The 71,837-nt window shown below is 45.9% G+C and overlaps 3 protein-coding genes and 2 pseudogenes across 5 annotated transcripts; 1 reads left to right on the top strand and 4 right to left on the bottom strand.

Moving 5' to 3' along the window:
• Window positions 1-12,627: 12,627 nt before the first annotated feature.
• Window positions 12,628-17,956, bottom strand: LOC144503976 (gamma-crystallin S-1-like). The gene is made up of 4 exons (XM_078229128.1): window positions 17,933-17,956; window positions 15,045-15,074; window positions 14,709-14,951; window positions 12,628-12,903 (listed from the first exon to the last, which is right to left on the bottom strand). The coding sequence occupies exons 1-4, from the start codon at window positions 17,954-17,956 to the stop codon at window positions 12,628-12,630; spliced, it is 573 nt and encodes a 190-aa protein (XP_078085254.1).
• A 7,315-nt stretch (window positions 17,957-25,271) lies between these two features.
• Window positions 25,272-27,778, bottom strand: LOC144503975 (gamma-crystallin S-1-like). Its single transcript, XM_078229127.1, has 4 exons — window positions 27,761-27,778; window positions 26,635-26,664; window positions 26,256-26,498; window positions 25,272-25,547 (listed from the first exon to the last, which is right to left on the bottom strand). The coding sequence occupies exons 1-4, from the start codon at window positions 27,776-27,778 to the stop codon at window positions 25,272-25,274; spliced, it is 567 nt and encodes a 188-aa protein (XP_078085253.1).
• An 8,129-nt stretch (window positions 27,779-35,907) lies between these two features.
• LOC144503974 (gamma-crystallin S-1-like) lies at window positions 35,908-51,677 on the top strand (annotated as a pseudogene).
• On the bottom strand, window positions 44,886-46,093 carry LOC144503815 (gamma-crystallin S-1 pseudogene; annotated as a pseudogene).
• A 6,608-nt stretch (window positions 51,678-58,285) lies between the features above and the next one.
• LOC144503812 (gamma-crystallin S-1-like) lies at window positions 58,286-65,911 on the bottom strand. Of its 3 annotated transcripts, none has more exons than XM_078228730.1 (3): window positions 65,903-65,911; window positions 65,570-65,819; window positions 58,286-58,554 (listed from the first exon to the last, which is right to left on the bottom strand). In XM_078228730.1, the coding sequence occupies exons 1-3, from the start codon at window positions 65,909-65,911 to the stop codon at window positions 58,286-58,288; spliced, it is 528 nt and encodes a 175-aa protein (XP_078084856.1). The 3 variants fall into 3 exon arrangements, with proteins under 3 accessions (XP_078084856.1, XP_078084857.1, XP_078084855.1); XM_078228731.1 differs by having other exon boundaries at window positions 65,573-65,819; XM_078228729.1 differs by having other exon boundaries at window positions 58,286-58,561; window positions 65,577-65,819.
• Window positions 65,912-71,837: the final 5,926 nt, after the last annotated feature.

The raw sequence follows: 71,837 nt of genomic DNA, 5'->3' as shown, positions 1-71,837 counted from the left end.
TTCCTCCTTTGACCAGTCGCTGAATTGGTTCAGCAAGGGATGCGAACTGGTCAATGAAATTCCGGCAGTAGTTAAAGAGTCCCATAACTCTGCGAACCCCTTTGACTGTGTTTGGACGGGGCATATTTACAATCGCGGTCTTCCGATCGGAGGGGAGGGTTTTCTTCCCCTGGCTTATATTGTGCCCTAAATATCGGACTTCGGGTCGTGCGAGTTGTGCCTTGGTTGGGTTGATTTTAAATCCCGCGGCCTGCAAGGCACGCCGGATTACGGACAGGGCTCCTTTTTGTCCCGTGGGGTTAGTGGAAGCGATGAGGATATCGTCCACATATTTGAGAAAGGTGCTCCTATGGGGGGACAGATCGCATTTTTCGAGGGCTTCACTCATAACTCGGTGGAAAATGTTGGGGCTGTTGTGGAACCCCTGGGGAAGGCGTGTCCATGTATATTGTTTTCCTCCACAGGTAAAGGCGAACCTCTCCTGGGAGTCCGTGTGGAGTGGGATGGACCAGAATCCGTTTGCTACGTCTAGCACGGAGAAGATGTAGTGTTCAGGTCGTAGTCCGTTGAAAATGGTGGACGGACTCGCGACTATGGGATGTTCCTTTGGTGTTACTTTGTTTAGGGCAGTGTAGTCTATAGTCAGTCGGTAGCTTCCGTCTGGCTTACGGACTGGCCACATCGGGGAGCTGATGTTGGATACTGTGGGTTTTAGGATACTCTGGGCGACCAAAGCCTGGACAATTTCCTCAGTGGCTTGTAGTGCCTCAGGCTTTATGGGGTATTGTTTGTGGGGAGTGTGGACTGGCCCTTGTATGTGTAGGGGAGGGATCCTTGTGAGGCCGCAGTCTTGTTCTCCTGCCGCCCAGACTTGGGGCAGTGATTGACATAGAAGCCCCACTACTCCCTCCCTTTTTCAATCCCGGCTTGCGTGGGTATGGGCTCCTGCACAGTCCGTAGCCACATTTTTATTGGGGACCCCACTCTTATGTCCCTTCCACGCGGTCCACAGCACACGCTTATTAAAAGCGTCCACCACTGCCCCTAGCTTCCCCAGAAGGTCTATCCCCAGGATTGTTCCCTCCTGGTTTGGGCATACCCAGAAGTGTACTGGGAGTAAAACGTTCTCGATCTTGAGTAGAACTGCCTTGCTCTGATAGGCTGTGGTCCTATTTCCCCCTCCCCCTACCACTACAACGGAACGGTGGGTCGTAGGAAGTGCCATATTTGTGAGGGATATCGAGGCCCCCGCATCTATTAATATCTTGCACCGCCGGCCCCCTAACGATGCGTTAACCCAGATACGGGGGTCGGCTCCCGGGGTGGGGGCCGACGCAATTCATGTGGTCTTTTGTGCCGCTCGGGTCTGTATAATGTCCAGCAACTGCTGGTGGCTGAGGTGAGCGGTATCGGAGACGACTTCGCCCTCCCTTGTGTCAGGGGCGCTTGGTCATGTCTGGGGGGCGTTCTCTCCCTCCTTGGGAACTTCTTGCTACGACAGACTGACTCATTATGTCCAAATTTGCCGCAATTGCGGCATGTATGGGAGGGATGGGGCGCCTGAGCTCGATAATCTTTTTTATAATGGCCAGGTTCCCCACACCTGTAGCAGCTCCCTCTGTCGGTTCCCAGGGTGGATACCCCTACCCTGGCGCTTTGGATCTTCCTTTGTTGGTTGTCTACAGTAATGGCCCAGTTTTCTAGCTCATCAAAAGTGTTAAAGTTCACCAGTCCGGTTTTTAGAACTGCTTGGTGCGCTGAGCTCAGCCTGTCCCTATATAACTGGAGGAACGCGGGGTTCTGCCTATCTGCATCGGGCATTCCCCCATGGGCCATAAAAGCGTCAAATTTTCGTCACCCGTATTCCTGGGCTCCTTCCTCCTTCCCCTGCACTCCCCCTACGATTGCGTTCCAGCTCACGGGGATTCGCCCCATGGTTTGGGTGATATCATTTTTAAAATCTGCCAGAGCTTGGTCTTGCTCTCGGCGGTCCTCATTCAGGTTCACGCACCAGGTCCCGTTCTGGTGTTCTACCTGGAGCCGGGTCCAATAATCTTCTGGCATTTTGGCTCTTACGAGCCCTGCTATGTCCTGATTGTGTAGATTGTGACATATTTGCATCTCCTTGAGCTTTTGCCAGAAGATTGCGTTGCTGTGTCTGGGCTGGAGGGTCGGGAGTTTGTCTAGTCGTTTTATTGTGCCTCCTGGGGTGAGAGATACATAGGTCAATTTTATCCGAGCCTGGGCAGGTCGCCCTCGCCCGTCTCCCCCTTGCCCCCCGGGGACGTATTCAATTTTGATGAGAGCTGCCATGGCGCTCTGGGGCGGAGGGTTGGCAGTCAATGGGATGTTCCCCCTGGTCGGGCATAGTGGACCTGTTTCGTCCACTAGACATTCCCAGTCGGAACACTCCTCACTCGGAGGTTCGCGTGAGAAGTCGGACAGAGCTGGCAGCACGGGGTTAGCGGCCATCACAGCGGCGTGTTGTCGCTGTGTGGCTTGCTCCTGCTTGCCTTGTACGTAATTGTGAACTCGTCCTGCAAGGGTGACATGGGCCTTTAATATTAGGATCCAGGCCTTGTCGTCCTTGTTCCTTTTCTCTTTTGCCCACCACTCTCGCTGAGTTTCAAGCAGGTCGTGGGGCTTCCACCCTGCCTTCATCATGTTTTTAATTAGGTTCTTGTTTTTATCTGCTAGATGGCGGGTGAGGGACCCTTCTGGTCCCCATTCGAAGGTGGTATCATTGCTATCCATGTCGGGTCTCTTAACTAGGACCAGTGGTATACTAATCCTGACGCTGGTGCTTCTCACGGATACTTGTGTGGGTATCTCTGATTGGGTTACCGATTTGGTGTTCCCGCTGTCAGTACGTTTAAACCTTCAGTGGCAACACGCAGAGCCCGGCCTGCGTGTAGCGGGGAGATTACCGCTTTCAGAGGCAGGTGAGCTCTGTACAGCCTCTACGCAGGGGCCGCAGCAGACGGAGAGACTATCGACTACAGGGGCCGGGGCCGCTTCTCCTAACCAACTCTTAGCGCTAAGTCGACTCTCAGGGGTCCGCCGTTTCCCTATCTCCTCGGGAACCACCCTCACCTGGGTGCGGACAGGCGTGTAGTTGACCGCGGGTCAGAGTCTCCCCAGCGTGTAGTAGTTTTTTGTGCTACCAGAGGTCTCCTGCTTATAGTGTTCGAGGCACTCACAGAGTCTCCAGACTTAGTAGCGCCCGGATATGTAGCAAACTTCTCGTGGAATTTGCCCCAGTGGCACAATCTTTCGCGCCTGCAGAGGTCCTCCCGACTTGCAGCGCCCGGACGTGTACCTAACTCCGTGGAGTCCGATCCCAGTGGCCTTGGACGTCCTCCCCGGCTTTATAACTATGAGTCCGTGTTTTGTCGGGTCCCCAGTGGGCAGTTTGTGGTTGGGTTCGTTGTTGGGAGTCAGCGGAATGCAAAAACAACACAATCAATCACAGTTCACGACTCAATTGCCCACCCAAAGAGGAACTTAAACACTACTTTACCGCTGTACAGCTATCGAACGGACTCTGTTCACAGGTTCAGATCGCGGCAGCCGTGAAACGCGGCTCAGACACTGGGAGGCGAATGTTACGCGGATTTAATAAAATGAGTAAAGATACTCACCCAGTGCCCGGGGTCGGCGTTCCAGCGACGGTCGCGATCCTGGACGAGCCCCCAGTTGTTAGCGCGAGTGGGCGAACACGACCACCTTGGACTCAGAGTCAGGTTCAACAGCGGTACAGCTTTATTAACGTCGACGGAGGTGCAATCAGGACATACAAACAGCACTGTCCCGAAAGCACTCTGAAAGCCCGCCGCACTGGGCTACAGTTATACTCGAACTTTGACACGTTGTATGATTCAAATGTTAATGTTTTGTTTACAGTATTTGACTCTGACCATTCTGTTTTGATGTTTTAAGTACAGTATCGATGTTTAGGTATGGTAATCGTTTCTGTCTGATGGGTTTATCAATGGTCTAGAATCTCCGGGGTTTCTTGAACAATGGGTGTTTGGCTGATCTCAGGAAGTCTTTTGAGGCCAAGAAGGCTTCCTGATAGAACAAGAAAAAAGAACAATACAGCACAGGAACAGGCCCTTCGGCCCTCCAAGCCCGCGCCGCTCCCCGGTCCAGGATTGAATCCTGAATCCAGGATCCCCGCCCAATTTTCCAGCCTATCTACATACCAATATCCTATCCACCGAGCTGTCCCTCACAGCTACGATGCTTTGTTCATTACAACCTTTAAATCACCCCCACCCCCCCATTCCAGACCATGTGATCTCCAGGGAGAGGCGAAAACCCAGAGTGAAAAACCCCAGGGCCAATATGGGGAAAAAAAGAATCTGGGAAATTCCTCTCCGACCCCCTGAGGCGATCGAAACGAGTCCAGGAGATCACAATGGCCCTGATCGGAAAATGCTTCCCAACCCTAGTCATTTCCACTTCCACGAACACCATATGAATTCCCTGCCCCCGAGACAGGTTCCCAACTATCCGCAGTCTTGCTCTGTACTGGCACCAGCAAGATGATCATAGAATGAAGCCTTGAAACGAGAAACCAGGAACAATTTGCCCGCGCCGCTCCCTGGTCCAAACTAGACCACTCTTTTGTATCCCTCCATTCCCACTCCGTTCATATCGCTGTCTAGATAAGTCTTAAACGTTCCCAATATGTCCGCCTCCACCACCTTGCCCGGCAACACATTCCAGGCCCCCACGACCCTCTGTGTGAAATATGTCCTTCTGATATCTGTGTTAAACCTCCCCCCCTTCACCTTGAACCTATGACCCCTCGTGAACGTCACCACCGACCCGGGGAAAAGCTTCCCACCGTTCACCCTATCTATGCCTTTCATAATTTTATACACCTCTATTAAGTCTCCCCTCATCCTCCGTCTTTCCAAGGAGAACAACCCCAGTTTCCCCAATCTCTCCTCATAACCAAGCCCCTCCATACCAGGCAACATCCTGGTAAACCTCCTCTGTACTCTCTCCAAAGCCTCCACGTCCTTCTGGTAGTGTGGCGATCAGAACTGGACGCAGTATTCCAAATGCGGCCGAACCAACGTTCTATACATCTGCAACATCAGACCCCAACTCTTATACTCTATGCCCCGTCCTATAAAGGCAAGCATGCCATATGCCTTCTTCACCACCTTCTCCACCTGTGACGTCACCTTCAAAGATCTGTGGACTTGCACACCCAGGTCCCTCTGCGTCTCTATACCCTTTATGGTTCTTCCATTTATCGTGTAGCTCCTCCCTACATCATTCCCACCAAAATGCATCACTTCGCATTTATCAGGATTGAACTCCATCTGCCATTTCCTTGCCCAAATTTCCAGCCAATCTATATCCTTCTGTAGCCTCTGACAATGTTCCTCACTATCTGCAAGTCCTGCCAGTTTTGTGTCGTCCGCAAACTTACTGATCACCCCAGTTACTCCTTCTTCCAGATCATTTATATAAATCACAAACAGCAGAGGTCCCAATACAGAGCCCTGCGATACACCACTAGTCACAGGCCTCCAGCCGGAAAAAGACCCTTCCACTACCACCCTCTGTCTTCTATGACCAAGCCAGTTCTCCACCCATCTAGCCACTTTATCCCATGGGATCCAACCTTGATTAGGCTGATTTGATTAGATGAGGGGGGGGGGGGGGGGGGTACCTTTACTTTAGTTTCCTTTGGTGCCACCCTGTCTGGCTCCCTTTTGTGTGTTAGACCTTGTTTGCATTTTAAAAGCATGCCTTTTGCCTGCTTGTCTGGATCTGTCCCTTTTAATCTTCACTGGAGGGGTTCTGACTGCAGTTTGGCCTGTTTCATATTATATACGTAACTTCATAAATTTGTTGTCTGCTAACACCAATATTGGTGGTATAGTGGACAGTGAAGAAGGTTATCTTGAATTGCAATGGGATCTTGATCAATTGGGCCAGTGGATTGACGAATGGAGTTTAATTTAGATAAATGCGAGGTAATTGAACCAGGGCAGGACTTATTCATTTAATGGTAGGGTGTTGGGAAGAGTTATAGAACAAAGAGATGTCGGGGTACATGTTCATAGCTCCTTGAAAGTGGAGTCAAAGGTGGACAGGCATTCGGCATGCTTTGTTTCATTGGTCAGAACATTGAATGCAGGAGTTGGGACGTCTTGTTGAAGTTGTATAAGACATTGGTAAGGCCACACTTGGAATACTGTGTACAATTCTGGTCACCCTATTATAGAAAGGATATTATTGAACTAGAAAGAATGCAGAAAAGATTTACTAGGATACTACTGGGACTTGATGGTTTGAGTTACAAAGAGAGGCTGGATAGACTGGGACTTTTTTCTCTGGAGAGTAAGAGGCTTAGGGGCGATCCTATAGAGGTCGATAAAATAATGAGGGGCATGGATCAGCTAGATAGTCAATAGGGGAATCTAAAACTAGAGGGCATAGGTTTAAAGTGCGAGGAGAGAGATACAAAAGGGCCCAGAGGGGCAATTCTTTCACACAGAGGGTGGTGAGTGTCTGGAACAAGCTGCCAGAGGTCGTAGTCGAGGCAGTTACAATGTTGTCTTTTATAAAGCGTTTAGACAGTTACGTGGGTAAGATGGGTATAGAGAGATATGGGCCAAACGCGGGCAACTGGGACTAGCTTAAGGGTTTAAAAAAGGGGCAACATGGACAAGTTGGGCCGAAGGGCCTGTTTCCATGCTGTAAATCTCTATGACTCTATGACTCAATACATGGCAGAATTTTAATTCCTTGAAATTAGATGGTTAAGGGGTGATTAGATTGAAGTGTTCAAGATATTCAGGAGAATAGGTAGGCCAAATAGCTCGAACATATTTCTCCTATTTAGGGAGGGTCAGACATGATCTAAAGTTTGAGTCAGACAGGGTGACTGAATTTGGGAATCTCTTCCACAAACAGCAATTGCAGCTCGATTATTGTAAATGTTAAATCTGAAACTGATAGATTCCTGTTAGCTAAAGGTATTAAGGGATAATGGGGAAGGCAATTGGAGTTGACTGCAGAGCAGCCATGTGGGATTCGCCAGAGGGGCTGAACTACCTCCTCCCTTTATTCTGTTTCTCTATGTAACTCTGTTCTTGAAAGTTATTGTGGCTTCCACCACCATATCAGGCATTGAATTCCATAACAAAATATAATTCAGATATTAATGCTTCAGACAGACAGAGACTCGGACAACCCACCAAACCAATAATGGTTTATTAATTCAGCTTCAGCAAATGTCTGGAGTTGATCATTTTCCCCTGAATTGGTCAGCTTCATGCATTTATAAACTACTTATGTGTTCGCAATTCCATGGATGTTACAAGGTGAGCATTTGCAACTTGAGACTTTCTTAATCTCGCCAGTATCATTCAATATCTTTCTATCAGCAGTGACACTATTTATGTACAGATCATGACCTACTCCTGCTCCTAAGACCTCCATTCCGATGTTCCTGTCAGGCAACTCCTGCAAACCATGGAACATTCCAGCCAGTGTGATTTGTCTTCAGTTCCATGTGCAAGAGAACCCAAGATGTACTTGCATTACACAACACTGCCATTCACCAATACATGATGTGGATGTGCTGGCATTGGACTGGGATAAACACAGTAAGAAGTCTAACAACACCAGGTTAAAGTCCAACAGGTTTTTCTGGTAGCAAAAGCCACTCGCTTTCGGAACAGACTGTTCCTTCGTCAGGTGGGTGGAAGTTCTAATTACAAATAGGGCACAAAGACACAAACTCAATTTACATGAATAATGATTGGAATGTGAATCTTTACAGCTAATCAAGTCTTAAAGATACAGACAATGTGAGTGGAGGGAGCATTAAGCACAGGTTAAAGAGATGTGTATTGTCTCCAGACAGGACAGCTCGTGAGATTTTGCACATCCAGGCAGGTTGTGGGGGTTACAGATAGTGTGACATGAACCCAATATCCCGGTTGAGGCCGTCCTCATGTGTGCGGAACCTGGCTATCAGTCTCTGCTCAACGACTCTGCGCTGTCGTGTGTCGTGAAGGCCACCTTGGAGAATGCTTACCCGAAGATCAGAGGCTGAATGTCCGTGACCGCTGAAGTGCTCCCCAACAGGAAGAGAACAGTCTTGCCTGGTGATTGTCGAGCGGTGTTCATTCATCCGTTGTTGTAGCATCTGCGTGGTTTCCTCAATGTACCATGCCTCAGGACATCCTTTCCTGCAGCGTAACAGGTAGACAACATTGGTCGAGTTGCAAAAGTACGTACCGTGTACTATCTGTCACACTATCTGTAACCCCCACAACCTTCCTGGATGTGCAAAATCTCACTAGCTGTCCTGTCTGGAGACAATATACATCTCTTTAACCTGTGCTTAATGCTCCCTCTACTCACATTGCCTGTACCTTTAAGACTTGATTAGCTGTAAAGACTCACATTCCAATCATTATTCATGTAAATTGAGTTTGTGTCTTTGTGCCCTGTTTGCGATCAGAACTCCTACCCACCTGACGAAGGAACAGCCTGCTCCAAAAGCTAGTGGCTTTTGCTATCAAATAAACCTGTTGGACTTTAACCTGGTGTTGTTAAACTTCTAACTGTATTCACCAATACACCCAGATCCTTTCCTCTGCTATATTATGTTAATTTATATTTCCAGTGTTTATTACACTTCCTGAATCTCATGACATTGTAGCTGACCAACTTGTTTTTTATTATTTGCAATTCTACCTTGATTCAGTTTGAAATTTCAGTCAGTTTTGTTTCTATTTTCACTTCCAATTAATTGATATACAACATAATTGTAATGGTACCAGCTCTAATGCCGGGGGAATGGTGGTCCTCAATCGTTCGTGCAGCTATATTTTCACACCTCCCTCTCCCTTTCACACACACATAGGCATTAATCACTGCTCTATTTCATGCAGTAATTGGTGAATCAACCTTAGAACTGCCACCAACAACGATTTTGCCACCATATTGGTGCCAGTTGCTGCAAGACTCATAGAGTCATAGAGGTTTACAGCATGGAAACAGGCCCTTCGGCCAACTTGTCTATGCCGCCCTTTTTTTTAAACCCTAAGCTCGTCCCAATTGCCACATTTGGCCCATATTCCCCTATACCCATCTTACCCATGTCATTGTCTAAATGCTTTTTAAAAGATAAAATTGTACCCGTCTCTACTACCTCTGGCAGCTTGTTCCAGACATTCACCACTCACTGTGTGAAAAAATTGCCCCTCTGGACACTTTTGGATCTCTCCCCTCTCACCTTAAACCTATGCCCTCTAGTTTTAGAATCTCCTACCTTTGGAAAAAAATATTGACTATCTAGCTGATCTATGCCCCTCATTATTTTATAGACCTCTATAAGATCACCCCTCAGCCTTCTACGCTCCAGAGAAAAAAGTCCCAGTCTAGCCAGCCTCTCCTTATAACTTAAACCATCAAGTCCCGGTAGCATCCTAGTAAATCTTTTCTGCACTCTTTCTAGTTTAATAATATCCTTTCTATAGTAGGGTGACCAGAATTGCACACAGTATTCCAAGTGTGGCCTTACCAATGTCTTATGCAACTTCAACAAGATGTCCCAACTCCTGTATTCAATGTTCTGACCAATGAAACCAAGCATGCCAAATGCCTTTTTCACCACTCTGTCCACCTGTGACTCCACTTTCAAGGAGCTATAAACATGTACCCCTAAATCCCTTTGTTCTGTAACTCTCCCCAACGTCCTACCATTAACTGTGTAAGTCCTGCCCTGGTTCAATCTACCAAAATTCCTCACCTCGCATTTGTCTAAATTAAACTCCATCTGCCATTCGCAGCCCACTGGCCCATGAGCACCATGAATATCCTCAGACTTCACTCATTCTGTGAAGCCTGGCAAAATTGCTCTCTTCCTGTACTTATACAATTCCATCTTGAAACCTTAATCACGCTGTCCAGTAATGCTTGCCAGATCAGAACTACTCTCTGTCTAAAAATGCTTTTCCTCATGTTGGTCTCTTTTTGTCAATCACCTTAAATGGGTGCCTTTTTTTCTCAACCCATCCACCAAAGGTACCTGTCTATATAATTTGTACAGACTCCTCAGAACAAATAATAAAGAACAATACAGCACAGGAAAAGGCCCTTCGGCCCCCCAAGCCTGCGCCAATCATGATGCCTGCCTAAACTAAAACCATATACACTTACGGAGTCCGCATCCTTCCATTCCCTTCTTATTCATGTATTCGTCTAGATGCCCCTTAAATGCTACCATCGTACCTGCTCCCACCACCTTCCTGGGCAGTGCATTCCAGACATTCATCACCCTCTGTGTGAAAAACATGCCCCACACATCTCCTCTAAGCTTTTCCCCACACACCTTAAACCTATGTCCCCTAGTACTTGACTTTTCTACCCTAGGAAGGGAGCATCTGACTATCCACTCTGTCCATGCCACTCATAATCTTGTAAATATCTATCAGATCACCCCTCACCTCCATTGTTCCAGTGAAAACAAACCGAGTTTATCTAACCTCTCCTCAGAGCTAATACCCTCCAGATCAGGTAACATCCTGGTAATCCTCTTCTGTACCCTTTCCAAAGCATTCACATCCTTCTGGTAGTGTGGCAACCAAATTGTACCCAATATTCCAAATGAGGCCTAACTAAGGTTCTGTATAGCTGCAGCATGACCTGCCAATTTTTATACTCAATTCCCCGACCAATGAAGGCAAACATGCCGTATGCTTTCTTGATTACCTTATCCACCTGCGTTGCCACTTTCAGTAATCGGTGGACATTTTCGCCCAGATTTCTCTGCCTGTCAATACTCCTAACGGTTCTACTATTTTCGTATAAATCCTGTCCCTAAGAATATTTTCCAAGAATTTCCCTACCACTGACGTAAGGCTCACCAGCTTATAATTTCCTGGATTATCCCTGCTGCTCTTCTTAAACAATGGAATAACATTGGCTATTCTCCAGTCCTCTGGAACTTCGCCTGTAGCCAATGAGGACACAAAGATTTCTGTCAAGGCCCTAGCAATTTCCGCCCTTGCTTCCCTAAGTATTCTAGGGTAGATCCCATCAGGTCCTGGGGACTTATCTACTTTAATACTTTTTAAGACACCCAAAACCTCCTCCTTTTTGATGTCGACATGATCCAGAATATTTACACACCTCACCCGAGGCTCCTCATCCACCAAATCCTTCTCTTTGGTGAATACTGAGGCAAAATTTAGTATCTTGCCCATTCCCTCTGCTCCTATGCATAGAACTTTAAGTACATCCATCAAATCGTATTTGAACCTTTTCTTCTCTCAGGAGAATAATCCCAGCTTTTCTCATCTCTAATCTGTCTCTTCCCTAATCTATCCATGTAACTGAAGTCCCTCATGCCGGAACCATTCTCCTGAATCTTTTCTGCACTGCCAATCTTTCCTGCACCAATACCTCCTCCCTAAATTCGCTGTGCAGAATTGGAAGTAAGAATTTAGTTCAGACCCAAACAGTCACGATTCATCAGAATGTCCTTGCCTTTATTTTCCATTCCTCTTTTTAGAAAGCTAAGGATCGCATTAGTCTTTTTAACCACTTGCTCAATTCAGTGATGTGTGTGTATATGGCTCCAGCTCTGTGAGTTCGTGTAACATTTCAGAATTGTACTTCCTTTTTTATTGCCACGACTCATTCTTCCCAACAAAATGAATCAACTCAGGGCTCTCTGCATTGAATGTCTTGGCCATGTGTTCACCCATTCCACCAGCCGATGTATACTTTATTAAAGTCTATCTGTATCTTCCTCACAGTTTAAAATACCTCCACACTTTTTGACAGCTGCAAATTTTGAAATCATGCCCTGTACAACAAAGTTTAGTTGATTACGAGAATTCATGATACCCATGTAGGGCACCCACTGTATAACATCAGGTAGTCTGTAATAGTTCACAACTACTCTCTGTTTGCTGTCACTGAGCTAACTTTGTAAGCACATTGCTCCTTTCCCTCCTATTTCATTAGTTTCAATTTTGCTGCCTATTATATGGCAGTTTATCAATCGCCCTTTCGAACTCTATTTAACACATGACCTTCATCTATCCAGTCAACTATTTTATCAGAAAAGTTCTGTCAAGATGGATAAACATGATTTGACTTTCACATGTCCCTGCTGAGTTTCCTAATCTACACTTGGCAAAGTAACTGTAAATGTGATCCCGGGTAATATTAGCAAAGGTTCTCCCACACCACAAAGTGACAAGCCCATAACTGCTGGATTTACACTATTTTTCTGTAAAAACAATTCCAATGTTCCAGTTCTCCAGCACCATTCCCTTATCTACGGAGAATTGGAAGAATATGATGAGTATCCTCTCAATTTCACCGAGTCAATATATTAAATTATTAATAATATGGACAAGGTTTATTCCTAAATCCACATTTTGCCGATGAGATATATTCATGAGCTGAGATTACAGATGTTAAATGGAGAAGATAAGAATTCAGTTCCAGGAGATTTCGAATGATCTCCACAACAATCCACAAATAAATGAAAACCTTGACTGTGAATGACAGGAGGTTTTATTATTTTCAAAAATATTTCAGCAAAGAGGAATCACATTTATCAAGAACAATCTAGAAATCTCTCATGCGTCTGAAAGATCCGATAGTTGAGTTGTAGCCGCCCCAGTCACTGTATCTCCTGTATTCACCGGGTCTCAGGAAGTACTGTCGGCCTCTGTAGTTGGGATATTCATAGAAGATCCAGTAACCATCCATCACGTGGCAGGAGTGAATGTCACGGTAACGGAAACGATCGTAGACAGAGGGACAGTCATCCATGAATTCCATCATCTGTCCCCCAAAGTCGGGCCTCTCGTAAACCCTCATTCTGTAGTTTCCACCTCGGTACTGGAATAGAAATAACACCACATGTGTAATGGACTTAACAATTAGAATGACAGCCTTCTGTGGAGCAGGGAGTATATGAAGAGTTGCAAATGATATTACCAAACAATTGTTTTCATTATCTGTTGACTAAATTCCCATGCATCCCTCCTTCAAATTATTACAAAAAATGGTGAAATCTTTAGAAAATTACTTTCAGGTTGGATTCCAGTTGGGCCATACAGATTTATTTTTAAATCAATGTTAATTTTTCTTCCGTATTGCAAACTGATGGTCTTTCCACCTCTCTGAGTGAGATAACATTATAATTGGATAGAATGTCTATCAATAAACCTAACTTTTTCAATCTGACTGCAAAATATATTTTTACCTTGAAAACAAACAATACCAAGGGGCCGATTTTACCAAATCAGGACTAAGTGCCGGGTCCGGTCGTCAAACGGATCCGCGCCCAGCAACCGCGCTCCAGCGCGCCCATATGCCTTTTGTCGGCGCCGGTCTATTGGGCGGGGCTTAGCGCTGTTGGAGCGGCCGGAGCTCCAACTGCACATGCGCAGTTCGGAACAGACCGCAGGCAGCGCGCCCGGGCGCGAGAGGCAAAGCAGCACAGACAGCAGAGAGGATGGAAGGAGTTCCCTTTGGAGGATAATGTCCAAATCACAGGAACTAAAAACCTGACAGTCCAAAATCTGGGATAATATTACAGGACAGGGATGGGGGGATATACATTTTGAAATATTATCCCAGATTTTGAACTGTCAGGTTTTTAGTTCCTGTGATTTGGACATTATCCTCCAAAGGGAATTCCTTCCATCCTCTCTGCTGTCTGTGCTGCTTTGCCTTTCCCTGGGATGGAGAAGGGGAGTGACGTGTCTGCCCCTGGGGGTGAGGGGGGGGGATCCGTCCTCCGATCCCTCCTCCGGTGGGGAGGAGGGATCGGCCGCAGACTGGCAGCACCCCCCCCCCCCACCCCCAGGGGCAGACACGTCACTCCCCTTCTCGGTCCCCCCCCCCCCCCCGCCCCATCCCCCACCCCTCCCCCCTCCAGGAACATGCAGGAGGCTGTCGACGGACTGCAGATCGGAAGGATGGTGGAGGGAGACCAGCGATCAAGCTCGGTCGGGGGTGTGCCTCCCAGGGGGGTCCGATCCCGGGGGGGGTCTGCCGGCGGGGCCTGCCTCCCAGGGGGGTCCAATCGGAGTGGGGGGGTGGGCTGCCGGGGTGGTTCACGGGGGGGGGTGGGGTGTCCGCGAAGGATGGTCGGGGGGGGGGATTGGCTTCGGCGGTTCCCCTGCTGAATTGGAGTCCCATTCGGACTTTTATTTAGCAGGTTGTTTAATGCGCGGACTCGAAATGGGCCGCAACCTGGTAAAGTCGGATTCGTCGGTAAAGTTGGGGCGCGAGCTTCATTAAGTCGATTTAAATGCATGCAAATTGCAGATTGCGTTTTAGGCCCGACGCCAAAATTTTGGTAAAATCGGGCCCCAACAGGTAGGCTTCCGGCTCTAAATAGTAAAATAATATGAACCAACTTATAATAATATTATTGCTTTCTCTTTAAACTATCGACCCATGTGCAAGTTTCGTGGTTTTCATATTAAAGGATAATTAATTATACATTTGAGAAAATAATTTGCATTTGTTATAATTTCCAAATTAATAATATTTTGATGCTCCACACACTGAATATTAGTGGAAACAGCTGAAGGGTTTCCTCAGTTCAAACCAACAAACTCAACTGCCCCACAGCTTATCATTTTTCACTCATCCATCCGGGTTACAAACAAAAGTCACCAAAGGAAACTTACGTGTGGGTAGGAGCGACACGAGCCGATGCTGTCATTGAATCCCATCCAGCGCTGGTAGTCAGGATAATCTCCCCTGCTCAGAACATACTGGTATCCCATGTAATTGGGTTTCTCATACATCACCCACCAGTCACTCTCCACACGGATGGAGTTACAGCGACTGAAGTAAGGGGACAGGTCGGCACAGTCACTGCTGCACTCATAGTGCCGACCCTGGAAGTTCCTGTCCTCGTAAAAGATGATCTGTGGAAAAAGATGCAGAATGATTAATTAATTAATTGTCAAGTCTGGCAAGAAGAGTTCTACTGGAATGCATATTCTCTTATTTATCCTTGCCTTTCCCATTTTGACCTCAGAGTTAGTTGACTAACTGAGTGAATGTTTCATCGCTTCACAGCTTGGTATTTATACGTTGGACAGAATTGCCTCTTTGAGCTGTACTTTTGTTATTTAAATGATCGCAATAGTTTAAACTCAGCACAAAAGCAGCAAAACACATGTCATGTACTCTAAACAAAACCACTTTAACACACCTCTGTATCATTGAATATGTTTTGCCTCCATCTCATTTCAATTGTTGAGTCAATAAGGCAAAAGTGCATTGGTATTCATTGTGACAAATGTGAGGTAATGCATTTTGGAAGGTCGAATACAGATAGGAAATATACAGTAAATGGCAGAACCCTTCAGAGTATTGATAGGCAAAGGGATCTGGGTGTACAGGTACACAGGTCACTGAAAGTGGCAATGCAGGTGGAGAAGGTAGTCAAGAAGGCATACGGCATGCTTGCCTTCATTGGTCGGGGTATTGAGTTTAAAAATTGGCAAGTCATGTTGACGCTTTATAGAACCTTAGTGAGGCTGCACTTGGAATATAGTGTTCAATTCTGGTCGCCACACTACCAGAAGGATGTGGAGGCTTTGGAGAGGGTACAGAAAAGATTTACCAGGATGTTGCCTGGTATAGAGGGCATTAGCTATGAGGAGAGGTTGGAGAAACTTGGTTTGTTCTCACTGGAGCGATGGAGGTTGAGGGGAGACCTGATAGAAGTCTACAAGATTATGAGAGGCATGGACAGAGTGGATAGTCAGAAGCTTTTTCACAGGGTGGAAGAGTCAATTACTAGGGGGCATAGGTTTAAGGTGCGAGGGGCAAGTTTTAAAAGAGATGTACGAGGCAGATTTTTTACACAGAGAGTGGTGGGTGCCTGGAACTCGTTGCCGTGGGAGGTAGTGGAAGCGGATTCGGTCGTAACTTTTAAGGGGCATCTTGACAAGTACATGAATGAGATAGGAATAGAGGGATATGGTCCCCGGAAGTGTAGGAGGTTTTAGTTAAGTCAGGCAGCATGGTCGGTGCAAGCTTGGAGGGCCGAAGGGCCTGTTCCTGTGCTGTAATTTTCTTTGTTCTTTGTTCTTTGTGTTCCTGATACTGTATTTACACTGAAATTCCCCAACTGTTAACATGACACATTCAATCAGGTATGTTTCCAATTTGTCCATGTAATGATTGCAGTAGACTCCAGAATTGTCTACAATGCAGATATATACATCCAGAACAAGTTCTTTTTTAATTACAGCACTTTATATAATTGACTGATGTGTAACTGTCAGTGTTATCCGATTTCACATTGTGGTCCAAAGCCCCTAAAGCTTTAATCATTGCATGTATCTATTTTCCCTTTTCTCGTGGGAAATATCTACAGATTTTACCAATATGGCCTTCCAGAAAGCATTTGACCAAATCCCTTTAAAGAATCTGTTCACCAAAGTTGAAGTTTATGCAGGAGAAGGTGAATTATTGACCTGGTTAGAAAATGGCTGAATGGCTCGAAAAGAGGAAAGGGATAAAGAGCAGTTACTCAGAATGGGAAGATGTACCTCATGGAATCTCTTAGCCATTTGTGTTGAACCCTCAAATATTCACAGTATTTATTAACAACCTAGATGATGACATAGAAAGCCACATATTCAAGTTTACCAATGACAGATAGATGGGTATTATTGTAAGGAGTGCTGATGGAGGCATGAAAATACAAATTAATAGATGGGGAGAAAGCAGAAACCTGTGGCAAATGGATTCCAATATAGGCAATATAGGTGAGGGGATTTAATTTGGATCTGAAAGGATAGAAAAGTGTACTTTCCATGTGGTAAAAATCTAGAAACAACAGAAATCCAAAGAGAATTGGGGACCATACTTTTGATCATTAAATTGTTATCAACAGGTAGAGAATACATTAAAAAGGTGAATGGAGTGATGGCCTTTATATCCTGAGGACTTAAATAAAAGTGGGTATAAGTCATGCTCAATATTAACAGAACTCTGGTTAGACCTCACGTGGAGCATTGTGAATAATTTGAGCAGAAAATCTTAGGAGAAATGATTTGGGTCTGGAGGGATTTTACATTAGATTCAGCAGAACAATACCTGGGCTCTTGGAGATATTGTAAATAGAAGGATTTTAAAGGCTTGAATTTAGATGGTTCAGGGAAATTTGATTGATGTTTTCAAGATATTCAGGAGAACAGGTGGGCCAAATAGATAGAACATATTTCTCCTATTTACAGAGTTTCAGACATGGTCTAAAATATGAGTCAGACAAGGTGACTGAAATTTGGAAATCTCTAATTGCAATTAGATTATTGAAAATTTTAAATCTGAGATTGATAGATTCTTGTTAACTAAAGGTGTTAAGGGATAATGGGTGAAGGCAATCGGGGTTGACTGCACAGCAGCCATGTGGGACTGGCCAGAGGGGCTAAACAGCCTCCTCCTTTTATTCTCTGTTCTTGAAGGTTGCTATGGAAGCGGCTTCCACCACCTGATTGGGCATTAAATTCTATAACAAAATATAATTCAGATGTTTTTGCCTCTGACAGAGAGAGACTCGGACAACCCACAAAAACAATGATGGTTTATTAATTCAGTGTCAGCAAATGTCTGGAGGTGATCATTTTTCCCTGAATTGGTCAGCTTCATGCATTTATAAATTGGGGGCCCAATTTTACCGTCGCATTGCGCCCATTTTCAGGCGCAAAAACTTGGTAAAGTTGGGGTGTGAGACAAGTAGTGCGCTCCACGTCTGCCTCCGCGTCCGTTCCCCCTTTACCAAGGCCCGAAAATGGCTGCAATCGGGACTGCGCCTGAAACGGGGGCGACGGCCATTTAAATGCATTTGCACGCATTTAAATTGACAAATGGGCTGCGCGCCCAACGTTACCGGCGCTTCCCCCTTTACCACCATGTTCACCCATCCAGAATCGGCGCAAAACAGACATGCTCCATATAAGTGCAATTTGGGCACTCTATCAGCGAGGGTTAGTGAGGAGGTAAGTGCATAGCGTCCGACAGCTCTCTGCTTGAGATCGTGGGGGCGGGGGGGGGCGGGGGGGGGCGGGCGGGGGGTGGTTGGGAGGGAGGTCCGCTGTCACTCTGCCTGAGATCAGTGAGGGGGAGCAGTCTCTGCTGTCACTCTGCCTGAGATCAATGGGGGGGGGCGGGGGGGGAGGGGCGGGGAAGGGGGGCGGGGAAGGGGGAGGGTGGATCACTCTGCCTGGGATAAGTTGAGGGGGGAGGGGTCTGCGATCGGTCTGGGTAGCAGAGGGAGTGGGGGGATAAGGAGTTCATTAATGTTGTGGGGGTGGGGCAATGTCTGTGGGGGCCAGGGGCTGGCATTATCCTGCCCAGGAGGGATGTGGCAGGGGAGCATCATGCTATCATTTTTATTCTGTGCATGCGCAGTTGGAGGCGTCGATCGGAGCTGAAGGGTTCCGGGTGCAGAAGACCAGAAGAAGACCAAGCACAACACCCGTGAGAGGGTGAAGACAGGGGGTGGTGAGCCAGACCTCTGGGTCCTCACCCCCTTTGAGGAGCGGGCGCTGGAGCTCTCCAGCGAAGGGGAGGTGTGGGGTGTCAGCTAGAGCATGGTCAGGCTGCCATCCAGACGTGAGCACCTGTCATTCCCCCACTCACTTAGAGGCAACTTCTCAGGAACATAGGTTTTGGGTGCGAGGGAAATGTACGAGGTATGTTTATTTGCACAGAGAGGGTAGTGGGTACCTGGAACTCACTGCCGGGGAGGCCGTGGATGCAGATACAACAGTGACCTTTAAGGGGCATCTCTACAGCTATATGAATGGGATGGGAATAGAGGCATATGACCCCCGGAAGGGTAGGGGCAAACAAATCAATTGGGCAGCCTGGCTGCTACCGGCTTGGAGGGCTGAAGGCCTGTTCCTGTGATGTAATTTTGTTGGTGTTTTGGTCTATGTTCAATGGAGACATGTGATTCATGTGTTTGGCATCCCGGATTCCTCTCCCTCTCTTGCACTTAACCTTGTGTCCTGTGTTGCAGGGACAGATCCGGACGCCCCGGTGCCTTCTGGATCGCAGGTCCCTGCTGCAGCTCCTGCCCATCCTGGTCAAGACAGCTCGGGCGAGTCCTCGGAGGATATGGGTGAAGGGACCTCCAAAGGTGGCACCGTTCATCCGTCTGCTTGTACCTCACAACTCACCATCCCAGATACTGACACGTCGGTGGGTCCAGTCAGTGGTGAGGCTTCTGGGTCACTCTCAGGTGAGCACGACACATCTGCTGATGTACATCGGGTGGGGGAGGGAATGTCCGAGGCTCTGGCATGCGGAGGCCTGCTGGAGGTGAAGACTCAGCTGGCCCCAGGCTACATGCTGGGCTCTGAGATCACTTCTCCTTCAGCTGCTGGAAATGCAACAACAGAGCCAGGGAATGCAGGAGGGGCTGACGGCCACACTGAACCAACTATGCGGCTGTTGGGAGGAGTCCCAGAGCTTTCAGGTGGACCAGCTATTGCCTGTCTTGCGTGCTTCCCAGGCCAACACTGCCAGGGTTGCGTCTGCAGTGGAAAGCCTGGGGCAGGGGATCCTCACCATAGGTGGCAGGCTCCAAGCAATGGCCGAGTCACAGCAGGCCACAGCGGAGGGACTGAACAGGCTTCTCGAGATTCTGCGGCCCATGGTTGAGAGGCTCGAGAGCTTGCAAGAGATCCAGCGGGACAGCACTGAGACACAGCGGGCTATGGCAGCAATCCTTGAGAACGTGGCCCAGTCTCAGAGGGCCACAGCTGAGGGCTATTAGAGCATGGCCCAGTCTCAGGAGGGCCACAGCTGAGGGCTTGCAGAGTGTGGCCCAGTCTCAGAGGGCACTTGCTGCGGCCATTGAGAGATGGCACCCGATTCAAGTGGCCATCGCAGAGGGGTCGACCAGCATGGGTAGGACGCAGGTGGTCCTCCAGGACTAGCAGTGCCAGGGGACACTGGAGCTTCTGGACCTCACTGCAGAAGCACCAATGTCCCATGGAGTGACCCTGGGGCCAACAGGGACCACAAGGGAGGAGGAAAGGGCTCGAGCCCAGGCCGGGGCCTTCTAGCCAGGAGATTATGGCTGTGGCTACACCTTCTGACTCCCCACTTCCTGACACGGGGCATCTCAGGGGCAGCAGGATGACAAGGGTGTCGTAGAAACATCCCAGACACCTGGAAGCAAGCCAAGGCCCTCAAGGTCCAGGGCCTCCAGAGGACGCCCACCATGCACATCCCAGGCCATGGGGCGAGGTCGGCAGCTGGCCCCCTCCACCTCCATTGTATATTCTGGAGAGTCACTGAGGAGTAGTGTTGGGCCACGTAAGTTGCACTGAGATGGCACGGGTGAAGGGCTGCACTAGTTAGAAAGATATTTAAGCACCTTAACATTTTCTGTTCACAAGTTTTAAATGTTACAGCAGCTTATCTAAACATCTTTATTGTAAATAAATGTTTTTTCAACACCCACCTGCAACTAATTTGTCTCGATTATGTTTCCTGTTCCCCATTGACGATCACCCGATGGATGCCTCATGGTGAGATCAGTTGGGGAGGCCCCTCAATGCGGTGTCACTGAGAAAAGGAAGCCATTGGTCTCACAGAGCCCACGAGCGATTCCCTCCCATCCCCCACCCCACCCGCCCCAGGGCCCTGTATGGGGGTTTCAGATCCCTTACCCACTACACAGACATGGGCCCAGGTGCCAGTGTGCATGCAGAGCTCAGATAGGAGTCAGACTAGTTTGCACCAGGGCATCATCAGAATGGTGCTTAGTGAGTCGTCATCACCCTCCTGCCTGCCAAAAAACTCACTAACACAGAGTACCCAGGCCCACCACTCTGGTGTGACAACGTGCAGGGTATATAGAAGGCATTGGGGATGGCGGGGTTGGCGGGGGGGGCGGGGGGGGGGGGGGGGGTTGCAGGGTGGGGAATGGAACCCACAGACACCATCCCCAAGTGACTGAACCACCTGGTGATCAGGGCCTCCCTTGCTGCCCTCGCTTGCCTCATTTGAGCTGCCAGCCCTCGAACGCCTGGCTGGTGTTCCTCGACGTGCTCTACCTCCTCTTCCTCCTCCTCCTCTTCCTCCTCCTCCTGCTGGTCATCCTCCCCAATGACGGCCGGCTGGTCAGCCTCCACGTCCTCCTCCTCCTCCAATATGTCACCTCGCTGCAGAGCCAGATTGTGCAAGGCACAGCACACCACCACAATGCAGGGGGAGATCACTGGGCTATATTGGAGAGCCCCACCAGAGAGGTCCAGGCATTGGAATCGCATCTTGAGGAGCCCAAGGCACCTCTCCACTATCGCACAGGTGGTTACATGGGCCACATTATAGCGGGCCCTGCGTTATCAGCCATGTCCGAAGCGGGTAACCCATATCACCCACGCGCCAACCTCGCAGCCTGAGCTCCTCCTCGAATGCCTCCGGGATGTCCCCGGGCTGTCCGAGCTCCTGACAATGTAGCTGTCATGCACGCTGCCTGGATGTCTGGCGCAGTTGTGCGTGATGGTCATGTTATAGTCCCACACTAGCTGAACATCCAGGGAGTGGAACCACTTCCTATTAACAAATCTTCGTGGATTCTGTAGGGGGGCCTTGAGGGCGACGTGGGTGCAGTCGACCAGCCCCCTGCGCGTTTGGCATCCCTGCAATGGCTGCGAACCCCGCAGCCCGGGCTTCCTGATGGGCCTGGTCCAGGTTAAATTTGATGTACTGCCCAGACCGGGCATACAGGGCTTCACTGACCTGCCTCACACAGGTGTGCACTGAGGACTGGAAGATGCCATAGAGATCTCCGCTCGGGCTTTGGAAAGAACCAGTCGCGTAGAAGTTCAGAGTGGCCATCAATTTGACAGCCACCAAGAGTGGGTGCCCCCCCAACCACCAGGTGCAGGTCCTGCAACAGGTTGCACAGGTGTCGCACTGTCTCCTTTCGGAGTCGGAGATGTTGGTGACACACGGTATCCGACATTTGCTCGAAGGACACTTGTGCACGGAACTGCCGGGGTCTCTGCTCCCGACTTCGCCTATGCCCCCCCTCTGGGTGAATGCGGACACCTCCTGCCTCTGGTGGTCGTCTCCCTCTACTCCTGTGAGTGTGAGGTCTTCCTGTGCCCCCAATTCTTCCTCCAGCTCCTCCTCCTCAGCTCCAGCAGCAACCAAAAGTACAGCAAGATCGATTGGTTGCATTGCAAAAGCATCTCGTCACTCTGAAGCAGGGAGGGGGGTTGGGGGGGGGGGGGGGGGGGGGGGTGGTGGAGATGGAGAGGAACACACGTGGAGGTTATGCAGCGCTGCTATTCGCCTCACGCCCGACTTTGCCAAGTTTTCGCACCTGAAAATGGGTGCAATGCAATGGCAAAATCGAGCCTTCAGTTTCAAGTCTGCCCAGCACTTGGAATCAAAATGGTAAAATAGGGCAAACATATGTGTTTGCAATTCCATGGATGTTACAAGGTGAGTATTTGCAACTTTGAGACTTTCTCAATCTCGCCAGTATAATTCAGCATCTTTCTATAAGCAGTGACACTATTTATGTACAAATCATGATCTCCTACATTCTCCATTCCTGTGTTCCTGTCGGCAGCTCCTGAAAACCATGGAATATTCCAGCCAGTGTGATTTGTCTTCAGTTCCACGTGCAATATAACCCAAGATGTACTTGCATTACACAGCACTGCCATTCACCAATACATGATGTGGAGATGCCGGCGTTGGACTGGGGTAAGCACAGTAAGAAGTCTCACAACACCAGGTTAAAGTCCAACAGGTTTATTTGGTAGCAAATACCATAAGCTTTCGGAGCACAGCTCCTTCGTCAGATGGAGTGGTCTCTGTTCTCAAACAGTGCAAACAGACACAGAAATCAAATTACAGAATACTGATTAGAATGCAAATCTCTACAGCCAGCCAGGTCTTAAATGTACAATGTGGGTGGAGGGAGCATTCAACACAGGTTAAAGAGATGTGTATTGTCTCCAGACAGAACAGCTGTTCTGCTAATTCACTAACAGCTAATTCACTAGAGTGTTCTCTTCCTGTTGGGGAACACTTCAGCGGTCACGGGCATTCGGCCTCTGATCTTCGGGTAAGCGTTCTCCAAGGCGGCCTTCATGACACACGATAACGCAGTCACTGAGCAGAGACTGATAGCCAAGTTCCGCACACATGAGGATGGCCTCAACCGGGATCTTGGGTTCATGCCACACTATCTGTAATCCCCACGACTTGCCTGGGCTTGCAAAATCTCACTAACTGTCCTGAATGGAGACAATACACATCTCTTTATCCTGTGCTTAACCCTCTCTCCACTCACATTGTCTGTACCTTTGAGACTTGATTACCTGTAAAGACTCGCATTCCAACCATTATTTTGTAAGTTGAGTTTGTGTCTTTATATGCCCTGTTTGTGAATAGAACTCCCACTCACCTGACGAAGGGGCAGCCTCTGAAAGCTCGTGGCTTTTGCTACCAAATAAACCTGTTGGACTTTAACCTGGTGTGAGACTTCTTACTCATTTCATGCAGTCATTGGTGAATCAACCTCTGAACTCCCACCACCAAGGATTTTGATACCTTATCGGTGCCAGTTGGTGCTCGAGCACCATGAATAGTTCTCCAACCCCACTCATTCCATGAAGCATGGCAAAGTTGTTCTCTCCCTGTGCTTATACAGTTCCATCTTAAAACCTTAATCACGCTGTCAAGTAATTCTTGCCAGATCAGAACCACTCTCCATTTCAAAATGCTTTTCCACATGTTGGTTTCTTTTTACCAATCACCTTAAATGGTTGTCCTCTGTTTCTCAACCCATCCACCAAAGGAAACAGAGCCTTTCTATAATATTTGTCCAGACACCTCAGAACTTTAAACGCATCCATCAAATCATCTCTGAACCTTCTTTTCTGTCAGGAAAACAATCCTTCCTCAAATGCACTACCCAGAATTGGAAACAAGAATTCAGTTCAAAACCAACCAGTGCTTTATAACGATTCATCAGAACCCCCTTGCCTTTATTTTCCATACCTCTTTTTAGAAATCTAAGGATCCCATTCGCCTTTTTAACCACTTGCTCAATTCAATGATGTGTGCGTATATGACTCCAGCTCTGAGTTCATGTAACATTTCAAAATTGTATTTCCTTTAATATTGCTGCTATTCACTCTTCCCAACAAAATGAATCAATTCAGATTTATCTGCATTGAATGTCTTGGCCATGTGCCAACCCATTCCACCAGCCTCTCTATGTGTTCTTAAAGTCTATCTGTATCTTCCTCACAGTTTAAAATACCTCAGCAGCATCTTTTGAAATTCTGCCCTGTAAAACAAAGTCTTACTAGAAGGCATGATACCCATGCAGGGCACCCACTGTATAACTTCAAGTACTCCGTATTACTTCACAACTGCTCTCTGTTTCCTGTCACTGAGCCAACTTTGTGAGTTTGTGGCTGCTTTCCCCTCTATTTCATTAGCTTCAATTTTGCCGGCATGGCTAATCTGTGGCAGTTTATTAATCGCCCTTTAGAAATCCACATTAACCACATGACCCTCATCTATCCAATCCGTTATTTTATCTTAAACGCAAAATCAAAATAGATAAACATGAAACCAAAAGAGAAAATGCTGGAAAATCTCAGCAAGTCTGGCAGCATCTGCAAAAGGAGAGAAAAGAGCTGATGTTTTGAGTCAAGGTGACCCTTTGTCAAAACTTTTGCCAAAGATAAACATGATTTGACTTTAACATGTTCCTGCTGAGTTTCCTTAATCTACACTCGGCAAAGTAACTGTAAATGTAATCTCAGGTAACATTAGAAAAGGTTCTCCCACACCACAAGGTTATAAGACCGTAGCTGCTGGATTTACACTATTTTTCTGTAAAAACAATTCCAATGTTCCAGTTCTCTGGCACCATTTCCATATCTACAGAGAATTGGAAGAATAGGATGAGTATCCTCTCAATTTCACCGAGTCAATATATTAAATTATTAATAATATGGACAAGGTTTATTCCTAAATCTACATTTTGCCGATGAGATATATTCATGAGCCGAGATTACAGATGTAAAATGGAGAAGATGAGAACTCAGTTCCAGGAGATTTCGAATGATCTCCACAACAATCCACAAATAAATGAAAACCTTGACTGTTAATGACAGGAGGTTTTATTATTTTCAAACATATTTCATCAAAGAGGAATCACATTTATCAAGAACAATCTAGAATTCTCTCATGCGTCTGAAAGACCCAATAGTTGAGTTGTAGCCGCCCCAGTCACTGTATCTCCTGTATTCACCGGGTCTCATGAAGTACTGTCGGCCTCTGTAGTTGGGATGTTCATAGAAGGTCCAGTAACCGTCCATCACATGGCAGGAGTTAATGTCACGGTAACGGAAACGATCGTAGACAGAGGGACAGTCATCCATGAATTCCATCATCTGTCCCCCAAAGTCGGGCCTCTCGTAAATCCTCATTCTGTAGTTGCCACCTCGGTACTGGAATCGAAATAACACCATATTTGTAATGTACTTAACAAATAGAAAGGCTGCCTTCTGTGGAGCAGGGAATATATGAAGAGTTGCAAATGATATTACTGAACAATTGAGTGCATTGTCTGTTGACTAAATTCCCATGTATCCCTGCTACAAAATATTAGAAAAAATGGTGAAATCTTTGGAAAATTGCTTTGAGGTTGGATTCCAGTTGGGCCATACAGATTTATTTTTAAATCAATGATAGTTTATGGTTCACATTTGGAACTGATGGTCTTTTCCACCTCACTGTTTTATAGAACATTGTATTTGGATAGAATTTCTCTTAATAAGTCCTAACTTTTACAAGCTCATTGAAAAGAATATTCTTGCACTCAAACCAACAATTTCAACAAGTAGGCTTTTAGCTCTAAATAGTTAAATGGTGTGAACCAACTTATAATAATATTATTACTTTCTCTTTAAACTATCGACCCATGTGCATCTTTCATGGTTTTGATATTTAAGTATAATTAATTATATATTAAGGACAATGATTTGTGTTTGCTTCTGTTCCAAAATAAGAATATTTAGATGCTCCACACAAAAAACATTGGTGGAAACAGCTGAAGGGTTTCCTCAGTTGCCACCAACAAACTCAACTGCCTCACAGCTTATTATTTTTCACTCATCCATCCGGGTTATATACAAAAGTCACAAAAGGGAACTTACATATGGGTAGGTGCGACATGACCTGATGTTGTCATTGAATCCCATCCAGCGCTGGTAGTCAGGATATTCTCCCCTGTTCAGAACATACTGGTATCCCATGTAATTGGGTCTCTCATACATCACCCACCAATCACTCATGACACGGATGGAGTTACAACGACTGAAGTAAGGGGACAGGTCAGCACAGTCACTGCTGCACTCATAGTGCCGACCCTGGAAGTTCCTGTCCTCGTAAAAGATAATCTGTGGAAAAAGACGCCAAATATTTAATCAGTAAATTATCAAATCTGGCAAGAAGAGTTCTACTGTAATATATAATCAATGGACAATGCTTAATGAAAAATTCAAATTCAATTCATAAACTCTGATTTATCCTTGCCTTTCCCATTTTGAGCTCAGAGTTAGCTGACTAACTGACAGAATGTTTCACCACTTCACACAGCTTGGTATTTATACTTAGGACAGAATTGCCACCCTGGGCTGTACTTTTGTTATTTTAATGATTGCAATAGTTTAAACTCAGCACAAAAGCAGCAAAACACATGTCACATACACTAAAGGAAACCACTTTAACACACCTCTGTATCATTGAATGTGTTTTGCCTCCATCTCATTTTAATTGTTGAGTCAATAAGGCAAAAGTGCATTGGTATTCATTCTGTTTCTGACACTCTATTTACACTGAAATTCCCCAACAGTTAACGTGACAGATTCAATCAGGTATGTTTTAATTTGTCCATGTAATGATTGTAGTAGACTCCAGAACTGGCCACAGTACAGATATTTATATCCAAAACAAGTTCTTTTTGATTTGCAGACTAAATATAGGCTGATGTGTATTGTCAGTGCTACCCAATTTCACATTGTGCTCCAAAGCCCCTAAAGCTATAATCACTGCATGTATCTATTTTCCCACTTCTCCTAGTATTTAAATTGTTATCAACAGGTACAGAATACAGTAAAAAGGCTAATGCAATGACGATCTTTGTATCCTGAAGACTTAAACAAAGTGGATAAAGTTCATACTCCATATTAACTAAGCTCTGGTTCAACCAGTTGTAGGAGCTTTTTGGGAGACCAAGTACAAGGGACTCACAGAGACAGTAATTCTGGTTGAAGGCATACTTTATTGCCCAGCCTGGTCTGTGCATGTAGGAGAGCAATTTGAGGGAGCCCAAATTACTCTAAATTGCATTGCTTTTGGTATTACCATTATACAATTTTCAAAACTCATTTCCTCGCCTCCTTGCCCACCCCTAGATGAACAAAGGCCAATCATTAATAGTATAGATCGTTTACCTTGGCCAATGATACTCTACTCTCTGATGACATGGGAATACGTAAATAAAATTATTTCCCCCTGTCTCCTAGCACCTCTTTATTGGGAAGTTGTATTGCTCTATTCATTCTACTGTCTGGAATAGTTTGGACTGTCTGGGACACATGCTGATACTTCTGCTTCCCTCAGTAACTGTACTGTTTTCAAGGAATGTGGTTCTTCTTACGTGGCTATATCCCAGCATGCTTAGAGCAGCATATAATTGGCCAAGTTATATGCTTTTAATATGGAACATAACGTTTTCAAAAATACATGTTTAAATTCTCCAACAGTGACTATATGCTTTTCTATGCAAACAGTTTCTTAGTAACTCCAGGTACTTTGTACTTTTATTATATTATATTCACTCTAGGTTAACCTATTCTGATCTATTAGTCTTTTCACTCCCAAGTTATCCTAAACCCCTTCTAACATATCTTCCCTCTTGGCCCTTGGCCAGCGCAAGATTAGGCCACTAAATGGATGTTTTTAACTAAGTATTCTTGGGTCCCAAAAAGTTATTTGGCATTTGGGATATTCTTTTCTCCACACAGACTGCCATTATTTTTGCTGCACCCTGTGTAGACTTGACAACCTGTGCGCAGCAGCATTTGAGCAGGTACACAATTACAACAAATGCCAAGATCACAATAAAAAGGAACATAATCCCTTGTATGATTGATGTTCCCAGGGAGTGTAGCCAGCCTGAAGCCCAACCCCACTCAATCCCAATTCCGTTTTGCTGTTTAAATTCCGGTCTCTATCTTCTCAATTACTTAATTCTATTTAGTTTGCTCCATAACATCTTCAAAACAGAAATCAAGCCTTTCCATTTGATTCCAGGCAGTAACCTATTTTGATTGCTCATTCTTTGTCTTAAATAGCATCAAGTTAAGGTAGCTGTTTACAGCACATTTTCCTATGTCAGAGTTGTCCCACATTCAGAAAACACTGTTGTGGGCTTTCAAATATCCATTAGTGTTTCTCTTATTTCTTCCTTCTTTTAAAAAAATCTTTGTTCCTACATCCATAGCCACAACTTAAACTGTGTTTTTATTATTCTTTTTTCTTCCTCCCTTAGAATCCCTTTAAATGTCTCATTTTTATCACCATTGTCGTTCTCATTATCCATCAAATTAATTCCACCTTTAATTCTGTCCTACCCTGTTCAACTGTAAGCTCTTCTACAATATTGCACTTTGGAAGGACAAACCAAAGTAGAACGTACAGGGTAAATGGTAGGACTCTGAAGAGTGCAGTTGAACAGAGGGATCGGGGAATACAGGTACAGAATTCCCTAAAAGTGACGTCACAGGTGGATAGGGTCGTAAAGAGTGCCTTTGGTACATTGGCCTTTATAAATCGGAGTATCGAGTATAAAAGTTGGAGTGTTATGGTAAGGTTATATAAGGCATTGGTGAGGCCGAATTTGGAGTATTGTGTACAGTTTTGGTCACCTAGTTACAGGAAGGATGTAAATAAGGTTGAAAGAGTGCAGAGAAGGTTCACAAGGATGTTGCCGGGACTTGAGAAGCTGAGTTACAGAGAGAGATTGAATAGGTTGGGACTTTATTCTCTGGAGCGTAGAAGATTGAGGGGAGATTTGATAGAGGTGTATAAGATTTTGATGGGTATAGATAGAGTGAATGCAAGCAGGCTTTTTCCGCTGAGGCTAGGGGAGAAAAAGACCAGAGGGCATGGGTTAAGGGTGAAAGGAGAAAAGTTTAAAGGGAATATTAGGGGGGGCTTCTTCACGCAGAGAGTGGTGGGTGTGTGGAATGAGCTGCCGGATAAAGTGGTAAAGTTTTAACATTTAAGAAAAACTTGGACGGGTTCATGGATGAGAGGGGTGTGGAGGGATATGGTCCAAGTGCAGGTCAGTGGGACTAGGCAAAAAATGGTTCGGCACAGACAAGAAGGGCCAAAAGGCCTGTTTCTGAGCTGTAATTTTCTATGGTTCTATGGTTCTATATCTCTTCTAACACCCTGTACACGTTCTCACATCTCATCTGTACATCACATACCGGCTCCTTTCCTTCAATGTTCACCTATCCCACTGGGTTACTTCCCTCGTCCCGAACTATAATAATCTACCACTTTAGTGGTAGGAACAGGCTTTTGCATTCTGCCCGCCTTGCATCTGATACAGTTTTCAACCTTCCCATATTCAAAGTTTGCCCCAGGATGTGCTCTGTGTTCGGAACCACTTCTCCCAGCATTGTGATCGGTTCACTAACTTTGAACACCCACACCACACAGTCCAACTAGAATGCTGTTGGGTCACTATGGCAGTGTAATAACTCTGATCATTGTCAAATAGCCCTAAAGCTGGTGCTGTTGCTAAAAGTTGATCTTTTCTTTGCACATTTAATTGTTTCCATAAATCTGCCATTATAAACTAACATAGGCACGAGTTTCAGAGCAATTTAAAATCAAATCAACTGTTTGCTGAAATAATTAACTTTCCTACAGACCCCAAACAGAACTTAACGCACAATATAGAGATAGCCACAGCTCATAAATTTTAAACAAGTCACTTTCCACTTCCAGCTTCCTAAAGTGACAGAGCTCGAAATCTCTGTCAAATTAAAAAATAAAAATAAAATTCATAATCTCCAATGTATATAAATTCTTAATTACCAAATTAGGAACACCAGATGGTGAAATCTTTGCCAGTTAAAAACACAAGAGATAAAACAAATATGCCGTCACAATTTCTTCAGATGAAGACAAACGAAAGAGCACATGATTCCTTTGAATCCTTATTATCATAGTTAGAACCCAAGATTATTCGAAGTTCAAATTGGTTATTTTCAACCTCCAATTTATATATTCTGAATTTAAAACTTCAATTTACTTTCCACAGATTGGGCCTGATTTTACCATTTTGATTCTAAGCACTGAGTCTGGGCACAATTCAGATCCGACTTGTAAACCCTGTTCTCAGGCGCTCCCATAAGCACTCAGCCTGAAAAAAAAAATCGCAAGTCTGAATTGCGCTGTGGGCGGAGCTTATTGATGCGCGATCAATTCACTCGGGAGGCTAGGACCTACCCGGGAATAAAGGCTTTTATTCACAACAAGAATAGAGCACACTGCTTAACAATACTATCCCAGACTAAGGGCTACTAGGAAGTAGCAGTGACCTTTATACTCCTTTAAGAAGGCAGAGCCAAACAGAGTGTACCACAGAACAATGCTAACAGGTGGAAAACCCCAACAGTAACAAGAGTAACCTATGTACAAGTACCCATAGTGGTAACCATCTATGGTTCACCACATTCACCCCTCCTTTAAAAACAAAGGCCGGTGGGGTAAGGAGACGATACGAACTGTCCACATGTTCACAAGTTCAGTCGTATCGGAGGGCCGCACCGTCTCTGCGACCTCCGCAGCACTGGCTCCAGTGTCGGTTCTGGTGACCGTGGTGACGACCCTCTCTCCGAGGTGGTGTCCAGTGACTCCTCCAGTTCCTCACACACCTGTGGACCTCGAGGTGGCGACAATCTCCTGGACTCAGGCAAGCTGTACACGGGAGTAAGAGGATTCAGTGGAGGTCCCGATGCTGCCCGCGTCGTGTCAGGAGGGGAGAGAATGGGCAAAGGAATCCTAACCAGGGGTGCGGGAGTGACGGGGGTTTCCAGGTCCCCTGCAGGCGCCAGATCTCTGATAGAGACCGTGTCCTCTCGCCCATCAGGATATGCCACATAGGCATATTGAGGGTTGGCGTGGAGGAGGTGGACCTGTTCAACCAAAGGGTCGGACTTGCGGGCCCTAACATGCCGCCGCAGGAGGACAGGTCCTGAGTACGTCAACCAAGACGGCAGTGAGGTCCCAGAGGAAGACTTCCTAGGGAAGGTAAACATCCGCTCATGTGGGTTCGCGTTGGTTGCCGTACACAGGAGGGACCGGATTGAATGGAGCTCATCAGAAAGTACCTCTTGCCAATGGTATACTGGAAGACCCCTAGACCTTAACGCCAGTAAAACAGCCTTCCAGACTGTAGCGTTTTCTCTCTCGACCTGTCCGTTACCCCTGGGGTTATAACTCGTAGTCTTACTTGAGGCAATTCCTTTAGAGAGCAGGTATTGCCTCAAGTCGTCGCTCATAAATGACGAACCCCTATCACTGTGGATATAACTGGGGTAGCAGAACAGGGTAAAAAGACTCCGCAGGGCTTTGATGACCGTGGCAGAGGGCATGTCAGAACAGGGGATGGCAAAGGGGAATCGGGAGTATTCGTCAACCACGTTGAGGAAGTACACATTCCGATCTGTCGAAGGAAGGGAGCCCTTGAAGTCGACACTCAGTCGTTCAAAAGGGCGAGTGGCCTTAATGAGGTGTGCCCTGTCAGTCCGGTAGAAGTGCGGCTTGCACTCTGCACATACCTGGCAGCTTCGAGTTATCGACCTGACATCCTCTATGGAGTAGGGCAGATTCCGAGCCTTTACAAAATGGAAGAGCCGAGTGATCCCCGGATGGCAGAGATCATTGTGGAGGGCCTGTAATCGATCCTCCTGCACACTGGCACATGTTCCACGCGACAGGGCGTCTGAGGGCTCATTGAGCTTCCCCGGACGGTACATGATATCATAGTTGTAGGTGGAGAGTTCGATTCTCCACCTCAAGATTTTATCATTCTTAATTTTTCCCCTTAACGTGTTGTTGAATATGAGGGCCACGGACCGCTGGTCCGTGAGCAGGGTAAACCATTTGCCAGCCAAATAATGGCGTCAATGCCGTACGGCCTCCACAATGGCCTGAGCCTCTTTCTCCACAGAGGAGTGCCGAATTTCAGGGCCTTGGAGGGTGCGAGAGAAAAAGGCGACGGGCCTGCCCGCCTGGTTAAGTGTGGCGGCCAGGGCGAAATCAGATGCATCACTCTCCACCTGAAAGGGGATGGACTCATCGACAGCGTGCATCGTGGCTTTCGCGATGTCGGCTTTTATCCCTGCAAAGGCTAGGCGAGCCTCTGCTGCCAGGGGAAAAGAGGTAGATTTTATGAGCGGACGGGCTTTGTCCGCGTAATTGGGAACCCACTGTGCATAGTACGAGAAGAAGCCTAAGCATCTTCTCAGTGCTTTGATGCTAGTGGGTAGGGGAAGTTCAAGGAGGGGACGCATACGGTCTGGATCGGGGCCGATGACCCCGTTTTCCACCACGTATCCGAGGATTGCTAGGCGGTGCTTGCTGAATACACACTTCTCCTTGTTATAGGTCAGGTTCAGGAGAGACGCAGTGCGTAAAAACTTCTGGAGGTTGGCGTCGTGGTCCTGCTGGTCATGGCCGCAGATAGTGACGTTGTCCAGGTACGGGAAGGTAGCCCGTAGCCCGTTCTGGTCCACCATTCGTCCATCTCACGCTGGAAGACCGAGACCCCATTAGTGACGCCGAAAGGGACTCTTAAAAAGTGGTAGAGACGGCCATCCGCCTCAAAGGCCGTGTATTTGCGGTCCTCTGGGCGAATGGGGAGCTGGTGGTAGGCTGACTTCAAGTCGATGGTGGAGAACACCCGATACTGCGCAATCTGGTTGACCATGTCAGATTTGCGCGGGAGAGGGTACGCGTCCAGCTGCGTGTACCTATTAATGGCCTGACTATAGTCTATGACCATCCGGGGCTTGTCTCCAGTCTTGACCACCACGACTTGTGCTCTCCATGGGCTAGTGCTAGGTTGAATGACCCCTTCCCTGAGGAGCCGCTGAACCTCAGATCGAATAAAGATCCGATCCTCAGCGCTGTAACGCCTGCTCTTAGTTGCGATGGGCTTTCAGCCTGGCACAAGATTTTCGAATAGGGAAGGCGGGGTAATTTTGAGTGTCGAGAGACTGCATGTGGAGCGCGCTGGACAATTTGGAGGCTGCTGTTCTCCCACTGAAAGTGGAGGGAGTGGCCCATCGTACTGCAGGGTCACACTCTTAAGGTGGACCATAAAGTCTAGCCCCAGGAGTACCGGAGCGCAAAGGTGCGGTAACACGAGGAGCCTGAAGTTCTCGTAAACTATGCCCCGCACCGTTAAGGTTACCACACAGCTCCCAAGAACGATAACAAATCGGGACCTCGACGCCATGGAGATTGTCTGCCTGACAGTTTGCACACGGAGAGCGCACCGTTTCACTGTATCCGGATGGATAAAGCTCTCCGTGCTCCCGCTGTCAAACAGGCAATGCATCAGGCGCCCGTTTACCTCTATGTCCATCACGGACTTGTCGAGTCTGTGAGGCTTGGCCTGGTCCAGGATGATTGACGTCACTGTTGGATCCCGAGTGTAACTGCAGGCAGGTGAGATAGCCGACGATGAGGACCCCTGCTGGTCTTCTGCGGCCGGTGTCGACCAAAATGGCTGCGCCCACGAATCACACGTGGTCGATGATGTTGAAAACGGTGGCACCCGCAGGTCGCATGTGGCTTGCATCGTCGTCATTGGAAATGGCGGCGCCCATGAATCGCACGTGGCTGAAGACATCGACGAGGCCGGAGACGAGGAGATGGATCCTGGGGAGTCACCGTAGCATTGCTGGGCTTGGAAGGGGTCTTTGCTCGGCACACTTTTGCATAGTGCCCTTTCTTCCCACAGGCGGAGCAAAACACCGTCCTGGCCGGACATCTCAGACGAGGGTGCTTCGCCAATCTGCAGAAATAGCACCGTGGGCCTCCAGGAGCTGCCGCAGCCGTCAGGTCTGAAGTTGAGAGCATTATCGCGCAGTTTCGAGGAGCCGCCGGGTACAGTTGAGGCGGTGGCTGTACTTGCCACGATGTTCCCACATGGTCAGTGGGGTAGGTTTCACGACTTCTGGAGGCCGTTTCCATGGCATCGGCCAATTCTACCGTCTTAGCCAGGTCCAAGTTACCCTGCTCTAGCAGCTGCAGGCGAATATAGGATGAGCCGATTCCTGCCACGAACGCATCTCGGATAAGATCGTTGGTGGATTGAGTAGCCGACACCTCCTTGCAATTGCAGGCTCTGGCTAGCTGTTGAAGTTCGCACAGGTACCGTCCCGTAGTTTCGCCGGGCTGCCGCCATCGAGTGGCTAATAGGTGACGAGCATGAATTTCATTCGGCTGTTTATGGTACAGCTTCTTGAGTAATTCGATGGCCTCTTTGTAATTTTAGGAATCACGGATTGTTGCATACACAGTGTCGCTCACCCTTGCGTGGAGGACCCGCAATCTGTCGGCATCGGACTGGACTGCTGTCAAGGCGTCGATGTAATCCTCAAAACACTTCAACCAATGGTCGAAAGTATTCGATGCTCCAGCGGCATGCGGATTCAAGGTTAGCCAATCGGGTTTCAGCATCTGCTCCATTTTTCTTCGAACAAAATTTTTGTGAATAAAATTGATGCGCGATTAATTCACTCGGGAGGCTAGGACCTACCCGGGAATAAAGGCTTTTATTCACAACAAGAATAGAGCACACTGCTTAACAATACTTTCCCAGACTAAGGGCTACTAGGAAGTAGCAGTGACCTTTATACTCCTGTAAGAAGGCGGAGCCAAATGGAGTGTACCACAGAACAATGCTAACAGGTGGAACACCCCAACCCTAACCCCAACAGTAACAAGAGTAACATATGTACAAGTACCCATAGTGGTAACCATCTATGGTTCACCACACTTATCGTGCCCAAAACACTGCTGCTCTGATTGGAGTTTTGAACTGCACATGCGCAGTGAGAAAAAAATTTGAAAAAAAGTGCACCCCTGTCACATCGCTCTCGGGCCACAAAGAGCGGATAAAGTGGCCTGGGAGCGAGAACTGGGAGCGATGGCCCCCACAGACATCACCCCACTCCCACAACAACCTCCCGCTACCCAGATTGATCGCGACCCTCTGCCCCCCTCCCCCACACCTATCGCCTGCAGAGTGGCAGTGGTCCCCCCTGCCCCTCCGTCCCCCCCACCAGAGAGCGATCGGGCCTCCCCCCCCACCAGAGATACATCTTCCGCCCTCTCCCACCAGACAACGATCTGGCCTCCCTCCCACCCCCGCCCCCACCCCGCCTTCGCCAAAGAATGATCGGGCCTCCCTCCTCCCTCTTCTCCCTCACCAGAGATACATTTGATCCGCCTCCTCCTCCTCCCCCCCCCCCCCCCACCACCAGTGAATGATCTAGCCTCCCTCCTCCCTCCCCCCCTTCACCAGAAATACATCTGACTCACCTCCTCCTCCCCCCACCAGAGAATGATCTGACCCACCTCCCTCCCCCCCCCCACACCGATCTGAGTCAGAGAGCCGTTGGAAGCTCTGAACTTACCTCTTCAGCAGCTGGAGCGCCCGAAACAGACCTTTGCCGAGCAGGTCTGTTTCACTCCAAATCTGGATGTGCGAACATGATGGTAAAAGGGGAAATGCTGGTAAAGTTGGGCGGGCAGCCCATTAATTCAATTTAAATGCATGCAAATGCATTTAAATCGCCATTGCACCTAGATAAAGTGGGCGGGCGCGGATCGTGTTAATGGCCTCACGCCCGACTTACCAAGTTTTAATGGGCGCGATGCAATGGCAAAATCGGGCTCATTATGTTCAAAATAACTTGCCACACATATATAGTTTATAGGTATGTGTAGGAGCTTTTATTAAACTGCCTTCTATCCTATGTCTCTTGAGATTAACCATGGCCATCAATTATACTCAAGATTGAAGAATGTCAAAAGCTTATCTTATTTCAATTTACACTTGAATCCAATCCAATTCCCATTTAATTTTGAACTCTGTATCAAACTCACTATTGCAAAATCACAGTTAGGTGGAAAAAAACATTGAAGCCATCAACATGAAAACATCCACACAAGTACACACAGATGCAAATGAAAGCTTTCCATCATTCACTCCACAGCACTTTCCTTTCCTTTCCTTCGATCTGAACATTTTAAACTGGAATGAAAATTGATTATGACAGTAGCCTTCATTCTTCTTTCTTCCAAACTGTAATCAAACTCAAAAGACAAGAGTAAATTCAAGATCTTTTAAACTTAAATTTTAACAGATTTAGCATTTTATCAACCCCTTTGAAGTTAAGCTAAAGCCGGCAATAAAAAAACAATGGCTTTTACAGCTCCTGTTTTCAACCTAATACAACAACAACCACCTACCGAAATACAAAAACGACTCCAATTATTAGCTCAACTTCAGGTTTTCTCAAATCAATTTTTTGCATTTTGCCAATTCATGCACAATATTTCCCTGGTAAGGTGTGAGAATCTAGTTTTTCTCTCTCAATTTTGTAGCACACACACTGCATACTATCTCCCTGATGTTAAAAGCAAAGGTCCCCTTTGAAGTTCTTTGCAAGGTTAGTGAGGTTTATGCTCCTGCTCCTTACTACACATGGTCTGTTTTCAGTCTATCCCAGCCACCAAATTTTTTCTTTGGCTTCGGGAGATTCTGAGTCACATTTTTAAAATAATTTTCTTTATTAACTTTCGGTACTTGTATTAAACTGCCTTTGTCTCCACACCCCCCCCCCCCCCCCCACCCAGAGGACCCCTGTCTCTGGACTGGCTCACATCAGTATATCATGTGGCTCTCGTCCTCTAGTGTCCGTTTTCACTTTGCTACTGAGAGAGATACAGAAACCTGCTTCTGTTCGCTTCATACTCAGCACGTCCTTAGATGGGTTGAGTGGCGTTCTCTTGCTCACTGCTACTCTGTGTGACAACTGTCCCGCCACATTCCCGCATATCCCTATCCTCTACGTCTTCCCCGGGCATGGCATTCGCTTGTGCTACTCAAGGCAGTGCAAAAGTCAGTTTTTGTCCCCCTCCCACCCCCCGAGCATTCGCGTGACTTCACTCATTAAATACTGTTTTCCGTAGCTCCCTTATTCTTGTTTGTGTCGCTCAACCTATGGTTCTGACAGCCTGACATGTAACTCCTCTAACTACTGGTGATAAATACAAACATTGCTGCCCCCCCAGGCGTGTCTTGCTGCTAGAATCCAGTAAACGATCCAGCTCGCAGCACCAATTCTGTAGGAACGCTTTGGGATTCCAAGTACAAAAGGCTCACGGAGACAATAATTCTGGTTGAAGACACACTTTATTGTCCAAGCCTGGTCTACGCAGTGGGAGCGCAATTTGAGGGAGCCCAAATTACTCTAAATTGTATTGCTTCTGGTATTATAATTGTACCATTTTGAAAAGTCATTCGCCCACCTCCTTGTCCATTAGCATAGATCATTTACATTGACCAATAACACTCTGCTCTCTGATGGAATAGGAATATGTAAATAAAATTGGATCCTCCTGTCTTCTAGTAATTCTTTATTGGGAAGTTGTATTGCTCTATTCATTCTTTTGTTTGGGATAGTTTGGACTGTCTGGGACACACGCTGATAAGAGGGTTCTTCTTTTCTCAGTAGCTGTACTGTTTTCAAGGAATGTGGTTCTTCTTATTTGGCTGTATCCCATCATGCTTAGAGCAGTGTGTAGTTGGCCAAGGTGTAAGCTTTTATTACAGAATATAATGGGGGCGATTCTCCCCCAAAAAAGTACTGAATTGGCAGGAAAAATGGTGTCAATTACAATTGTTTTTTCAGTGCAACTTCAGACTTGAATCTCCCACACTCTGTGCACTGCAGAGGTCACAATCGGGAATATCATTAAAAGCTTGGGGGGGGGGGGCCCCTATTCACACCAGAGTCTGACAGTTCCAGGCCTCTGCACATGCACAGCAGCCTCGACCTGTCAGCCTGCACTTTTCTGGCCAGCTCAATCACTGGCCAGCCCAGAACCCTTGCATTGCTGCCCCCCACCCCCAGCCCCCACCGTGGCCCAATCACGGCTCGATCGTGGCCCCCACAAACATTCCAGGCCCGGCCCCGAACCCCCCATCCCAGAGTGCCCCAATCTCCAGCCCCCCCCCCCCCCCCAGCAATGATGATCCCAATCTCCAGCCCCCCCCCCCCCCAGCAATGATGATCCCAATCTCCAGCCCCCCCCCCCCTAGCAATGATGATCCACCCCACCCTGGCAGACCCCCCCCCACATGGGAGGCAGACTCCCCGGGCAGACCCCCCAAAAACCATTGATCACTGGCCTCCCTCCAGCTCCGACTGAATCCAGAGTGGCAGCAGGACCCCTGACCCCCACCGATCTCCCCCTAGGCCCCGCCCCAGCCAGCCCCACTCCCTAGGCCCTGCCCCTTGTCCCCCCCTTGTCCGATGCTCGATGAGCTGTACCAAGGTGCCCTCTGGGCATGGGCACTTTGCCCCTTGGGCATTGCCAGGGAGCACAGGCTGGTGCTGCCAGGTGTCCATGCCCAGGGAGGCACCACCCTCGCCGCCTGATCCCCTGGGGGGCCCCGAATGCCCCCCTTCATTCCAGCAGGGTCTTCCTCTAGTTCCCCAAAAGTGGGGAGCTACTCTGAACCCTGCCAGAGTGAAATTGTCCTGGCAAGGTGGGAGATGCTATCGGGCCTAGAGAATTCAGTCCCAGGCCCAATAATGACATTCAAATAACACTAAAAATAGATTAAAGTGGCTTACCTGGACTTCCTGCCAGTGATAAGAAACGACCGTAGAAAAAGAGATAATCAGCCATGGATATCGAAGGAAATAAAGGAGGGTATCAAATTGAAAGAAAATGCATACAAAGTGGCAAAGATTAGTGAGAACCTAGAGGATTAGGAAATCTTTACAGGTCAACAGAAAGCCACGAGAAAAGTGATAAAAAATTGTAAGATAGGAGTAAACTAGCTCAGAATATAAAAACAGATAGCAAAAGTTTCTACAAATATATAAAACGAAAAAGAGTGGCTAAAGTAAACATTGGTCCTTTTGAGGATGAGAACGGGGATTAATAACTGGAAATGAGGAAATGGCTGAAGCATTAAATAGGTATTTTGTGTCGGTCTTCACAGTGGAAGACACAAATAACATGCCAAAAATTGATGACAGGAGGCTATGGCAGGTGAGGACCGAGAAACTATCATTATCACAAAAGAGGTAGTGTTGGGCAAGGTAATGGGGCTAAAGGTAGACAAGTCTCCTGGTCCTGATGGAATGCATCTCAGGGTACTAAAAGAGATGGCGGGGGAAATAGCAAATGCGCTAGTGATAATTTACCAAAATTCGCTGGACTCTGGGGTGGTTCCCGCAGATTGAAAAACAGCAAATGTGACGCCACTGTTTAAAAAAGGAGGTAGATAAAAGGAGGGTAACTATAGGCCAGTTAGCTTAACTTCTGTGGTAGGGAAAATGCTTGAATTTATCATCAAGGAAGAAATAGTGAGTCATCTGGATACACATTGTCCCATTGGGAAAATGCAGCATGGGTTCATGAAGGGCAGGTCATGTTTGACTAATTTGGTGGAATTCTTTGAGAACATTACATGTGCAGTGGACAATGGGGAACCTGTGGATGTGCTGTATCTAGATTTCCAGAAGGCATTTGATAAGGTGCCACACCAAAGGTTGCTGCAAAAGATAAAGGTGCACGGTGTTACAGGTGATGTATTAGTATGGATAGAGGATTGGTTAACTAACAGAAAGCAAAGAGTGGGGGTAAATGAGTGTTTTTCTGGTTGGTGATCAGTGACTAGTGGTACGTCTCAAGGATCAGTGTTGGGACCACAATTGCTTACGATTTACATAGACGATTTGGAGTTGGGGACCAAGTGCAGTGTGTCAGAATTCGCAGATGACACTAAGATGAGTGGCAGTGCAAGTTGTGCAGAGGATGCTGAAAGTCTGCAAAGGGATATAGATAGTTTAAGTGAGTGGGCAAGGGTCTGGCAGATGGAGTACAATGTTTGTAAATGTGAGGTCATCCATTTTGGTAGGAATAACAGCAAAATGGACTATTATTTAAATGGTAAAAAATTGCAGCATGCTGCTGTGCAGAGGGACCTGGGTGTCCTTGTGAATGAATCACAAAAAGTTGGTTTGCAGGTGCAGCAGGTAATTAAGAAGGCAAATGGAATTTTGTCCTTCATTGCTAGAGGGATGGAGTTTAAAAACAGCGAGATTATGTTGCAGCTGTATAAGGTGCTGCTGAGGCCACACCTGGAGTACTGTGTACAGTTTTGGTCTCCTTACTTGAGAAAGGATATACTGGCACTGGAGGGGGTGCAGAGAAGATTCCAGAGTTGAGAGGGTTGGCTTATGAGGAGAGACTGAGTAGACTGGGGCTATACTCATTGGAATTCAGAAGAATGAGGGGAGATCTTATAGAAACATACAAGATTTTGAAGAGAATAGATAAGACAGAAGCAGGGAAGTTATTTCCACTGACGGGTGAAAGTAGCACTAGGGGGCATAGCCTCAAAATAAGGCGGAACAGATTTAGGACTGAGTTGAGGAGGAACTTCTTTACCCAAAGGGTTGTGAATCTGTGGAATTCCCTGCCCAGTGAAGCAGTTGAGACTGCCCCATTGAATGATTTTAAGGAAAGAATAGATAGATCTTTGAACGGTAAAGGAATTAAGGGTTATGATGAGCGGGTGGGTAAGTGGAGCTGAGTCCATGAAAATATCAGATTATTGGATGGCAGAGTTGGTTCGACGGGCCAGGTGGCCTACTCCTGCTCCTAGTTTTTATGTTCTTATGTTCTTTCCTGCGTGGTCCCAACCGCACCGAATTTCTGGCAGTGGGAGACGCACATGCATCAGGAACGCAGGCGTGAATCCCGTGAATCGGTGCACGCATGTGTCTCCTGACCCAACCCGCCAAAGTATTCTGGGTCAGAATGGGAGAATCATCCCCAATATATTTTCAAAGATACATGTTTAAATTCTCTAACAATGGTTATATGTGTTTCTATGCAAACAGTACCTTTGTAACTCCAGGTACTTTGCATTTTTGCTGTACCAGATTTTCTCTAAATTAATCTAACTGATCTACTCATTTTTTTACTCTCAGGTTATCCTAAACACCCTCTAATACCTCAGGTGGCGTACTGTGAATGATCTGAGCACCACACCTTAGGAGAAATGAATTGGCTCTGCAGAGATTGTAAAATAGCTTAACCAGAATGATACCTGGACTCCCAGAGATATTTTACATGGCAGGAATTATGTTCCTTGAATTTAGATTGTTAAGGGGTGATTTGATTGAAACTTTCAGGATATTAAGGAGAGCAGGTAGGCCGAATAGATAGAACATATTTCTCCTATTTAGGGAGTTTAGGACAGAGGAGTTGATCCTATCGAAAAAGTGCTGAACAAGTGTGAAAACAGGAGAGAATCGTGTCCCTTTTTTGGGTGACTTCTCAGACGCAACTAACAACAAATCATGGAATAAATTGCAGAATGAAAAAATAAACTCTTAGAGATATAATTGACGTTGTGCAGTTGATAAGAAATTAGTGAAGGAAGCAGGGAGTGAGATTTTATAGCTAAATATTTTAATTTTATATCTTGCTAAGGAACAATGCACTCATTACTCGGCCAATTGGTCATATTCTGTTGTGTAAAATCCATGAGAAATGTTTGTTAGATCAATGGTATGACATTGTTATCCTGAAAATATATGAACACATGGGGATGATGGTCAGATAAAGGTCACCAGTTCTCACAGGCTTGCCCCCACAATCAGGAAGGTCAGAAAATCACAAAAGGACACCTCCCCCCACCACATTGCCATGCAACTTTCTCCTTTCTCCAAGAAACCAGTGGAAAAGCAAGGCCGGGATTCTCCCAAAGAATTCTAAGTGTTGAATTCCTGTAAAAGCTGGAGTAAATCCCGTTTTTGTTTTCAGCGGGATTTTCGAAATGAATCTCCCACAGTCTGCGCAGCACGCAGGGCACTAGCGTGAGTCACACTGAAAATCCAGGGACGGGGCCTATTCCCGCTGGAGAGGCTGAAATCAGTATGCTGAGTGGGCCACCGTGCATGCACCAATCTCTGGCTGATAGCTAAACAAATCCTCCCAGCTTTGACATCGTTGGCCTCATCCACCACGGACATCGCTGGCCTCATCACTCCCACTCTCATTCCCTTACGGACATTGCTGGCCTCTCGCCCCATCCTCCCCCCCCAGAAGAACTTTTGCTGGCCTCATCGCTACCCAGAATTGGAAGCAAGAATTCAGTTTCATCAGAGCATCCTTGCCTTTATTTTCCACTCCTCTTTTTAGAAAGCTAATGATCCCACCAGCCTCTTTAACCACTTGCTCAATTCAATGATGTGTGTGTATATGGCTCCAGCTCTGTGAGTTTGTGTAACATTTCAGAATTGTGCTTCCTTTTATATTGCCACTACTCATTCTTCCCAACAAAATGAATCATGGTTCTCTGCATTGAATGTCTTGGCCATGTGTCCACCTATCCCACCAGCCTATCTACATGTTCTTAAAGTCTATCTGTAGCTTCCTCACAGCTTAAAGCTTTGTTTTCTCAGCAGCAAATTTTGAAATTCTGCACTATAAAACAAAGGGCCCGATTTTACCAAAAATTCGCGCCCGGGCACGAAATCGCGGTAAAGTCGGGGGTCGGGCCTTTAACGTGATCTGCACCCAAATCCAAGCAGATTGCGGCTTTACCAACACCCGATGCGGGCGCAGGTCCGGCCCGCGCCCGAATCGGGCGGCCTGACGATTTAAATGCATTTGCATGCATTTAAATCGACTTAATGAACCGCGCGCCCAACTCTACCGCCAAATCCCACTTTACCACTGCGCGGCCCAATCCGAATCCACGTTTTTAGCGACTTGCAGAATAAAAGTCCAAAGCATATTTCTATTCTGCAGGGGAATCTCCGAAGCCCATCCTCCCCGACCATCTTTCGCGGCCCCCCCCCCGCTAACCACCCCGGCAGACCCCCCTCCTCCCCCCGGGATCGGACACCCCTGAGAGGCAGGCCCCCTCAGCAGAGCACACCCCCAACCTACCTTGATCGCTGGTCTCCCTGCACCATCCTTCCGACCTGCAGTCCTTCGAGAGCCTGCAGCACCTTCCTGGCCTTCTGCTGGCGTCCGCCGGAGGGGGGGGGGCGGGCTCAGATGGATCTCTGGTTGGGGGGGGGCGGAGGATGGACATGGGAGAATCTTGCAAACTGCAAATAATGTAGCATCGTCTTTGTGCTGCCTAATTATCTATGGGAAAGGTCATTAAACTACAGTGTCCTAGAGAGCAATTAGTGACCTGTATAATGCATTTGTGATTTGTAAATGGATTGTTGATGCTCAAATATTCAGAGTCATGTGGTGAACTTGGAAGAATTGTCCCTGTGGTGGAACTTGGTTGGAAATAAGATTCAAGGAGTTTACTGAACATTGCACAGAATTAGAGGAATTCCCTTTGGAAGATAATGTCAAAATTATAATCGCAGGAACTAAAAACCTGACAGTCAAAAATTTGGGAAAATATTTCAAAATATATATCCCCCCATCCATATATTCTGCTCTCTCTGCTGTTTTTTGTTTCGCGCCCGGGCGCGCTGCTTCGGATTTTTTTTGAACTGCACATGCTCAGTTCAGAGCTCCGATCGGTCCGGCAGCGCTAAGCCCCGCCCACAGCGCAGTTCAGACTGGAGCCGGCAAAACGCGTATGGGCACGCTGGAAAGAGGATTCCAGGTTCGGAGCTATTTGACGCTCAGATTCGGCACTTCGACTCAAAATGGTAAAATCAGGCCCAAAGTCTAGTTTTTTTTTGCCATAAGTCAATATACCCATGTAGGGCACCCACTGTATAACTTCAGGTAGTCTGTAATCGTTCACAACTACTCTCTGTTTGCTGTCACTGAGCCAACTTTGTAAGCATGTTGCTGCTTTCCCTCCTATTTCATTAGCTTCAATTTTGCCGGCATGCCGAATATGTGGCAGTTTATTAATCGCCCTTTAGAAATCCATATTAGCCACATGACCCTCATCTATCCAATCCGTTATTTTATCAGAAATGTTCTGTCGAGATGGATAAACATGATTTGACTTTAACATGTCCCTGCTGAGTTTCCTTAATCAACACTTGGCAAAGTAACTGTAAATGTGACTCTGGTTAGCAAAGGTTCTCATGCCACAAGGTGATGTGACCATAGCTGCTGGATTTACACTATTTTTCTGTAAAAACAATTCCAATATTCCAGCTCTCTGGCACCATTCCCTTATCTACGGAGATTTGGAAGAATATGATGAGTAACCTCTCAGTTTCACCGAGTCAACATATTAAATTAATAACATGGACAAAGTTTATTCATATATCATGAGCCGAGATTACAGATGTAAAATGGAGAATATGAGAATTTAGTTCGAGATTTCTAATGAACTTCACACCAATCCAGAAATAAATGAAAACCTTGACTGTGAATGACAGGAGGTTTTATTATTTTCAAGAATATTTCAACAGAGAGGAATCACATTTATCAAGAACAATCTAGAATTCTCTCATGCGTCTGAAAGATCCGATAGTTGAGTTGTAGCCGCCCCAGTCACTGTATCTCCTGTATTCACCGGGTCTCATGAAGTACTGTCGGCCTCTGTAGTTGGGATGTTCATAGAAGGTCCAGTAACCGTCCATCACATGGGAGGAGTGAATGTCACGGTAACGGAAATGATCGTAGACAGAGGGACAGTCATCCATGAATTCCATCATCTGTCCTCCAAAGTCAGGCCTCTCGTAAATCCTCATCCTGTAGTTTCCACCTCGGTACTGGAATAGAAATAACACCATATTTGTCATGGGCTTAACAATTAGAAAGGCAGCCTTCTGAGGAGCAGGGAATAAATGAAGAGTTGTAAATGACATTACCGAACAATTGAATTCATTATCTGTTGAGTAAATGCCCTTGCATCCTTCCTTCAACCTGTTACAAAAAAATGCTCAAATCTTTAGATAATTACTCTCAGGTTGGATTCCAGTTGGGTCGTACAGATTTATTTTTATGTTAATGCTCATTTCTGGTCCAAATCAAGAACTGATGGTCTTTCCACCTCACTGAGTAATCGAACATTGTAAATTGATAGAATGTCTCTTAATAAGGATTAACTTTTTCAACCTTAATGAAAAGAATATTCTTACATTCAATCCAGACAATTCCCACAACTAATTAACATAGTTAAATAATGTGAACCAATTTATAATAATAAAATTGCTTTCTCTTTAAACTATGGACCCATGTACAAGTTTCGTGGTTTTAATATTTAAGTATAATTAATTATACATTTGAGAAAATAATTTGTATTAATTACCATTTTCAAATTAGATGCTCCACACACAAAATAGTGGTCAAAACAGCTAAAGGGTTTCTTCAGTTCAAACTCACCTGCCCCACAGTTTATCATTTTCCACTCAGCTATCCAGATTATATACAAAAGTCACCAAAGGAAACTTACATATGGGTAGGAGCGACATGAGCCGATGCTGTCATTGAATCCCATCCAGCGCTGGTAGTCAGGATAATCTCCCCTGGTCAGAACATACTGGTATCCCATGTAATTGGGTCTCTCATACACCACCCACCAGTCACTCATGACACGGATGGAGTTACAGCGACTGAAGTAAGGGGACAGGTCAGCACAGTCACTGCTGCACTCATAGTGCCGACCCTGGAAGTTCCTGTCTTCGTAAAAGATAATCTGTGGGAAGAGACAGTGATTAGGCAATTAATAACTTGTGAAACTCGGCAATTAGAATTCTAATGCAACACATGAACTCTGATTTATCCTTGCCTTTCCCATTTTCAGCTCAGACCTGGTTGACTAATTGACTGAATGTATCTGCTTCACACAGCTTGGTATTTATACGTTGGATACAATTGCCACTCTGGGCTGCTCTTTTGTTATTTTAATGTTTGTGATGGTTTGAATACAGCACAATAGCAGTAAACCACATGTCACATAGACTAAAGAAAAGGCACCTATGTATCATTGAATGTTTTTGCCTCCATCTCATTTTAATTGTTGGGTCAATAAGGCAAAAGTGCATTGGTATTCATTGTGTTCCTGATACTGTATTTACACTGAAATTCCCCAACAGTTAACGTGACACATTCAATCAGGTATGTTTCTGATTTGTCCATGTAATGATTGCGGTAGACTCCAGAACTGGCCACAACGCAGATGTATATATCCAGAACAAGTTCTTTTTTATTTACACCACTTTATATAACTGTCAGTGTAACTGTCAGTGTTATCCGATTTCACATTGTGGTCCAAAGCCCCTCAAGCTTTAATCACTGCATGTATCTATTTTCCCTCTTCTCATGGGCATATCTATGGATTTTATCAATATTGTCTTCCAGAAAGCATTTGATCAAATCCCTTCAAAGTTGACCAGAAGTTAACCAAAGTCAACCAAAGCAGGGGAAGCTGAATTATTGACCTGGTTAGGAAATGGTTGAATGGCAGGAGAAGAGGGAAGGGATAATGGGCAGTTACTCAGAATGGCAAGATCTACCCAGTGTTATCTCGAAACAATCTGTGTTGAACCCTCAAATATTTTCGGTATTTGTTAACAACCTAGATGATGACATAAAAAGACACATGCTCAAGTTTACCAATGACAGAAAGATAGGCATTATTGTAAGGAGTGCTGATGGAAGCATGAAAATATAAATTAATAGATTGGGAGAAAGCAGGAACCTGTGGCAAATGGATCCAATATATGCAATATAGGTGAGGGGATTTAATTTGGATCTGAAAGGATAGAAAAGTGTACTTTCCATGTGGTAAAAATCTAGAAACAACGAAAGTCCAAAGAGAATTCGGGACCATCTATGTAGATCATTAAATTGTTGTCAACAGATACAGAATACATTAAAAAAGCTAATGGAATTATATCCAGAGGACTTTAAAAGTGGGTAAAAGTCATGCTTAATATTAACAAAGCTCTGGTTTAGACCTCACGTGGAGCATTGTGAATATTCTGAGCAAAACACCTTAGGAGAAATGAATTGGCCCTGGATGGATTTTAGAGTAGCTTTACAAGAATGGTGCCTGGAATCCCAGAGATATTATAGATAGCAGGATTTTGGAGCCTTGAATTTCGATGGTTAAGGGGTAATTTGATTGAGGTTTACAAGATATTCAGGGGGACAGGTAGCCCAAATAGATAGAACATATTTCTCCTATTTAGGGAGTGCAGGACATGGTCTAAAATTTGAGTCAGACAGGGTGACGGAAGTTTGGGAATCTCTTCCCCAAACAGCAATTGGAGTTAAATTATTGTAGATGTTAAATCTGAGATTGATAGATTATTATTAAGTTTATGTTAATTTATTTGTGTCACAAGTAGGCTTACATTAACACTGCAATGAAGTTACTGTGAAAATCCCCTAGTCACCACACTCTGGCACCTGTTCGGGTATGCTGAGGGAGAATTTAGCAGGGCCAATGCATCTAACTAGCACATCCTTTGGACTGTGGGAGAAAACCAGAGCACCCAGAGGAACCCCATGCAGACATGGGGAAAATGTGCAGATTCCGCACAGACAGTGACCCAAGCCGAGAATCAAGGCCAGGTCCCTGACACTGTGAGTCAGCAGTGCAAACCATTGTGCCACCATGCCACCATCGAAAGGTGTTAAGGGATAATGGGTGAAGGCAATCGTGTGTTCATTACACAGCAGCCATGTAGGTGTGGCCAGAGGGGCTGAACAGCCTCCTCCTTTTATTCTGCTCCTCCTGTTATTCTGTTCCTCTACGTAACTCTTTTTCTTGAAGGTTACTATGGAAGCCGCGACATCACCGTATCAGACATTGAACTCCATAATAAAATATAATTCAGATATTAATGCTTCAGACAGACAGAGATCGGACAACCCACCAAAACAATGATGGTTTATTAATTCAGTTTCAGCAAATGTCTGGAGTTGATCATTTTTCCCTGAATTGGTCAGCTTCATGCATTTATAAGCTACATATGTGTTTGCAATTCCATGGATGTTACAAAGTGAGTATTTACAACTTCAGACCTTCTTTATCTCGCCAGTATCATTCAGTATCTTTCTATCAGCAGTGACACTATTTATGTTCAGATCATGATCTACTCCTGCTCCTAAGTTCTCCATTCCTATGTTCCTGTCAGGCAGCTCCTGCAAACCATGAACATTCCAGCCAGTGTGATTTGTCTTCAGTTCCACGTGCAATATAACCCAAGATGTACTTGCATTACACAGCACTGCCATTCACCAGCACACCCAGATCCTTTCCTCTGCTACATTATGTTAATTTATCGTCCCAGTGTTTATTGCACTTCCCGAATCACATGACATTCTAGCTGATCAGTTTGTTTTTCACTATTTGCAATTCTACCTTGAATTAATTTGAAGTTTCAGGCAGTTTTGTTTGGGAGGGGCAGGTCCTGGTGTAGTTCCATTTTCACAACTTTCTCAGACACGCATGCATTCATTTCAACAGGGGTGAAGTGGAAAAGGACGAGAGCTTCAAGTTTCTAGGTGTCCAGATCACCAACAACCTGGCCTTGTCCCTCCATGCTGACGCTATAGTTAAAAAAGCTCACCAACGCATCTACTTTCTCAGGAGGATAAAGAAATTCGTCATGTCCGCTACGGCTCTTACCATAGAAAGCATCCTTTCTGGATGTAGCACAGCTTGGTATGGCTCATGCTCTGACCAAGACCGCAATAAGCTACAAAGTGCCGTGAACATAGCGCAGTCCATCACATGGGTTACAGGGTAATTTGAGAATGTGGATTCAAAATTGACTCAGTTGGAGGAGGCAGAGGGTGATGACAGAAGACTGGTTTAGTGACTGGAAGCCAGTGTCCAGTGGCGTACCACAGGGATTTGTTTTGGATCCCCTATTATTCGTAATTTATATAAACGACATAGATGACTATGTGGGGAGTAGGATTTGTAAGTTTGTGGATGACACAAAGAATGGCTGGGTGGTTAACAGTGAGGCGGAGTGTCTTGTGCTTCAAGAAGATCTAGACAGAATTGTCAAATGGGCAGATAAGTTACAGATAGAATTTAACCCTGAAAAGTGTGAAGTGATACACTTTGGAAGGAGTAATTTGACAAGGAAGTACTCAATGAATGGTAGGACACTAAGAAGTTCTTTGGAACTTGAAGTGTTTGTCCACAGATCTGTGAAGGCAGAAGGACATGGTAGTAGAGTGGAAAAGGCATATGGGACGCTTGCCTTTATCAATCGAGGCATAGATTACATAAGTAGGGAAGTCATGTTGGAGTTGTATAGAACTTTGGTGAGGCCACAGCTCGAGTGCAGTTCTGGTCAGCACATTATAGGAAGGATGTCATTGCACTGGAGGAGGTGCAGAGGAGATGCAGAGGATGCTTCCAGGAAGGAACATTTAAGTTATGAAGAGAGATTGGGTAGATTTGGGTTGTTTTTGTTAGAGCAGAGAAGACTGAGGGGCAACCTGGTCGAGTTGTACAAGATTATGAGGGACGTGGGCAGAGTGGATAGAGAGCAGCTGTTCCCCTTAGTTAAAGGGTTACTCACGAGGGGACATAGGTTCACGGTGAGAGGCAGGAGGTTTAGGGGAGGAGGTGAGGAAAAACATTTTTACCCAGAGTTTGTGTACCCTTTTAGAATTGAACTTCCTTGTATATTATAATATAAATTTATCATTATTTCAATTAAACGTGCTCATTAAACAAATCTGGGTGATTTAGGAGCTGGGACCATTCAAGGAATGCTTTGTTCAAATAACAATGAAAGTGAAATGAAAGCACAAGGAAATGAATTATTCACACATCGGATGTCTTTCAGGTGTTTTGCTGCAACAGGCATTTTGTTCAAATTTGCTGATTTTCAGCATTGAATCATTAGAATAACAAAGTACAGCTGAGAGAGGCTTTTCTGCCCAGCATATAAATAGCAGACCGTGTGAAACAGTGAAACATTCTGTTACTAGACTAACAGTGAACTCAAAATGGGAAAGGCAAGGATAACTCAATGTTTATACGAGGCATTAGGATTTTTCATTCTGTATCTCCTGATTTGAGAAATTATTAATTTTCACTTTTCTCTTTCCACAGATTATCTTTTACGAGGACAGGAACTTCCAGGGTCGGCACTATGAGTGCAGCACTGACTGTGCTGACCTGTCCCCTTACTTCAGTCGCTGTAACTCCATCCGTGTGGAGAGTGACTGGTGGGTGGTGTATGAGAGACCCAATTACATGGGATACCAATACGTTCTGAACAGGGGAGATTATCCTGACTACCAGCGCTGGATGGGATTCAATGACAACATCAGGTCATGTCGCTCCTACCCACACGTAAGTTATGTTTGGTGACTTTTTGTATATAATCTGGATGGATGAGTAAAAAATGATGAAAAAGGCCAGTTGAGTTTGTTGGTTTGAACTGTGGAAACCCTTCAGCTGTTTTCACTAATATTTTGTGTGTGGAGCATATTCTTAATTTGGAAACAAAAAGAAATACAAATCATTGTCCTTAAATGTATAATTAATTATACTTAAATGCTAATGCCAAAGTTTAAAGAGAGTATAATAATATTATTAGAACTTGGTTCACATTATTTAAATATTTTGAGCTAAAACCTATGTGTTAGAAGTGTCCAGCTTGTTTGTAAAAATATCATTTTCAGCATGGTTGAATAATGAAGGTCTTAAAGATAAACATTCTGAGGAACCACAATGTTTTAAATCTCAGTCAGATGGAAAGAATATCGCATCACAATGTGCAAAACAAATGAACTTTCATATTTAAATAAATCTCCTCTCTGTCTGGCCCAACCTGAATCCATGCTAAGGTCACTTTTCAGCATTCTTCCATAACAATTTGAAGGAGGGATGCATGGGAATTTAGTCAACAGATAATGAACTCAATTGTTCAGAAATATCATCTGCAACTCTTCATTTATTCCCTGCTCCTCAGAAGGCTGTCATTCTATTTGTTACATCCATTGCAAATATGTTTTTATTTCTATTCCAGTACCGAGGTGGAAACTACAGAATGAGGATTTACGAGAGGCCTGACTTTGGGGGACAGATGATGGAATTCATGGATGACTGTCCCTCTGTCTACGATCGTTTCCGTTACCGTGACATTAACTCCTGCCATGTGATGGACGGTTACTGGACCTTCTATGAACAGCCCAACTACAGAGGTCGACAGTACTTCATGAGACCCGGTGAATACAGGAGATACAGTGACTGGGGCGGCTACAACTCAACTGTCGGATCTTTCAGACGCATGAGAGATTTCTAAATTGTTCTTGACAAATGTGATTCTTCTTTGCTGGATATTATTGAAAACAATAAAACATCCTTTAATTCACTGTCATGGTTTTCATTTATTTCTGGAATGTTGTGTAGATCAATGGATTGAAGCAGATTTTTTGCAGTGTTGGTTTGATATTTCAGCCTGAAGTGAGCTTCCCACCACATACCCATCCAGCCACTAAAACTGCCTAGCTCCAACTTTTAAACATTGCTGACTCCATCTTGTCTCAGCTTAACTGCTGCTGGAAGCCTCATCCAGGCCTTTGTTACTAGTGTCTTGATTATTGCAATGCACTCCTGGCTGGTTTGTCCTGTACTATCCTCTATGTATTGGAGGTCAATGAAACTCTGCTGCCTGTGTCCTATCTTACACCATGTCCTGTCATCCATCACCAATGTGCTTGTGATCTTCTTCAGCTCCTGGTTAAGCAACACCTCAATTTTAATTGAATTCTGTTTGTTTTTAAGTGCCCATGTGGCCTCACCCTTTTCTCTCTCTCTGTAATCCCCTCCATCTCTACAACTGTCCAAGAGATCTGTGTTTCTCCCGTTCTGCTGCTAGTTTTCATCGAGCATTTTAATATCGGTGCCTCCACCAGACACTCAGAATCACAGAATCCCCACAGTACAGAAAGAGGCCATTTGGCCCATTGAGCCTGCACTGACAAAAATCCCACCCAACCCCTTTTCCCAGTAACCCCATGTACTGACCCTGTTAATCGCCCTGATGCCAATGGTCAATTTAGCATTGCCAATCAACCTAACCCACACATCTTTGGACTGCAGGAGGAATCCTGGGCACCTGGTGGAAATCCATGCAGACACGGGTAGAACTTGCAAACTCCACACAGTTACTTGAGGCCAGAACTGAACCTGGGTCCTTGGCATTGTGAGGCAGCAGTGCTAATCACTTAGCCATCATGCCGCCTGTAACATGGCCATAACAAAAAGTGAGTACCTGCCAAATTGGGCAGTAGAGTTGTCATACAGATCTTTCATAGACTCATAGGGCGGGATTTTACAACTTCGCTTGTCCCGAAAATCGGAAAATCCCACCCGAGATCGATGGACCTTTCCATTCTCCTCTCTTCCCCTGCTCTGATTTCCGTGGTAGGCAGTGCGGTAAAATTTTGGCCTCAGAGTCATACAGTTCAGAAAAGGCCCTTGGGCCCATTGAATTTGTACAGCACTATCTACCGGGCATTCTGGTAGCACAGTGGTTAGCACTGTTGCCTCACAGCGCCAGTGACCCGGGTTCGATTCCCGCCTTGGGTCCCTGCCTGTGTGGAATTTGTACATTCTCCCTGTGTCTGCATGGGTTTCCTCTGGGTGCTCCGGTTTCCTGAAAGACCTGCTGGTGCATTGACCTGAACAGGTGCCGGACTGTGGCAACTAGGGGAATTTCACAGTAATTTCATTGTAGTGTTAATGTAAGCCTTACTTGTGACTAATAAATAAACTTTAACCTTACCACTAAAATCCCATTTTCTAGCACTTGTTCCATATCCTTGAATGTTATGATATTTTAAGTGCTCATCCAATACTTTTTAAAGCTTGTAAGGTTTCCAGTCTTCACTATCACTTCTTGGACTACATTCAAATTGATTTTATTGGGCCACTACCGCAAACTCCTGGTGGCTTTGTTCACTCTCTAATCATCCTGGATTAGGTTGGTTATCCCTGCCATACCTCACAGGGAAGTCTTTTGCTGAGCTACAAGTGTTGGGATGGTGAGACTCACACAGAAGTTGCACATTTCCCATCAGCTTATCAGGATATATGAGCAGAAGATTACTGAAGTTAGTAGGGGCGTTATTTTTATGAAGACAGGGTTGCAGGGATAGGCCCTAAATCGAAACTCTGCTAATAAGACATGTTAATTAGAACATAGAACATGGAACATTACAGCACAGTACAGGCCCTTCGGCCCTCGATGTTGCGTTGACCTGTGAAACCAATCTAAAGCCCCTCTAATCAATATCATCCATATGTTTATCCAATAACCATTTGAATGCCCTTAATGTTGACGGGTCCACTACTGCTGCAGGCAGGGCATTCCACGCCCTTACTACTCTCTGAGTAAAGAACCTACCTCTAACATCTGTTCTATATCTTTCACCCCTCAATTTAAAGCTATGTCCCCTCATGTTAGCCATCACCATCCAAGGAAAAGGACTCTCACTATCCACCCTATCTAATCCTCTGATCATCTTGTATGCCTCTATTAAGTCACCTCTGAACCTTCTTCTCTCTAACGAAAACAACCTCAAGTCCCTCAGCCTTTCCTCATACGATCTTCCCACCATACCAGGCAACATCCTAGCAAATCTCCTCTGCACCCTTTCCAACACTTCCACATCTTTCCTATAATGCGGCGACCAGAACTGTATGCAATACTCCAAGTGCGGCCACACCAGAGTTTTGTACAGTTGCAGCATGACCTCCTGGCTCCGAAACTCAATCCCTCTACCAATAAAAGCTAACACACCGTACGCCTTCTTAACAACCCTATCAAACTGGGTGCCAACTTTCAGGGATCTATGCACATGGACACCCAGATCCCTCTGTTCATCCACACTACCAAGTATCTTACCATTAGCCCAGTACTCTGTATTCCTGTTAATCCTTCCAAAGTGAATCACCTCACACTTTTCCGCATTAAACTCCATTTGCCACCTCACAGCCCAGCTCTGCAGCTTATCTACGTCCCTCTGTAACCTGCCACTTCCCTCCGCACTGTCTACAACTCCACCGACTTTAGTGTCATCCGCAAATTTACGAACCCATCCTTCTACGCCCTCATCCAGGTCATTAATAAAAATGACAAACAGCAGTGGCCCCAAAACAGATCCTTGCGGTACACCACTAGTAACTGAACTCCAGGATGAATATTTCCCATCAACCTCTGGTTTCTTACAGCTAGCCAATTCCTGATCCAAACCATTAAATCACCCTCAATCCCATGTGTCCATATTTTCTGCAAAAGCTTACCATGGGGAACCTTATCAAACGCTTTGCTGAAATCCATATACACCACATCAACCGCTTTACCCTCATCCACCTCTTTGGTCATCTTCTCAAAGAACTCAATAAGGTTTGTGAGGCACGACCTACCCTTCACAAAACCGTGCTGACTATCCCTAATCAAATTATTCCTTTCCAGATGATTATAAATCCTATCTCTTATAATCCTTTCCAAAACTTTGCCCACAACAGAAGTAAGGCTCACCGGTCTATAATTACCAGGGTTGTCCCTACTCCCCTTCTTGAACAAGGGGACAACAGTTGCTATCCTCCAGTCTTCTGGCACTGTTCCTGTAGACAATGACGACACAAAGATCAAAGCCAAAGGCTCTGCAATCTCCTCTCTAGCCTCCCAAAGAATCCTAGGATAAATCCCATCCAGCCCAGGGGACTTATCTATTTTTACCCTTTCCAGAATTGCTAACACCTCCTCCTTATCAACCTCAATCCCGTCCAGTCCAACAGCCTGCATCTCAGTACTCCCCTCGACAACACTGTCCCTCTCCTGTGTGAATACCGATGAAAAATATTCATTTAGTGCCTCTCCTATCTCTTCAGACTCCACGCACAACTTCCCACTACTGACCTTGACTGGCCCTAATCCTTCCCTAGTCATTCTTTTACTCCTGACATACCTATAGAAAGCTTTAGGGTTTTCCTTGATCCTACCTGCCAAAGACTTCTCATGTCCCCTCCTGGCTCTTCTTAACTCTTTCTTTAGGTCCTTCCTGCCTAACTTGTAACTCTCAAGCGCCCTAACTGAGCCTTCATGTCTCATCTTAACATAAGTCTCCTTCTTCCTCTTCACAAGAGATTCAACCTCCTTAGTAAACCACGGTTCCCTCACACGTCTGCTTCCTCCCTGCCTGACAGGTACATATTTATCGAGGACACGTAGTAGCTGTTCCTTGAACAAGCTCCACATTACAATTGTGCCCATCCCCTGCAGTTTCCTTCCCCAACCTATGCCACCTAAATCTCACCTAATCGCATCATAATTTCCTTTCCCCCAGCTATAACACTTGCCGTTTGGTATATACCTATCCCTTTCCATTGCTAAGGTCAACGTAATCGAATTGTGGTCACTATCACCAAAGTGCTCACCTACTCAAAGCTAACACCTGGCCTGGTTCATTCCCCAGTACCAAATCCAATGTGGCCTCGCCTCTTGTTGGTCTATCTACATACTGCGTCAGGAAGCCTTCTGCACACATTGGACAAAAACTGACCCCTCTAAAGTACTCGAACTATAGCGTTTCCAGTCAATATTTGTAAAGTTAAAGTCCCCCAGAACAACTACCCTGTTACTTTCACTCCTATCCAGAATCATCTTTGCAATCTTTTCCTCTTCATCTCTGAAACTTTTCGGAGGTCTATAAAAAACTCCCAACAGGGTGACCTCTCCTTTCCTGTTTCTAACCTCAGCCCAAACTACCTCAGTAGACGAGTCCTCATCAAAAGTCCTTTCTGCCACCGTAATACTGTCCTTGACCAACAATGCCACACCTCCCCCTCTTTTACCACCTTCCCCGCACTTACTGAAACATCTAAACCCTGGAACCTGCAACAACCATTCCTGTCCCTGCTCTATCCATGTCTCCGAGATGGCCACAACATCGAAATCCCAGGTACCAACCCATGCTGCAAGCTCACCCACCTTATTCCGGATGCTCCTGGCGTTGAAGTATACACACTTCAAACCACCTTCCTGCCTGCCAGTACACTCCTGTGACTCTGAAACCTCATCCGTGACCTCACTACTCTCAACCTCCCGTACACCGGAGCTACAATTCAGGTACCCACCCCCCTGCTGAATTAGTTTAAACCCTCCCGAAGAGCATTAGCAATTAGGGAAGAGCATTAATCTCAAGGTCTAGAATGAGGATGTCATGGCTGAAATTCTCTGACCTCGTATGCCCAGTCACTGCTTCCAGGAGAATGGAGAATTTGGTACTCAGCCAGATCTCCACTCATAGCAGGGGGACTGGACGAGGTTGGAGAATTCCTCACAATATTAGCTCTAAATTACTGAATATCGTCATTTCAAGCTGCCTGGAGATGCTAAATTAGACACCTAGATTTGGGGCAGCACAATGGTTAGCACTGCTGCCTCACAGCACCAGGTTCAATTCCGGCCTCGGGTGGTTGTCTGTGTGGATTTTGCACTTTTTCTTGTGTCTGCTTGGGTTTTCTCCAGGTGCTCCAGTTTCCTCCCACAGTCCAAAGGTGTGTGGATTTGGTTGATTGACTCAGTATGGGGTGCTTAGTATGGAGGGTACATACGTGGATTATGGGGATAGGACCTGGGTGGGATTGTTGTGGGTGCAGGCTCAATGGGCCAAATGGCCACCTTCGGCACAGTAGGGATTCTGTGATTCTGCCACTCCAGTGCCAATTTGAAACAATGAGCTGCATATGTGAGCTTCTTGTACTCAACTCCACAGAGGCGTGGACTGCCCTGCCTAGCCCACAGCGATACAGGTCTGAGGAGTCAGAGTGTACAGCTTCTCAGAGGAAGCATTCAATGTCCTGGTGGAGGAGGACAAGAGCAGGAATGATGTCAAAGAGTCACCATCCAACCCTTTCGCATTCTCTGCTGCAGGAGCTGGTGATGATCTGTCTCAGAGCTACACTTCATTCCTTGCCCAGTACAGAGAAAACCCAAACAAGAAGCCAAAGTTTTTCCCCTTACAACCTCTGACAAGTGTTTGATTTGATGGACCAATAAAGCACTTTTTAAATGAAGCTCTCAGAGAATCCCTGGAATAAATTAAATAATAATGTTGATGAATTTTTGATAATGTGCCTGGAAAGGCTGTATTAAAAACAGAAAATGCTGAAAATCATAGAATCCTACAGTGCAGAAGGAGGCCATTTGGCCCATTGCGTCTGCACTGACCAATATCCCATCCAGGCCCTATACCCATAATCCCATACATTTACCCTAGTTAGTCCCCTGACACTAAGGGAGAATTTGGCACGGCCAATCTACCTAATCTGCACATCTTTGGACTGTGGGAGGAAATCAAAGCACCTGGAGGAAACCCACGCAGACATGGGGAGAACGTGCAGACCCCACACAGACAGTCACCAAAGCTTGGAATCGAACCCGGGTCCCTGGTGTTGTGAGGCAGCAGTGCTAACAACTGTGCCACCATGCCGCCCCGTGGAAAAAAATCTGGAATTAACTGATGATCATGAAGCCACTTTCAATTGCTGGAAAAACCCATCTGGTTCACCAACGTCCCCAAGAGAAGGAAATCTGCCATCCCTACGTGGTCTGGCCTCAATACGCAACAGAATATTTTTCATGAAACATGGGGACAGCTATCATAGTTGACTGAATGAACAACTGAAATGAAGAAAATTAACATTGTTTGCGGTGCATTTTTCTTAAACCCAATTTCTAATCAACATTTATTTCACGACAGTTTTTGAGCTCCCCAAATGATAAGATGTAGCAGCAAAGACATAGAGACACAATCCAAATAGGAGATCAGTTCTGATGATGTCACATTTATTATGTTTCAGAATATTTCAGCATGACAAAATTCTGTTTACAACAAGCGATTAGAAATCTCTCATGCGTCTGAAAGATCCGATAGTTGAGTTGTAGCCGCCCCAGTCGCTGAATCTCCTGTATTCACCGGGTCTCATGAAGTATTGTTGGCCTCTGTAGTTGGGATGTTCATAGAAGATCCAATAACCGTCCATCACATGGCAGGAGTGAATGTCATGGTAACGGAAACGATCATAGACAGAGGGACAGTCTTCCATGAATTCCATCATCTGTCCCCCAAAGTTAGGCCTCTCGTAAATCCTCATTCTGTAGTTTCCACCTCGGTACTGGAATAGAAATAAATGAAACATGTGGGAGGCAGGAGTAAATATATCTTCACAACGCTCAAGAATGTTATTGCAAAGGGCTTTAAAAAAATAATATCAGGAAACTCATTTGTAATTTTGATGAAAATTCTCCATCCAAAGTATTAACCAAGTTTAAAAATAAAAATACTGCGGAAATCGCAAATGTGGAATAAAAACAGAAAATGCTGGAAAGCCTCAAGAGTCTGGCAGCATCTGTGAAGAGAGAAACGTATTGAACCCAATATGCCTCTTCTTTGGAGCTCCTAAACATTAACTCTGTTCCTCTCTCCATAGGTGTTGTCAAACCTGCTGAATGTTTACAGCACTTTCTGCTTTTATTCATCAGCAACTTCTGCTTGGCATGTTGACAGACCTAGTATGTATTGCCACCATTTTTGTTTGGTTATCAGATGCTCGCCATCACAATTTTAAGGTTACATCAATATAGTCAAACATTCAATGAAAGTTTTTAAAAATTCATTCATGGGACGTGGGTGTGGCTGGCTGGCTAGCATTTATTACCTATCCCTAGTTACCTTTAGAGGGCTGTTGAGAGTCAACCACATTGCTGTGGCTCTGGAGTCACATGTAGGCCAGACTGGGTAAGGACAGCAGATTTCTTTCCCTAAAGGACATTAATGAATCTGATGGATTTTTCCAACAATCAACAATGGTTTCATGGTCATCAGTGGATTCTTAATTCCAGATATTTTTTATTGATTTCAAATTCAGTCATCTGCCCTGGCAGGATTCGAACCCGGATCCCCAGAACATTAGCGGAATTTTTGGATTAATAGTCCTTTGATGATACCACTAGGCCATCACCTCCCCTATTATTACTGCTAGTAAGTTATACTGTTATTAACAAAGAAAAAAGAACAAAGAAAATTACAGCACAGGACAGGCCTTTCGGCCCTCCAAGCCTGCACCAACTATGCTGCCCGACTGAACTAAAACCCCCATCTCTTCTGAGGACCATATCCCTCTATTCCCATCCTATTTATGTATTTGTCAAGACGCCCCTTAAAAGTCACTACCGTATCCGGTTCCACTACCTCCCCCGGCAATGAGTTCCAGGCACCCACCACTCTCTGTGTAAAAAATCTGCCTCGTACATCTCCTTTAAACCTTGCCCCTCGCACCTTAAACCTGTGCCCCCTAGTAATTGACTCTTCCACCCTGGGAAAAAGCTTCTGACTATCCACTCTGCCCATACCCCTCATAACCTGGTAGACTTCTATCAGGTCGCTCCTCAACCTCCGTCGTTCCAGTGAGAACAAACCAAGTTTCTCCAAGCTCTCCTCATAGCTGATGTCCTCCATACCAGGCAACATCCTGGTAAATCTTTTCTGTACCCTTTCCAAAGCCTCCACATCCTTCTGGTACTGTGGCGACCAGAATTGAACATTATATTCCAAGTGCGGCCTAACTAAGGTTCTATAAAGCTGCAACATGACTTGCCAATTTTTTAACTCAATGCCCTGGCTGATGCAGGCAAGCATGCCGTATGCCTTCTTGACATCTTCTCCACCTGCATCGCCACTTTCAGTGACCTATGTACCTGTACACCCGGATCCCTTTGTCTATCAATACTCTTAAGGGTTTTGCCATTTACTGTATATTTCCTATCTGTATTAGACCTTCCAAAATGCACAACCTCACATTTGTCCGGATTAAACTCCATCTGCCATCTCTCTGCCCAAGTCTCCAACCGATCTATATCCTGCTGTATCCTCTGAACATTCTCATCGCTATCCACAAATCCACCAACCTTTGTGTCGTCCGCAAACTTACTAATCGAACCAGTTATCTTTTCCTCCAAATCATTTATACATATTACAAACAGCAAACGTCCCAGCACTGATCCCTGAGGAATGCCACTTGTCACAGCCCTCCATTCAGAAACGCACCCTTCCACTGCTACCCTCTGTCTTCTTTGACCGAGCCAGTTTTGGATCCAATTTGCAAGCTCACCTCTGATCCCATGCGACTTCACCTTCTGCACCAGTCTGCCATGAGGGACCTTGTCAAAGGCCTTACTGAAGTCCATGTAGACAACATCCACTGCCCTATGCTCATCAATCATGTTCGTCACTTCCTCGAAAAACTCGATCGAGTTCATGAGACACAACCTCCCCTTCACAAAACCATGTTGCCTCTCACTAATACGCTCATTTAGTTCCAAGTGGGAATAAATCCTGTCTCGAAGAATCCTGTCCAATAATTTCCCTACCACTGAGGTAAGGCTCACCGGCCTGTAATTACCTGGATTATTCTTGCTACCCTTCTTAAACAAAGGAACAACATTGGCTATTCTCCAATCCTCTGGGACCTCCCTTGTAAGAGTTTTAACAACACCAGGTTAAAGTCCAACAGGTTTATTTGGTAGCAAATGCCATTAACTTTCGGAGCGCTGCTCCTTCGTCAGATGGAGTGGATATCTGCTCTCAAACAGGGCATACAGAGACACAAAATCAAGGTACAGAATACTGATTAGAATGCGAATCTCTACAGCCAACCAGGTCTTAAAGATACAGACAATGTGAGTGGAGGGAGCACTAAGCACAGGTTAAAGAGGTGTGTATTGTCTCCAAACAGGACAGCCAGTGAGATTCTGCAAGTCCAGGAGGCAAGCTGTGGGGGTTACTGATAGTGTGACATAAACCCAAGATCCCGGTTTAGGCCGTCTTCATGTGTGCAGAACTTGGCTATCAGTTTCTGCTCAGCGACTCTGCGCTGTCGTGTGTCGTGAAGGCCGCCTTGGAGAACGCTTACCCGAAGATCAGAGGCTGAATGCCCATGACCGCGGAAGTGCTCCCCCACAGGAAGAGAACAGTCTTGCCTGGTGATTGTTGAGCGATGTTCATTCATCCGTTGTTGTAGCGTCTGCATGGTTTCCCCAATGTATCATGCCTCGGGACATCCTTTCCTGCAGCGTATCAGGTAGACAACGTTGGCCAAGTTGCAAGAGTAGGTACCGTGTACCTGGTAGACGGTGTTCTCACGTGAGATGATGGCATCTGTGTCGATGATCCGGCATGTCTTGCAGCGGTTGCTGTGGCAGTGTTGTGTGGTGTCATGGTCACTGTTCTCCTGAAGGCTGGGTAGTTTGCTGCGGACAATGGTCTGTTTGAGGTTGTGCGGTTGTTTGAAGGCAAGAAGTGGGGGTGTGGGGATGGCTTTGGCGAGATGTTCGTCTTCATCAATGACATGTTGAAGGCTCCGGAGGAGATGCCGTAGCTTCTCCGCTCCGGGGAAGCACTGGACGACGAAGGGTACTCTGTCCATCGTGGCCTCCCTTACCTCCCTTGTACCTCACCGTACCTCCCTTGTAGCCAGTGAGGATACAAAGATTTCTCTCAAGGCCCCAGCAATTTCCTCCCTTGCCTCTCTCAGTATTCTGGGGTATATCCCATGAGGCCCTGGAGACTTGTCTACTTTAATGTTTCTCAAGAACCCCAATACCTCCCCCTTTTTGATCTCAACATGACTCAAACTATCTACACATCGTTTGCCAAACTCATCATCCACCAAGTCCTTCTCTTTGGTGAATACTGATGCAAAGTACTCATTTAATACCTCACCCATTTCCTCTGGCTCCACGCATAGATTCCCTCCCTTGTCCTTGAGTGGGCCAACCCTCTCCCTGGCTACCCTCTTGCTCTTTATACATGTATAAAAAGCCTTAGGATTTTCCTTAATCCTGCTGGTCAATGCTTTTTTGTGACCCCTTTTAGCCCTCATTCCTTGCTGATGTTTCTTTCTACTTTCCTTGTATTCCACACTTGCTTCGTGTGTTCCCAGCCTCCTAGCCTTGACAAATGCTTCCTTTTCTTCTTTGACTAGGCTCACAATATCTCTCATTATCCAAGGTTCCCAAAACTTGCCATACTTATCCTTCATCCTTACAGTAATGTGCCGGTCCTGAATCCCTATCAACTTACACTTGAAAGCCTCCCACATGCCAGATGTTGATTTGCCCTCAAACATCTGCCCCCAATCCACATTCTTCAGTTCCTGCCTAATATTGTTGTAGTAAGAAGTTTAACAACACCAGGTTAAAGTCCAACAGGTTTATTTGCTACCAAATAAACCTGTTGGACTTTAACCTGCTGTTGTTAAACTTCTTACTGTGTTTACCCCAGTCCAACGCCAGCATCTCCACATCATAATATTGTTGTAATCAGCCTTCCCCCAATTTAGCACCTTAACTTGAGGACTACCCTTATCTTTATCCATCAGCTTAAAGCTGACTGATTTGTGATTACTGTTCCCGAACTGCTCCCCGACTGAAACATCAACCACCTAGCTGGGCTAAAATGGAAATAGGTGAGGTATTAAATGAATACTTTGCGTCAGTATTCACCAAAGAGAAGGACTTGGTGGATGATGAGTCTGGGAAAGGATGTGTAAAATTACTGTTAAAAAATATGAGCCAGAGCCAATCCAGACTGCCCTGGGGAATGGAAAAGGAAAGCTGAATCTCTGAACATTGATTTGCATTCAGCAAAAAACTTGCATTTTTTGGGAAGTTCGGGAAAGGAGTGGTTCATTGAGACCCTGCAGCTCATTCTGCCACCATTCCATGAGATCCCAGCTGATTTATGACCCAAATCCATATACTCATCGAGTCATGGAATAACTCTTCGGCCCAACTTGTCCATGCTGCCCATTTTTTTAAAAAACCCCTAAACTAATCCCAATTGCCCGCATTTGGCCCATATCCCTCTATATCCATCTTACCCATGTAATTATCAAATGCTTTTTAAAAGACAAAATTGTACCTGCCTCCACTACTCCCTCTGGCAGCTTGTTCCAGACACTCACCACCCTCTGTGTGAAAAAATTGCCCCTCTGGACACTTTTGTATCTCTCCACTCTCACCTTAAACCTATGCCTCTAGTTTTAGACTCCCCTACCTTTGGGAAAAGATATTGACTATCTAGCTGATCTGTGCCCCTCATTGTTTTATAGACCTCTATAAGATCATAGAATCATAGAAACCCTACAGTACAGAAAGAGGCCATTCGGCCCATCGAGTCTGCACCGACCACAATCCCACCCAGGCCCTAGCCCCATATCCCTACATATTTACCCACTAATCCCTCTAACCTACACATCTCAGGACACTAAGGGCAATTTTTAGCATGGCCAATCAACCTAACCCGCACATCTTTGGACTGTGGGAGGAAACCGGAGCACCCGGAGGAAACCCACGCAGACACGAGGAGAATGTGCAAACTCCACACAGACAGTGACCCAAGCTGGGAATCGAACCCAGGTCCCTGGAGCTGTGAAGCAGCAGTGCTAACCACTGTGCTACCGTGCCGCCCTCAGCCTCCTACGCTTCAGAGAAAAAAGTCCCAGTCTATTCAACGTCTCCTCATAACTCAATCCATCAAGTCCCGGTAGCATCCTAGTAAATCTTTTCTGCACTCTTTCTAGTTTAATAATATCCTTTCTATAATAGGGTGACCCGAATTGCACACAATATTCCAAGTGTGGCCTTACCAATGTCTTGTACAACTTCAACAAGACATTCCAACTCCAGTATTCAAGACATTTCAACTCCTGTATCCAAGATATGGCGAGTATTTCAGGTTAGGTGGATTGGCCAGGTTAAATGATCCCTTAGTGTCCCATCTGGTTCATTGATGTCCTTTAGGGAAGGAAATCTGCCGTCCTTACCTGGTCTGGCTGCATGTGACTCCAGAGGCACAGCAATATGGTTGACTCTCAACTGCCCTCTGAACAAGGGAAGTAGGGATGGGCAATAAATGCTGGCCAGCCAGTGATGCCCATGTGATGCCCATGTCCCACGAATGAATAAAACAAGATGTTACAGTCAGGGGGATTACCGGGGTTAATGCATTGTGTTACAGAGATAGAGAGGGAGTGGGCTTGGCTAAGATGTTCTTTTGGAGAGTCAGTGCAGACTTGATGGGCTGAATGTCCTCCTTCTGCACTGTAGGGATTCTATGCTTCTATGATTCTAAGAGGGATTATTTGACCAGCCTTAAAAGCATCACCCAGAAAATCTGGGGACTCCTTCCCATGCCACATTCCCAGCATGTCCACTACGACTCTCACCAACCTTTACAGATGCACCATCGAAAGCATCCTTTCTGGATGTATCACAGCTCGGTATGGCTCCTGCTCTGACCAAGACCACAAAAAAACTGCAAAGGTTCATGAACGAAGCCCAGTCCATAACACAAAACAGCCTCCCATCCATTGACACTGTTTACACTTCCCGCTGCCTCGGAAAAGCAGCCAGCATAATCAAAGACCCCCATGCATCCCAGACATACTCTGTTCCACATTTTTCCATCAGGAAAAAGATACAAAAGTCTGAGCTCATATTCCAACCGACTCAAGAACAACTTCCTCCCTGACTTTTGAATGGACCTACCTTATATTAAGTTGATTTTTCTCTATACCCTAGCTATGACTGTAACACTATATTCTGCACCCTCTCCTTTCCTTCTCTATGAATGGTATGCTTTGTCCGTATAGCGTGCAAAAAATAATAGTTTTCAGTGAATACTAATGTGGCAATAATAAATCAAATCAAATCAAATAAGTGGTATCAGCTACATCTATGAATATGTTTGGTTGCTGAACATTTTCTGCACCAATCCAGAACTTAGGGACTCTTTCATTCTATTTTTGCTCAGGCATATTTGATTGGACATTTGCTCAGAGATTGTCTTGGCTGGTCCCTGTAATTTCTATAGAAGATTAATGGAAATCTACCCTTGCCCCAACTGGTGTATCCAATTTTCCAATCCAGACAGCCTTGAGGATAAGCCTGCATGCTGCATGCTGCACTGTAGTCCCACAGTTGCAGCTACAAGTTAGATGTAGCATTAACATTTGGATTAATAATTTTTGATTGATTAAATAAACAATAGATAAACAGACAATTACAAATGAAAACCACTCTGTCTAGAAAGGCATTAACGCCTCTAAGATCCATAAATGTACTACTCACGTGTGGGTAGGAGCGACATGACCTGATGTTGTCATTGAATCCCATCCAGCGCTGGTAGTCAGGATATTCTCCCCTGCTCAGAACATACTGGTATCCCATGTAATTGGGTCTCTCATACATCACCCACCAGTCACTCTCCACACGGATGGAGTTACAGCGACTGAAGTAAGGGGACAGGTCGGCACAGTCAGTGCTGCACTCATAGTGCCGACCCTGGAAGTTCCTGTCCTCGTAAAAGATAATCTGTGGGGAAAGAAAATGTAGGAAACTATATGTATATCCCAATGAATTATTAATGATGTGAAAAGTATGAGAGTTGACCTTACCTTTCCCATGTTGAGCTCACAGTTGGAAAAGCAAGAGACTGAACATATTATCGCTCTGGACGTTCAGTATTTATATTTCGAGAGGCCATTGCAGAGACAACCTTTGTTATTTTAAACAATCTCAAGCACACATCAGCAAAAACAGACCAAGAATTAAAATGTGTCAGAGAATACACCATTATTCAGAGCAGCGGATTGCTATTGGTTCCTCTTGTTTTGCTTTCATTTCATTTTGATTGTCCTGTGGTTAAAAAAAGCAAACAAAGAATGAGAGACCATAGCTATTCTCAAAGTGCAATACAAAAACTTTGAACTGTGAACTCTGCTGAGCTGTCCTAACACAGATGTCACCGCTTTGTGTATGATTTATTTTGCATTCAGGTATAAAACAGGTGAATGCTTGTCACTTTGACATTTATACAACTACATTGCTGTGTTGGAGCTGCATAATCAGCAGGTTATTTAACTAGAACTGATCATCACCTCTTTCAAATTCTCCACTCGCTCAGATTTTTCACCTCTTTTTTATTCTTTCATGGGATGTGGGCATCGCTGGCAAGGCCAGCATTTGTTGCCCATCCCTAACCACCCTTGAACTGAATGGCTTGTTCTCCATTTTCGAGGGTAGTTGACAGTTGTTGTGAGCCTGGAGTCACATTTAGAGCAGAATGGGTAAGGACCGCATCTTTCCTTCCCTGAGGCCATAAGCTTTTAAAAAATGTATCTTTATTAATTCATAATCAGTGAATTAACTGATAATTATAATTGCAAAGACTGGGTTAGCACTTTGCTAAAATTGCAACAGATTCCAATTCTGATAAAGAACACTGCATTCTATCAAATCTTAATCCAAAAAGGTTAAAGCTTTTGTATCACATATCTTCTCTTTAATTAAAAGACAACTTAGAATCATAGAATCCCTGCAGTGCAGAAGGAGACCATTTGGCCCATCGAGCCTGCACCAACAACAACTCCACCCAGGTCCTATCCCCACAACCCCATGAATTTACGTTGCTAATCCCTCTGACACTATAGAACATTTTTGCATGGCCAATCAACCTAACCTGCACATCTTTGGAGTGTGGGAGGAAACTGGGGCACCCAGAGGAAACCCACGCAGACATGGGGAGAACATGCAAACTCCACACAGTCACCCAAGGCCAGAATCGAACCCGGGTCCCTGGTACTGTGAGGCAGCAGTGCGAACCACTGTGCTGTTTTGAATTTGAAATTGGTAAGCATACTGTCACAGACAGGAAAGTGTTTAATTTAAACATCCCTGATTTCTCCTATCACCATCCATCTATAAACAGAAAGGTAATTGTTATTGCTCCCTTTACCAGCCCATCAGTTTTGGTGTAATCTAATTCTCTATTAATAACCCCACAGCAAACTCGAGACAGAATGAACTAAAAGTGTTAATTTATTTGCACACACTCAAGTGCAAGAAGGAAAGGAGTAATTTAGCCTCATTTACATTCATACGATAAAGGTGGGATAGGGAATAGAGGTACGGGGCAAACATCACAGACAAAATAAGAATTATTGTTTCATCTGAGTCCAGCATCAAGAATCAAAGTCTAAGGGTGTATTTTTTCACAGAGTCAGCAGGTTGATGACAGATGCTGGATAATCCACTTTTCCGGGGGAGATGATTTTCATCATTAGATGGGTCCATGGGAATGAATTAGTCTTGTCGGGCCTGGTAGAGAAGTTCTAAAATCCCAGTAGAAAACAGTGTAGTTGGGGAAACAAAAACCAAGACAGAGCCTCTTTTCTGCTGCCTGGAAAATGACAATCTGCCTTTTCCACCTCGACAAGGCAATATTCCAGGTTCTAGCAGCTTGGGGAGAGTTTCATTTAACATGACTCTAACAGCCTTTGGTTTTGATCAAGGATGTATATTCCTGATCTGAATTGTTGAGATCATTAATATCTCAATGCTTAATAAGTTCAACAAAAGTTATTTTGTCCTTGCAGACAGATCATCTGAGGCCTGGCCTTAGAAACATAAAGGCCTTTCTGTAAATCCTGGGGATTTGATCTGTGCAGTTACAGTGGCATTAGAGCCTCTTTAGAGAAAACAAATTCTCTCCCTGCCCCACCTCCCTCTTCTAGCATTATTCCATACTCTGTATGATCTCTCTTCATGCTGCCAGTCATGTCATAGCCAATAGAAATGTGTACTAGTCCACTCATGTCTGGATACCACTGATCTGTGCAGAAGCCTTTAAACCAGTAAAAATGTTGGGCAGGATTTATTGGAAATGAGGAGGGTCTTATCAACTGATAGGAGAACAAATGAAGCCCCACATTGCCTGTTTTAGGGAAGGCCCACCAATTTAGTTGTCACTCAGGCACTTATAATTTTGGTCTCCTTATCTAAAGAAGGATAAACTTGCCATAGAAAAAATATAGTGGAGATTCGTTGGATTCACTGGAAGGGTGGAATTGTTTTATGAGGAGAGATTGAAGATTCTAGAGTTCAGAAGAAAGTCTGGGATATAGAAAGAATGAGAGATGATCTCACTGAAATTTACAAAATTCTCCAAGGGCGCAACAGAGTAGTTGGAGAAAGGACATTTCCCCTGGCTGGGGTGGGAATGGGGAGTGATGTCTATAACCAGAGCACACAGTTTCACAATAAAGGGGAGGTCATTTAGGACTGATATTCGAAAGAGTAGTTTTCACTCAAAAGATGATGGGCCCGATTTTACCATTGTGTCTCGCCTGTTTTCGGGCGCAAAAACATGGTAAAGTCGTGTGTGAGGCCATTAATGCGATCCGCGCCTGCGTCCACGCAGATGGCCACTTTACAGAAACCCGGGAATGGTGGCGATCCACTTCGCGCCCGAAATGGGCACAACGGCGATTTAAATGCATTTGCATGCATTTCAATTGAATTAATGAACTACCCGCCCAACTTTGGCAGCATTTCCCCCTTTACCGCCATGTTCGCCGATCCTGAACCGCGCTGTAATGGACCTGCTAAATGAAAGTCTGAATCGGGCGCTCCAGCTGCTGAAGAGCGAGTTTAGAGCTTCCAATGGCTCTCTGACTCAGATTGGTGGTGGGGGGTGGGGGGGAGAGGAGGAGGCGGGTCAGATCATTCTCTGGTTGAGGGGGGGAAGGGGAGTGAGGCCTGATCATTCTCGGGGAGGTGGAGGGGGGAGGGGGGGGAACTGAGGCCAGATCGTTGTCTGGTTGGCGGGGGGGAAGAGGAGGAGGCGGGTCAGATGTACCTCTGGTGGGGAGAGAGGGGGGGAGGGAGGGAGGCCTGATCGTTGTCTGGTGGTGGCGGGGGGAGAGAGGGCTGATCATTGTCTGGTGGAGGCCTGATCGCTCACTGGTGGGGAGGGGGGGTGCAGATGGATCTCTGGTGGGGGGGGGGGGGGGGGGGGGCAGGGGGGTCCGCTGCCACTCTGTGGGCGATCGGTGGGGGGAAAGGACGCAGGGAATTGCGATCGGTCTGGGTAGCTGGGGGGGGCGTGGAGGATGGATAAGGGAGACAGTGATGTGTGTGGGGGCCATTGCTCCCGCTTTTCATGCCTGAGCCACTTTCTCCGCTTTCTGCTGCCCGGGGTGATCTGACACGGGCACGCTTTTTCAAATTTTTCCCAACTGCGCATGTGCAGTTCAGAGATTTGATCGTTTCAGGTGCGCTAAGCCCCGCCCACAGCGCGAATGGGACCTGCTGGGTTTTTTCAGGCTGAGTGCGTATGGGGGGCGCCTGAAAGCAGATTTCCAAGTCGGATCTGCATTTCGCCCAGATTCAGTAATTAGAATGAAAATGGTAAAATCAGGCCGGATGACTCTTTGAAATTCTCTACCTCAGAGGATTGTGAAGATTCAGTCGCTGAGTATGTTCAAGACAGAGTTTGATAAATGTCTAGATATTAAAGATATTAAGGGATTTGGGGATAGTGCGGTCAAAGAAGACAGAGCGTAGCAGTGGAAGGGTGCGTTTCTGAATGAAGGGCTGTGACGAGTGGAGTTCCTCAGGGATCAGTGCTGGGAACTTTGCTGTTTGTAATATATATAAATGATTTGGAGGAAAATGTAACTAGCTTGATTAGTAAGTTTGCGGACGACACAAAGGTTGGTGGATTTGCGGATAGCGATGAGGACTATCAGAGGATACAGCAGGATGTAGATCGGTTGGAGACTTGGGCGGAGAGATGGCAGATGAGTTTAATCCGGACAAATGTGAGGTAATGCATTTTGGAAGGTCTGATACAGAGAGGAAATATACAGTAAATGGCAGAACCCTTTAGGGTATTGATAGGCAAAGGGATCTGGGTGTACAGGTACACAGGTCACTGAAAGTGGCAATGCAGGTGGAGAAGGTAGTCAAGAAGGCATACGGCATGCTTGCCTTCATCGGCCGGGGTATTGAGTTTAAAAATTAGCAAGTCATGTTGCAGCTTTATAGAACTTTAGTTAGGCCGCACTTGGAATATAGTGCTCAATTCTGATCGCCACACTACCAGAAGGATGTGGAGGCTTTGAAAAGGGTACATAAAAGGTTTACCAGGATGTTGCCTGGTATGGAGGGCATTAGCTATGAGGAGAGGTTGGAGAAACTTGATTTGTTCTCACTGGAGTGACGAAGGTTGAGGGGTGACCTGTTAGAAGTCTACAAGATTATGAGGGGTATGGACAGAGTGGATAGTCAGAAGCTTTTTCCCAGGGTGGAAGTGTCAATTACTAGGGGGCATAGGTTTAAGGTGCGAAGGGCAAGGTTTAAAAGAGATGTACGAGGCAGATTTTTTACACAGAGAGTGGTGGGTGCCTGGAACTCATTGCCGCGGGAGGTAGTGCAGTTTACATGATGAGGCTCTCTATGCAAATTCACCCCCTGACATGCCAGAGATAAGCAGGTCGAGTGAGAACAAGTGTTTTTAAGGATTGTGGACTTCTCCGTGAGGCAGGGTACCATTGATTTCCTGCACATTTCTTTGTGTGTATCTGAGCTCAACTCTGTCATGTACTTGAACCAAAAGGTTTCCATTCCCATCTGGGCAGTTGGTGTTTGACCATAGGTAGTGAATCATGCAGAACAACGCTCAGTGAAGGCCATGGTCCAGTGGTATTATCACTTGACTATTAATGCAGAAACTCAACTAATGTTCCAGGGACTGAGGTTCAAATGTCGCCATGGCAGATGGTGGAATTTGAACTCAATAAAATCAAATTTGGAATTAAGGGCCCTATTTTACCATTTTGATTTGGGCGGACTTGAAACTGGGAATGTTTCAGAGCTGACTTTTAGACCCATTCTATACACTCTGCCTGCAAAAATATCAACGATTCCAAATCATGCTGCACAAGCCTGTGGATGGTGCATGACATGCCTGAAACACTGCAACTCCGATTGGCGCCTCCAATGGCGCATGCATAGAAAAAAATTGATAGAATGTTGCTCCCCTGCTGTATCCCCCTCGGGCCGGATAATGCCTCACCCTGGCCCCCACAGACATTGCCTCACCCCCATAACATCACTGACCCCTTTATCCCCCCCAACCCCTCACCATCCAGACAGATCGCGGGCCCCTCACCCCTCCTTCCCCCCCCCCCCCCCCACCGATCTCAGGCAAAGTAACAGCGAAACCCCCTTCTCTACCAGTGATCTCAGGCAAAGTGGCAGCAGACCTCCCTTCCCTTCCACCAATCTCAGGCAGAGTGGCAATGGACACCCCTTCCCCTCTGTTGATTCAGGCAGAGTGACAGTGGACCCCCCCTTCCCCTCCACTGATCTCAGGCAGAGTGGCAGCGGACCCCCCATCCCCACCCCACCCATCCCCACCCCACCCCCCCCCACCGCCCCAACCCCACCACCCCACCCCCCAACCACACCCCACCCCCCACCACCACCCCCACCACCCCCCACCCCCACCCACACCACCCCCCCACCACCCCCAACCCCCCCACCCCC

This window comes from Mustelus asterias, chromosome 14, assembly GCF_964213995.1.
Source record: "Mustelus asterias chromosome 14, sMusAst1.hap1.1, whole genome shotgun sequence".
Classification (NCBI taxonomy): domain Eukaryota; kingdom Metazoa; phylum Chordata; class Chondrichthyes; order Carcharhiniformes; family Triakidae; genus Mustelus; species Mustelus asterias.
Note: the sequence above shows the minus strand (reverse complement) of the source record. Positions and strands in the feature narration are given on the sequence as shown.

Coding starts and splice junctions, on each gene's coding strand:
- LOC144503976 (XM_078229128.1), bottom strand. CDS start 17,956: ATGGTGGTAAAGGGGGAAGCGCCG. Junction 15,075..17,932: donor TGGTAAAGGGGGAAGCGCCG/GTAACGTTGGGC, acceptor TCACTCAGTTAG/TCAACTAACTCTGAGGTCAA. Junction 14,952..15,044: donor CTGAGGTCAAAATGGGAAAG/GCAAGGATAAAT, acceptor CTTTTTCCACAG/ATCATCTTTTACGAGGACAG.
- LOC144503975 (XM_078229127.1), bottom strand. Junction 26,499..26,634: donor CTGAGCTCAAAATGGGAAAG/GCAAGGATAAAT, acceptor CTTTTTCCACAG/ATTATCTTTTACGAGGACAG. Junction 25,548..26,255: donor CATGTCGCACCTACCCATAT/GTAAGTTCCCTT, acceptor TTTCGATTCCAG/TACCGAGGTGGCAACTACAG.
- LOC144503812 (XM_078228730.1), bottom strand. Junction 58,555..65,569: donor CTCCTACCCACACGTGAGTA/GTACATTTATGG, acceptor TCCAGTACCGAG/GTGGAAACTACAGAATGAGG.